This window comes from Cucumis sativus, chromosome 2, assembly GCF_000004075.3.
Source record: "Cucumis sativus cultivar 9930 chromosome 2, Cucumber_9930_V3, whole genome shotgun sequence".
Taxonomy (NCBI): domain Eukaryota; kingdom Viridiplantae; phylum Streptophyta; class Magnoliopsida; order Cucurbitales; family Cucurbitaceae; genus Cucumis; species Cucumis sativus.
In genome coordinates, this window is record NC_026656.2 from 4,033,826 (window position 1) to 4,104,299 (window position 70,474).

At 31.3% G+C, this 70,474-nt stretch overlaps 8 protein-coding genes and 1 long non-coding RNA gene across 13 annotated transcripts; 5 read left to right on the plus strand and 4 right to left on the minus strand.

Annotated features, from left to right (window-relative positions):
• The first annotated feature begins 6,039 nt into the window (after nt 1-6,039).
• On the plus strand, nt 6,040-14,106 carry LOC101215606 (autophagy-related protein 18b). 2 transcript variants are annotated; one of them, XM_011650603.2, is made up of 11 exons: nt 6,040-6,261; nt 6,964-7,037; nt 7,766-7,839; nt 7,947-8,056; nt 9,422-9,513; nt 9,850-9,962; nt 10,450-10,569; nt 11,029-11,174; nt 12,243-12,359; nt 12,639-12,704; nt 13,547-14,106. In XM_011650603.2, the coding sequence occupies exons 1-11, from the start codon at nt 6,203-6,205 to the stop codon at nt 13,686-13,688; spliced, it is 1,113 nt and encodes a 370-aa protein (XP_011648905.1). In that variant the 5' UTR covers nt 6,040-6,202; the 3' UTR covers nt 13,689-14,106. The 2 variants fall into 2 exon arrangements, with proteins under 2 accessions (XP_011648905.1, XP_011648907.2); XM_011650605.2 differs by lacking the exons at nt 6,040-6,261; nt 7,947-8,056 and having other exon boundaries at nt 6,970-7,037.
• Nucleotides 9,430-12,244, minus strand: LOC116402122. Its single transcript, XR_004214556.1, has 2 exons — nt 11,768-12,244; nt 9,430-9,986 (listed from the first exon to the last, which is right to left on the minus strand). It is a non-coding gene; the product is annotated as an uncharacterized LOC116402122 (long non-coding RNA).
• A 992-nt stretch (nt 14,107-15,098) lies between the features above and the next one.
• On the minus strand, nt 15,099-19,061 carry LOC101215368 (transmembrane protein 208 homolog). 2 transcript variants are annotated; one of them, XR_968645.2, is made up of 6 exons: nt 18,783-19,061; nt 17,686-17,879; nt 15,960-16,044; nt 15,698-15,763; nt 15,439-15,602; nt 15,099-15,339 (listed from the first exon to the last, which is right to left on the minus strand). XR_968645.2 is itself a non-coding variant. In XM_004144665.3 (5 exons), exons 1-5 carry the CDS (start codon nt 18,864-18,866, stop codon nt 15,510-15,512), a joined length of 522 nt encoding a protein of 173 aa, XP_004144713.1. In that variant the 5' UTR covers nt 18,867-19,061; the 3' UTR covers nt 15,155-15,509. The 2 variants fall into 2 exon arrangements, 1 of the variants encoding a protein (XP_004144713.1); XM_004144665.3 differs by having other exon boundaries at nt 15,155-15,602.
• Nucleotides 19,062-20,321: 1,260 nt separating this feature from the next.
• On the minus strand, nt 20,322-23,948 carry LOC101215122 (tetratricopeptide repeat protein 1). The gene is made up of 5 exons (XM_004144664.3): nt 23,541-23,948; nt 22,675-22,854; nt 21,477-21,603; nt 21,284-21,397; nt 20,322-20,801 (listed from the first exon to the last, which is right to left on the minus strand). Exons 1-5 carry the CDS (start codon nt 23,793-23,795, stop codon nt 20,686-20,688), a joined length of 792 nt encoding a protein of 263 aa, XP_004144712.1. The 5' UTR covers nt 23,796-23,948; the 3' UTR covers nt 20,322-20,685.
• Nucleotides 23,949-25,246: 1,298 nt separating this feature from the next.
• Nucleotides 25,247-30,681, plus strand: LOC101213841 (HD domain-containing protein 2). 3 transcript variants are annotated; one of them, XR_004214758.1, is made up of 9 exons: nt 25,247-25,514; nt 27,255-27,379; nt 27,509-27,546; nt 27,968-28,078; nt 28,206-28,285; nt 28,845-28,881; nt 29,420-29,771; nt 30,056-30,097; nt 30,339-30,438. XR_004214758.1 is itself a non-coding variant. In XM_011650606.1 (8 exons), exons 1-8 carry the CDS (start codon nt 25,368-25,370, stop codon nt 30,437-30,439), a joined length of 681 nt encoding a protein of 226 aa, XP_011648908.1. In that variant the 5' UTR covers nt 25,247-25,367; the 3' UTR covers nt 30,440-30,681. The 3 variants fall into 3 exon arrangements, 1 of the variants encoding a protein (XP_011648908.1); XR_004214759.1 differs by having other exon boundaries at nt 29,447-29,771; XM_011650606.1 differs by lacking the exon at nt 29,420-29,771 and having other exon boundaries at nt 30,339-30,681.
• Nucleotides 30,682-40,767: 10,086 nt separating this feature from the next.
• On the minus strand, nt 40,768-42,818 carry LOC101214888 (UDP-glucuronate 4-epimerase 1). Its single transcript, XM_004144663.3, has one exon. It carries the CDS (start codon nt 42,678-42,680, stop codon nt 41,385-41,387), a length of 1,296 nt encoding a protein of 431 aa, XP_004144711.1. The 5' UTR covers nt 42,681-42,818; the 3' UTR covers nt 40,768-41,384.
• A 6,923-nt stretch (nt 42,819-49,741) lies between these two features.
• LOC101214083 (protein FLX-like 4) lies at nt 49,742-56,147 on the plus strand. The gene is made up of 4 exons (XM_004144659.3): nt 49,742-49,925; nt 52,407-52,976; nt 55,302-55,441; nt 55,518-56,147. Exons 2-4 carry the CDS (start codon nt 52,441-52,443, stop codon nt 55,772-55,774), a joined length of 933 nt encoding a protein of 310 aa, XP_004144707.2. The 5' UTR covers nt 49,742-49,925; nt 52,407-52,440; the 3' UTR covers nt 55,775-56,147.
• Nucleotides 56,148-57,087: 940 nt separating this feature from the next.
• On the plus strand, nt 57,088-61,634 carry LOC101214328 (cytochrome c oxidase subunit 6b-2). Its single transcript, XM_004144661.3, has 4 exons — nt 57,088-57,217; nt 58,647-58,735; nt 58,850-58,931; nt 61,261-61,634. Exons 1-4 carry the CDS (start codon nt 57,209-57,211, stop codon nt 61,312-61,314), a joined length of 234 nt encoding a protein of 77 aa, XP_004144709.1. The 5' UTR covers nt 57,088-57,208; the 3' UTR covers nt 61,315-61,634.
• A 5,572-nt stretch (nt 61,635-67,206) lies between these two features.
• LOC101213840 (tetraspanin-8) lies at nt 67,207-70,079 on the plus strand. Its single transcript, XM_004144658.3, has 2 exons — nt 67,207-67,819; nt 69,509-70,079. The coding sequence occupies exons 1-2, from the start codon at nt 67,313-67,315 to the stop codon at nt 69,809-69,811; spliced, it is 810 nt and encodes a 269-aa protein (XP_004144706.1). The 5' UTR covers nt 67,207-67,312; the 3' UTR covers nt 69,812-70,079.
• Nucleotides 70,080-70,474: the final 395 nt, after the last annotated feature.

Genomic DNA, 70,474 nt, shown 5'->3' on the forward strand with positions numbered 1-70,474 from the left:
GATTTAAATTCCGTTCGAAAAAAGAGAATCAATAATCAAACCTTTTAACCTTATTATAAAAAAAACCGTAGATTAAATTTATATGGTGCAACTTTGTTAAGCTTACCGCTTAAAATATATATTAAATTATACATTAATTTAAGTACCATAAACAATAAAATTATACTTGTTTATTTTCTAAGGAAAAACCATGTTAATAAATTAATGAAATATCTTCAATTAAGATCTCAAGATGTTGAATAATAAAATAAGATATTTAGACAATTATTTGGGTAAGAACAAAAGAGTGCCTAATCCATATTTGGATTAGGACATTGGAGATGCAATAATATATAAGAATTATTGGATTGAATATATTTAGGTTTGAATAATATACTCTTTCCTTAAGGTTTGGGAAAATATTAAGTATCACATAAAGTGACAAATTTAATACAATACTTTATGCTAATGGAAATAATTGAATATGAGCATGCTTAATTTGGTGACATTTTCTTTTTCTTTGGGGCTATAAATGCCCATGTACTTGTTTGTAGTTTATATTTTAAACATAAAATAGTGGAAGTCATGTTTAATTAAATAATTTATAATTAATAGATCATTTTATAGGTGTTTAAGAATTTATAATTATAGGTACTTGTTTGTGTTTTGCTGATGATTTGATGATTTTTAGTGTTGGGGATCACACCTCTTTAGTGTTTATCCAATACGTTTTGAGATAGAGATTAGTTGAACTTGGTATCAATTATGGTAAAAGTTCAATGATCAATGTTGGCATGATGTCTATTGGTTAAGGCTGAAAGCTTACCACCTCAAGCGCAAAGGCATTAGATGAGAGTGTCCAAGGTGCTCCTGTCCATCCTCTTCATGTGATTAATTTGGATATTCGGATGGAAATTTTTGTGTTGTTCTAAGAAGGAGCTATTACTTTGAGAGAAGTGTGTGAATTGTTCTTTTAAAACCTTTTTCTTTTAAGTTGTGTGTTGTGTTGTTTGCCTTTTGAATTAAGTAGTTGTTTTGTTCTGTTGATTTTTGTTTTGTTAGTATCTTGACCTGACCTTAGGCTGTGATATCCCTCTTTCCATTTTACATTAAGTACTTTTGCAAAAAAATTGTATAGTTTTTACGATGTTACTAGTTAGATTTAAAAGGAAATTAAAATTTTAGTTAATATTGATAAAATATAATTATATAATTAGTGGGTTACAATAATTGACCACAATACTTCCATAGTTATTTAATTTTATAGAAATTACAAATAGATCTTCCACTATTATATTCTCGATATTTAATGTTAAAGAAAAATGCTTTAATCCTAGAGTGTATTAGTAACTACGAGGTTTGTGGTTCAAATTTTTTTATCTCTAATTGTTGTACTCAAAATTATTAAAAATATTTATAAATATAACAAAATATCATTGCCTATAAATGATAGACACCGATTATAATTTTTGATAGTAAAATTTTGTTATATTTATATATAAGTTGTTCATTTTGTTATATTTGAAAACAACTAAAAAATATTAAAAAATAATAAATAAAAAATAATTTCTAGATTCTAATGTGTTTCAAACCTTTAAAATAAAATAAATAGCATAAACTCAGCTCAAGTAACATTTATATGTTTTTGAATGAGAAAATGTCTCATACTCAAATCTGTCACGTAAACTTATACTAAATAAGACATTTTCAAAAGAAAAACCTTTAAACTAAATTTATATTAGAAAATTGAAATGTTTAAATGTTTAGTTTTGTTTTTCAAAATATTGTTTTAACAAATTGGAAAATCATTACAAACCAAACATATCATCCAATTTTCTCAATTACTTGAACATATTTCCATTTTGAGAAAGTGAATTTTTTTTTTTTTTTCTTTTGGAAAAGAAAAGCATCTTTACTCCATTTTAAATCTAACATCTTTCTTAAAGCTTGATTTTGGTTTGGCCTTATGGTGTTAATTAATGAATTAAAAAAGTAATTAAATGGTTATTAAGAAGTTGATTTACAATAAATAAAATATCATTATTGCTCAAACCCCATAATTAAGGAAATAGGATTAAAAATGTTCAATCATCCAATCCTTTCTTCTCTAATGGCTCCATGAGTTGTTTCCAACTAATTGAAGGAATAATATCAATAATCACTTTAGGTTTAGGTTTATTTTTAAAAATTTGTTTTTAGTTTTTGAAAACTAGATAATTTATTTTTAACCTTTTTTTTTTACATTAATTTGAATCTGGATTATCGTTGAGCTTCAGCTCAATTTCTCAAAGTCGTATCAATGACCATTAAATTATGCTTATTTTGAAATAATTATAAATTATTTTAGTGTAAAGTAGGACGGTAGATTTTAACCACAGATTGTCTTCAATAATGCCAGTTGATCAACTGAGTTTTCTTGTCGATGTTATAATTAATTAATATATAATTCACTTCAATTTGATAAGCTTGCAAGGGAAAATGATCTCTTATGTATAGTCAATTTATTCCTTATAGAAATAAAGTGTAGTGATCAAACAAAAGAAGAGAAAATGAATGTTTGTTTGTCAAAAAGAAAAAGGAGAAAATGGATTGATTTTGATTTATAAATTGTGTCCTAAAAAGGAAATAAAAGGACCATTTAATTACATTTATAAATTGATTTCTTGTAATTTTTTTTAAAATTCATTATTTCAATAGAAAAGGATGTTACAATTATTCATAAAAGAACAAAAAAATAGAAACAAAAATCAATTAGTTTTTTAAAAAATCTACTAATTTTTTTTAAAAATACTCAAATTAATTTTAACATAAAATTAAAAAAATAACCACAAATAAATTTAATTGCTGAGAATATAATTTGCTCGAGCAAAGTGTTAAAAATGGGTTTCAAAACATTTTGTTAGGCACAAACAAATTTTTCTCGTTTGAAAAGGAAGAGATTCATTATCGTCAGATAGAGTAATTATCATTGATATCAAACAAGTCATGAAAATAAGTTTACGTCGACAATAGACAATATTATACCATTTTTCGATCCTTTTGTTTTACAATGTAAATCAAACTTCCATTTTGAATCATGTCATCGAAATCACGTTAATTTCGTAATATTAGAAAGAAAAAGCAGTGATTGGGGGATAAAAGTGTCAATTCTCCAATGGTGAGAGAAGTTTATGTAAAGAGTGTCATTTCAATCCAGCTGCAAAGGCAGCAAATCAATCCATATCACTTGAATATCCAAAAGTGTTTGTTTTGCACAAAGTATTTGAAATAAATTTTGACATAAAATCCTATTTTATTCATCACACATCTTAGGGTTTTTCTTTTCTTTATTTGATTTATAAGGCCTTTCATTGGTGGAGGACCATCACCAATCATTCTACAACTTGCCCGTACGTTTCCTCCAATGGTCAATACTTTCATCGATATTTATATTAAAATATTTCAAACTATTTGTCGTATAGTGACGTTTGTTTTTGAAATAGTGACAACATTTTGAAAATTGAAAAAAAAAAAGAATAGTTTAGATCATATTAAAATTTATGAATTTTGGTGAGTATTCAAATTTGAAGTCAAAATCAATGTTTGATTGACGTGTAAAAATCATTTTGATATGAGTTTATTTTAAATTAAAAGTTAAGAAAAAGTATTTTTTGGTATTGAAATATACTCATTTCTTAAATCTAATAGGCAACTTGCAAAATGTTTGTCCCTAATCCTATATGATTTGAAGTTATATTTAGCAATATGCTAATACACATACTATGTAATTATATTTCTTAAAAGTAAAATTAGAAAATAGGATCAAAATGGTTATTTAAAAGGAAAAAATAAGAACTAAAATATTCATTTTAAAAATCACAAACAAAAGTAGAGTATGATTGAAAGTTAAAACACTAAAAATATAAATATTTTGGAAGCTAAGGATCAAAATGATCTTTTTTTTTAAGAACAAACAAAATAGAAGACCTAGCTAGAAACAAGAGCCTCCTCACACAACAGAGAGGAGATAGAAGCCAAAATCGTCATTTCCTTGAAAACGTACTATAAAATCTTTCAAAAAAGAGGAAGACCAACAAGAACCCAAAAAAGAATTCCAAACGGTAGAAACTGGCTAGCAAGTGTGCAACCTGAAAAGGTGAAATAATTTCTATGTAGATATTGCTTTAGTTAAGCCCTAGAGGAATAGCTAAAAAAACAAAAAGATAATTAACTAAAGCTTTGTTAATCCAATTTTTTGAACTCATCTACGTCGGGAGAGCGCTTAGATAAGTAAATTTATTAAAATTCTATAACACTCTAAGAATCTAGTACTTTAATAATCTAGAAGACACTCTTACTAAATCTAGTACTTTTTTTAGTTATAAACAAAAACTAAAAGTAATCAAGCTTCTTTTGAATTGTATTTGAATCTAATGAAAATGACCAACCTCTGTAGAAGTAATTGATCCTATATCAAATTACTAATCTCGTTTATGAATATATCAAACAATCTTCATATAATATCTAAAAAGTTAATAACTTACCTTTGCTTGGAAAAGGTCTTGGAAGAATATCCTAAATGACAACTACCTTCTCCTTTTATACCGAGGAGAAAGATAATCGGTAGATTTGAAACTTTTTTTTGCATGAACAAATCTTTTTTAAAAGATAAAAGATACTTAGAAAGATCCTAAAGATAAGAATGATCTTTTATCGAATGAAAGATCACTGAAGATAAGGAAGATCCTGAAGATAAGAAAGATATTTTATCTTTCTTTAAATAAAAAGAAACTAAATCCATATTTGTCGACAAAAAAGAAAAAAAGGTAACTCAACCATTTCACACCCTCCTAGACACTTAAAAAAGAAACAACTCCGAGGACATTAGTTAAACACTAAACATTCTATGATGAGTTATTGATTTTAGAGAGATCACTACTTGAGGAATTAGGTTCCATACGTAGCAACGATGCTATGGCACTTGAAGTTGAGAAGAGCATGATAAGATTTAAATTTTATTTCAATCCCTGCATACACACAAAAGTTTGGGTTGTTATTAATAAATTTGTCTAACTATATTTTTTTTTGTTGAGAAATTTGATTCTTTGAATGAACTTTAAATTTTAGACCACTTACTAGTTAATTGACTTATATCAATTTATAGTTTGACGGTTAACTTAGATCCATATATAACTTGTTGATTGACATGAGTTGACTTAAACTTGTTAATTAGTTTGGATCACCACGTAGTTTGTTAATAGATTTGGATCAATCTTCGACTTGTTGATCATCTTGTATTGACCTCTGACTTTTTAGGTTTAAAAGTCGTTTAATCTCCGAAGCATTAAGGGAGTTAATTTCTTTAGATCTTTAAAGATTAAAAGAAAAAAGTTATATTCTTCATGTCATTGTATATTTAAAGTTTGACGAGGATTATATTTTTGAAAGCTTTAAATTTTTTAGATCTTAGAGTTATCTTCTTTCAAATCTTCACATTAGACCTTCGACCTTCAGTTCTTCCCACCTCGTAAAAGATGAAGGGTTAAGCCTTTTTCATGGACTTAATATGGGTTTGGATCTTGTTCCTGTTGGGCCCAAAAGTGGACCTAATAATCTTCTTTAGTCCAAGCTTTCATAATGAGTTTTAATTGGACTGGACTTCGAACTGGGACAATGTTAATTAGAGATAACTGTGAGATTAACCAAATTTATTGATAAGTATTATAATGGGCACCAATTTTAGGAATAATAATATAGCAAAATCTGATATAAACTTAAATACCATTGAATTCAATAGCTATTGTTGTGATCACACAGTCACAATTAGGAATAATATTTAATTATTATATAAAGATTGAATGAAAATTACATTAATGAATTTTTTTTTTTAAAAAAAATATATCAAAATATTATCATCCAAATATCCTCGAGGGTTTAGGCAATGATTAAGGAATAAAGAGAGCAGAATTGTTTGAAAACAAAATAATTAAAAATCGATCTTCTGATCTTTTACACTTCATAAAAGCCGTCCACGTTAAGTTACGTGTTATTAAAAGAACCGTCAAGATGGAAGAACACGGACAAAACAACACACCCAATTACCCCGAGTCTACCGTCTTACGACCTCCGACTTCTTTTCTTTTTGCTTCGGAATAAACAAACATCGGTTTCAAAGGACTCGCGTCTTTGAAATACGATTCTCTCTCTCTCTCTCTCTCTCTCTCTCTCTCAATCTTTGTCTCTTATGGCAAATCAACCATCTTCGTATCCAGTCCTATGTGCTTCCTTCAATCAGGACGCTAGGTAGGTTCTTCCTTCTCTCTCTCTCTTTCTCTTTTTTTTTTCTGTGTATGAAATGGTGGTCTGATCATTCTTTGATTCTAACTACTTCGAAACTCATTTTCATTGAATTTTGTGTAATTTGGAGGTGTGAGGAAAATTATGTAGTTTTTTTTTTTGTGCTTGTTACGTAATTCTGTTTGTTTAGAGTTTTTGTTAGCTAGCTGGTGATATTGTGTATGTGTGAATATTGTATTATGTATTGAATATCGTTTTATGAATAGTTTGGTGTTTAGTAACGTTGAGTTTAGTGTGGAGGAATGAGGGAATGAATATCGTTTAGTGTTGAGTTTTATGAATATCGTTTTATGAATACCTGAGTGAATGCTTCATAATCATAGGATTTGAGTTATTCTAGGAGTCTGAATTTTATTTCAAGTCCTACAAATATGTTGGCCCTTTATATTGTTGAAGCAAGCATGTGCAGAAGAAAAACAGAGAGTTGAAAAGAGTTCAAAGTGTAGTGACATTTTTTTTTCCTGTTATACATATCTCAGCCTTTTGGCTAAAGATCAACTGTTGACATTGTTCTTGTTTGGTTTTTTTTCTTGTCTCAATATCCTCTTTGAGTGACTACCCCATACTTTGAAGAACTAGATGCAAGTAATAATAAATAAATAAACATATAAATGAGTGTCTAAGTATTGGTTTGGTTGGAATTGGCAGTTTATTTGCAATAGGCACAAGAGATGGTTTCCGAATACTTGATTCCAATAATGGAAGGCTATGCTATGAACGAGGTATGTTTTTGAGATAGACTCTTCATCTTTTTTTTCTCATTTTAATTTTGACTGCAAAGATGCTTTTATGATGAACAGAATAACAAAAAATTGAAAACACCGTTCATTTGTTTTTTAAATTGCATTATTCTATTCTATATATAGAACTCCTTATGCTAATCTAAAATGACTAGGTATGAAACGTACTTGTTTGTAATTTTTGTGATATGATACTCAGTCTTGTTGATTGAAGCGAGTTCTTGCTGGAGCCTTGATGTGTCTTGACCAATGATTCTTTTTTCTTTTTGAATTATGGACTAGTACAAAGTATATATAGATAACTCCAGAAATCATGAAGTATAGACTTGAAGTATAGACTTGAAGTATTTATATGTGAAATAGTTTTCATGCACAAAACATGTCTACAGCCAGATGCTCGTTAATGAAGCGTTGCTATTAAGGCATGGAATCAGAAATGTTACATGTTTGCTAAATAATTTAATTCTCAGTCATTTTTACACACATATAAGTAAACATGGGCATATTATTTGATTTTGTGTTCAGATAAAAATGAATTTGAATTTTCTTTAACAAGTTGATATCTATTGTCATTTTTTCAACCAGGTTTTCAATTTTTTGTTTAGAATAGAATAAACTCGAAGATTTCTTACTATTTAGCATTTGGAAGTATGAAGCTCTTGAGTTCACTATTTGTGTTTGATCTAAAACTTTCACATTTCATTTGCCAGCTCTTGGTGCATTCAATATTGTTGAGATGCTGTTTAGCTCTAATCTTGTTGCCATTGTTGGAGCTGGTGAACAGGTAAGTTGGAAGTTAACTACAGCCATGTTTCAAATCCATGCAGTATCTCACATTTTATGTGTCTGGCTGCTAATTAATTAAGATATATTTTCTTTGATTTTTCACAGCCATCTTTATCCCCACGTCGTCTTTGCTTGTTTAATACAATGAGTGGAAATGCTCTTAGAGAACTGAATTTTTTAACTTCAATACTAGCTGTTCGCATGAATAGGAAAAGGTAAAGAGAAAAAAAAATCTAGCTATTTGAGTTGCATTATTTTTTAAAAACTGGTTACATGTATTATTTTAATCTTATTTTTTTACAATCAGCATACATTTCCATTATGATATGGCAAACAAATTTTTTTGTTATACTTTATTATCATCTAAATTTGTTTTAGCATGAAATTGCTGATGGTAGTTGATAACTTGAACAAGTTGATGGCTGAGGTAGCTTGTATTCTAATTTGTAGTTAACAGTGTATTTTGGCCACTTCCTCTGAGAAGAACGCATGCACAACCAAAAAGAGGGAAAAGTTAAACACAACTACCAGAACTTTATAGATGAACTTGAGAGATGAAGCTAGCGTAGATGATCTGAATACTAATTATTGATCCATATGTCTCAGATATTTGTAGATATATTGACCATCAACTATACCTACCTTTCAAATCTAGTATCTACATTTTCAAGCTTGTTTAGTCAAAGAAACCATATTTATTATTAAATTTAAGGGTATAAGATGTTCTTGACATTTTGGTTATCCTTTTTCTCTATCATTTGCTATTCGAGCAATATCCCATAATTTTCTATTTGGTGGCTTCAATTATTGGGTGTAGTTTGTGTTTTACTTTTCCCTCTTTTTGGTTGTATTTGTTTTCTCGGAGGAAGTAGCCAAAACACATAAACAACCTACAAATTTTCTAGCCAAAATATCTTTTTGTGATCCACCTGAAGTTAGCTCTTGATGCAATCTGTGACGGACTTTTAGACCTTTTCTTTTAATTAGAAATCTAATCCTTGTGGTCTATTATTGAAAGGAAAAAAACTGTGTACGTATCTTTCAAGTAAACTAAAACCACCAAACATATTTGATTTACTAGAAGGAAGTTTGTTGGTGGTGCGCTAGACCCTTCCATTTTCAGAGGAGGAATTCATGAGTTCATCTAGGGCATTAACCAATGAAACTTTACAAGCATCAGTAGCTTTTTTTTATGCAAGTTAAGTTGAGAATAACTATGTCAGTTATTGTAGTAGTAATCCGGTGTCTATGATTTGAAAACGAAATGCAAGAATTTCAAGGATGTTTCTCATCTTTCGGTAGTTTTTTGCATTTGATTTATTTCATACATTGTACTGGGAGCATGATTTCTTTTATCAGACTTTTTCATCTTTCATTTCCAATTGGCATGGTCTTTTGTAATTCACCATTGGTGTTGGGAATTCTTTATGCTCCCTTCATTTCATTTATCAATGAAATTTCCTTCTCCTTTCAAAACAAATTATTATAATAAATTATAATTGGAACTTGTAAATTTTTCTTTTTGTACTTCTACCAATATTTTAAGCTGTACTAATTATAAGATTTGATGGAACATGCAGACTTGTTGTACTACTTCAAGATAAGACATACATATACGACATAAATAGTCTCACAATCTTGGACACGATTGATACGGTACCAAATTCAAAAGGTCAGGTTGGTATATATTCCTGTTGTATTTGCTATCTCCGGCATACTATGTTCATGCTAGAGAATTTTGTCTAAGTTTCTAGCATTTATTTACATTGCTGTTCTATTCAAGAATTTTCATTTGCTCATTGCATTGCAATGCTTGAACTTGGTAAAGAACTCTTAACTCTGTCATGTTTATATTTTTATGGCTCAAACACAATTGAGCAAAGGCTACATTCTCAATAAGTTTATCCAAATCTTGCATGCTTAATAAGCTAGGTTTTGATTCTGATGCATGAGTAATAAAGTAAAATTAAGTGACTGAGGGTTCTTTCCTGAACATGAAAAATTTTAGGAACCTGTGCATTCTCCCCCAGTTTGGATGGTTGCTTCTTAGCTATTCCAGCCAGCATCACCAAGGGATCTCTGTTGCTGTACAATGTCATGGAGCTTCAGCTGCACTGCGAGGTTTGGGCTTGAACTTTCCTTGTTCTAGGGAAGGAAGAATAATGTATAGGTTACAATAAAAAATTGTTCTTCAACATGATCTGTATTTTTTAGAAATTGTCAGGTTTTATTTTATGTTTTTTTGTTGTATGTGTGTGTGTCTTTACCATTGTTTTTGGAACGAGGAAATTGTCGTGGTTAGTAATGCAAATTTGTTGACACTGGTTAAATGTGCATCGGTGAGAGTGGGTAAAAATGCATGCACTAGTTTCAGGAAGTTTTGGGAACAGGATCTAGTCTGTACTGTCACACTCCTAACGACAATTGAACATACTCGACGGTTTCAGTTTTTTCATATTTCTGATTGATCCTTGTGATTTGGGTTTTATTTATTGACCATGATCTGAAATGGCAATAATTTATGCAATTTATCCTATTTAATTGACCATATTTAAGTTGTAATCCTTTTTTGAATTTATCCAACTGTTTTGTGCAAATTTAATTACAGATAGAGGCTCATCGTGCACCACTAGCCACAATGGTTCTTTCTTCAAATGGGATGTACATAGCAACAGCATCAGAACAAGGAACTATGATAAGAGTGCATCTGGTATCCGAAGCAACTAAGGTGGAGAATCCTATACCATGCCCTCAAAAGTCTGTAAATTTTTATTGGATATTTTTACTAACAACCATGCAAGATGCTCTTAATGAGTTTTTAAATCGTGATCAGAAACAAGTTTTCACCATCCTATTCCTTCTAGAAACTTATAATAAAACCTCCTGTGGTTATTGGACTGGTCAAAACAACTTCACTTCTTTTCCCAGGAAATTTATTGGAGTGAGATTGGCAGCATTAAATGTCAGTCTCTCTCTGTGAAGCTTCTTTTTTTCCCTTAGGCTTTTCCTTCTTTATACGAAATGCTGAGACCAAAATAATTTTTTTCAAAAATAAAAGTGTGTATGTATTTTGCAGGAAAATAAAATAAATATCAACCGAGTTAAATTCTGCCTGTCATCATTTTTGTGGACATAGTCGTAGAATTTTTCCTTCTTTCCATGGTATCTAACTCAAAAATTTTGGCAGTCATATAGTTTTCGCAGAGGATCATATCCATCAACTATATTTTCCTTGTCCTTTGGGCCATGTTCTCAAGTTCCAGAAATTTTGGTGGCAACTAGTTCTTCTGGTTCTGTTCATGTTTTTCCTCTTGGATTTGCTATAAACCAAAGGTGACTATTATGCATCTGTTCTCTCTTCAGAAATTCAGGAATGAGGTTAACTTATTTTTTTACATAATGTTGAAAGAGTATTTACGCATGCTTGTGGAATTCTTTATTTATTATTATTATTTTTTTAATATGTTCTGGGATTCTTTAATTGCATCTACAGCTAGGTTTTGGTTTTAGGTGCATCACTTCTGCTTCATGTCAATCCTGCATATTGACATATGCATTATTCATCATTATCCTGATGTGTATTTCCCAACCTTTCAACCTTTGACTTCGATTGTTTTCTTTATTACTTCATTCTTTTTTATATTTCACCACAGAACTTTAAGGTTCTTAACAACATGTAAATCTTGCTGTCTGTTGGATTTTGAGTCTGATTATGAGGTTAGAGATGCAAGATAGTTTTCCCCAGCTTTTCTTAAGACTAGAAATTATTGAAAGAAAAAAAACTGTAATGTATTGTAATGTTTTTTCTTTTAAAGGTATTGTAATACAACTTGGGGTGGGGGAAATTGAACCCGGAACCACTTGTTCTCGGGTATATACAAGTGTCAATTGTGCTGAGCTTATGCTGGCAAGTAATGGAATGTTACCTGAAAAGAACTGTGAAGTTATGATGATAATTTCCTGCATTAGCAAAAATTCAAGTTAATGAGGTTTGGGAGGGTCATGTCAACTAAGAAATGTAGATATGAGCATGTCGTGATTTAGGTGTATGTACTCAAAGTATATAATTTTATTTTAAAAACCTATCAAGAATTCATACATCTGTGAAGTTTAAAATTTTCTATTCTTTTTTTAGAAAAAGATTTACTACTAATGCACGTTGACACGTACTTCACGGGTTTGGATATTCCCAAAACTTTTGGGTGTTCAGATGATATTTTGTTTTCTAGTGTCTTGCTTCTTAGAATGCGTCTCAGGTTACTAAAGTAATTCAAAGCCATTAAACTATTCTTATTCTAAAATTTTCCCTTCTTGCTGTAAGCTCTTCTTGGCATCTTGAAATGATCTGATTGCCCTTCTGCTGATTATTAGCTTGACATAATCTGGTTTTTTTTTCCTCAGAAGCAGCAGAAGGTCAGGTGGCTTTCTTGGATCGATAATGCCTGATTCAATAAGTGATGCACTAGATCCAGCTCATCATCACATAGTTCATAATGCTGCACCAGCAGGAATCAAAAGGTATGACATGTTAATTGAGAAGGTCAGGTGTTTTTCTATTATTCAAGTCAGCAAATTCTGTTCCCCAAGAGAAAAGGAAAAATGAATTTGATCCTTGATCTACAAGTTTTTTGTATTGTTTAAGCTCATTCAGAAACTTTTTTGGCACGAGAGATGTAGCTTTCTTTTAGAGAACCATGCAATCAATCATCCTAATTTGTGGACGATTCTTAATTTTTTGCTAAAAACCTCCAAGTTTAAGATTATTTGCTATCAAGTTTATGAAGCGTTCTTTTCCAGCTATGCAGTGATACGCAAGGTCGACAGGGTTTCTGACCCTTCAACTTCTGAAATTGTAGCTTGCAGGTGAGTTGTTTCTAATTCTGCAAAATCCTTGAGTGCTCCCCTTTCTGCAACTCATCCTTCTGTTTTCTTCAAACCTGTTTTCGGATAACGTAGACATGTACATAACAAAAAACCTATCGCAAAACATCACTACAAAGAGACTTGGACCGCCTTGTTCCTTAATTCCACAAAATAAAACCAATTTTCATTAGGTGAGGACCATATTTGCTTATTATAATCGTATGTTACAAAGCCCCATACTCCAAGTCCTAAGCGTACCGCCACTTTAATTTTGGAAACAAAATTCTTTGACACTCTCTGATAGGAAATCCCACAGGTTCCTTTCCACCTTAAGTGCCAATGACTAACCAAAAAAGAAATCCTAAATAAAAGGGTGTGAAGGATGTTCCTTTCCATCTTAGTAAGGGTATGTCAATAATTAGTTAGTTAGTTTGTTATCAATAGAGGGAAGGGGAGTCAACAATGTGGATTCTAAAAAATGGATCAGTGATGAAATTGGATTTATGGTATGTTCGTGCTCATGGTTTTTTTGTTTCGTAGGTGATATTATTTTCCTCCAAAAAAAATTATACAAATTTATCGTTGATTCATTTTTTGACATCAAATCAAATTCGTTTCATTTTTTGACATCAAATCAAATTCGTTACTGGTCTTTCGATTTAAACTATATTTCAATTGTGGTAAGTTCTGAAAATTGAGGTCATCGAGTATATTGAATCATGATTCACTAGAACGTGGTCTTTGAAGGACCTCGTAAACAAACACAATGAAGTTAATAACTTATTGAAAATAATTGTTTTGGTGTAAGTTCTTCTCTCATTACATTTTGGATTTTGATACAGGGCCACATTAGCAATCATAACCTACAATGGTTACTTCCAGGAGTACACCCTAAGTCTCAACAACCATAATGAGTTCTCAAGAAGTCTGGACCGTGAATTCAATCTTATGACTGTGATAACTGATAACGACGTTAGGTTATGAGTATGTTTGCGTTGTTAACCAACAACTTTTCTCAACTCTCTCATGGAAAGCCAAAGAGAGTTGAGAAAAGTTGTCGATTATGATAACAACAAATGACACAATTGTTTGGTAAGAGCTTTCAATATACCAACCTACTGAAGAAACAAAAGGTAAAAAGTTCTTACAAAGTTAAGTAAATAGAAGAGAAAATAGAACCATAGGATTTAGGAAGTCTGTTAGTTAATAGTGGTATATAGTCATGGCATGCAGTATGTAAATTAAAAAATTCTATCTGCTCTTTTATTGTTTTTCTAAGTTATTCATTTTTTTTTTCCTTCCACCATTTTCTCCTTAAATGACTCATTTGTGATGTCAATAAGCTACTTTTTTGTTTCTCTTTTTAACATGGGTTAATTCAATCTCTTGAACTTAAAAGAAAGGACCAAAGCTCACTTCCACTATTATATTCGTTTTATATACTTCTATACGCATAAAGATTTTCTTTTTAAGAGATTCAACCTCAAATATTCAAACGACTTCATTTATTATAGGTTGGATAGTTGGATTGAATTGAGCAATTAGGTTAGATTGAGTCGAATTGAGCGGTAATTCGAGCGACATTCAATTTTGTACTTTTTCATATCATATTTGGGTGTAAGAACCAAAATAGATACCTCCAGTCATTATATATTTCTCACTCTGTCTCGATAAAATTAAGAGGCCAAAAAGTGAGTGAAAGCCATCAGATTTAAGTCGTATGTACAAATTGCTCTTTGAAAGCATCACTACATTTGTTTGTACAGACTTGAGTCGATTACAACTCAAACATTTTACAAGCAATAGATTCTTGAAACTTAGAGAAAATCTTGTAAATTTATAGACATCCAATTTTGTGTATCTAATAAATTTTTAACCTTCAATTTCACTTATAAAACTATCATTGATCTATTCAACATTATAAAATTCACAATAATTCATTGAATGTGAAATTGAGTCTAATAATCCATCAAAACAGGGTCAGCTAGCTCGTTGTTTTTAAAAAATTGCTAAAAAGTTGGTAAGTTTATGAGTTTAAGAATTCATGTGGGCATTGGGAAGGTCGTTTACTTTAGCTGTTTATCTATCAAATCAAGTACAGAACTTACGAAAGTGTTCAAAGCCATTTGAAATTTTGAATCTCAGAAATGGAAAGTAAACAAAAGGGAGCTTACTTTGTGTAGACTCTAGAATTGAACGTATGAACGTGTCTTTTAAAATAACCAATCAAATTTCATTTTAGAACTAATAAATTTCATAGCAATTTTCTTTCATAAAACCATTCTCTCTTTTTATTAATGTGTTTAAGTTCGGTTTATTTCCATAAAGTATATTTTGTTGGATTTTGTGGACAAGATATTGCTTTCATAAAACCAGTACATTACTCCATCCATAAAAACTATAACTTAAAAAACTCAAGCATTACGGTGAGTAAAATTGTCGTAAGAAAATAACGCAAAATTGTTGAGCTCAAATTCTATCCACAAGTGTAGAAACAAATTTAAAAGAGATTTTAAACTCTATTGCTTTGGTATCTCTCTCTACTAAATGAAACCCAAAGCTGCAAAAGTTGTGTACCTGTTGATGTCATTTTGAAAGAGGAATCTGGATTGAACCTTCTAAAATCCTCAGTTGACTGAATAAAGAGTTTTTACAATGAACTGTTTCAGCCTCTCATACCTGTTTATAATTAGTCAGATCAAATACACATACTTAAATTAACTTCAAACGGTACCTATAACTCGACTGTGTCTTCATTCCTTTTCCTCAATTTTGCATTTGATAACATAAGTTGATTAGTCTTTTTTATCTGTTCTTCGTCTTCATAAATTTCACTCTTGAGGCTTTCTTCTCCATCTTTTCCCTCTTCTTGCGAGTCTTCTCGTCCTCGGGTTCATCCTAAATTACACACACGAGTATATACGTGTATAAAAAGAGGAGGCCGGACCTTGATTTTAAATATAGAAATCTTGATTGGAGTGGGGAGAGATTACCTCAGAACCTTGCGACAACAAACCTCGAATAAAACCGGAAGATTTATATACTCCGAATCCTGGAATCTGCAGAAGAACAGGAGAATGAACATTACATACTAATTAGATATGGATCCTTGGCAAAGTATTTTGAATTTTCTATTTGATGCAGTGATGCACAAACATTGATGTTTAGAAATTCCCACCCAAAGATCAGGGTTGGCGCAAGGATATTAGTACTAATTATGCCTAAAGTTCAATTTCAAAAGTAAATAGACCTTACCACAAGGTAGGTGTACCAAAACTTCCCGGAGAGGATTGACATTATTTGCACAAAGCTTGTAATGTAGATCACATCATGCATGTAGCTGCAAAAAACAAGATAAACCATCAAGATGTTTCGATTAGTTATTGAAATGTCAAGAAAGGGTTAACAGATGGAAGGCTAGCCATTTTGGATTCCAACCTCTTTTTTTAAATCAATCCATAATTTTTTCGGTAAAAGAAACAATTCATCATAAACAATGAAGAACCACGAACAGCAAAAGGTTGTTACATAAGGGATCACCAATTACTGACTAAAAAAGAAAAGATGAAATGAGAGAAGGGATGCTTAGTTTTAGGGATGCTTAGTTTTACTCCCAAGAAAAAGCAGGCGACACAACAAGATTCCTAAAACGATTAAAAGAAGAAAAAGAGTCACTGAAAAGCCATTTGTTCCTTTCAATTACTTCATCCATATTATAAAGTATTAAACCCAACAAGTGGAAATCATTTTTAATTGAAGAGGAAACGACCATGCAGGGACTTAAACACAAGACCTCCCTGGACCACCTGTTCTGATATCATATCAAACCACAAATTTAACCAAAAGCTTAGGCTGGTGGTTGAAGACAAATTTAATTATATATCACCAACATAAAGGACTAGAGCTACTTATTACAATACAAGATTTTCCAAGTTGAAATCATTTAAACCCAATCTCTAATGTCTCCCAACTCCCAACAAACACCACCTTTGCGACTGAATGAAAAACCCCACACAAAACTACTCAATATTTTGTAGGCCAAATATATTGCCATGGAATTGTTCTGTCACATTGATGATGATAAACACATCAATTGATCAAAGCAACCAGTAGAGCAGAACCATTTACCAGAAAACTTAAAAACCAAATAAGCCAATACCTTTTTAAGCTGCAAGTTTGCTTATCACTATCCAATTTGAAATATGTTCAAGAAAATTAAAAGATCCAGTAAAGCAAACGACCAAACAACCATGATTTTTGTGTATATTGCCCTCATGGAGAGTTATTAAGCCAATCGACAATTATACTAAATATCAATTTACAATTCTGTAAATGAAGGTCAATTTAGTCATGAAATTTAGGCGGAAAGGAAATCGTAACTGTAGAGGAAACTGAAATAGAATAATATGCTACAGTTGTACATCAGTGAATTGAACCACCAATTGCCATGCACGAGTGATCTCTCATTGTTTTCTTTTTTTTTTTTTACTTGGGCCTAAGCCTTATCTCAGCTGCTAAAGGAAGGCCTTTGAAGCTACAAAATGTTGAGAAGAAAGGTTCTGACGAGGTTGATATGGCCAGTATTTAAGAGATGAAGGAAGAAGAAAAAGGCGCTCAGGGATCTTAGAGCAAAGCCCCAACAAAAGGGGTAACTTTGAAGATGCTGGGCTTTTGAAGAGTGGGAAGAAATGAGAGTTAAGCCAAGCAAATCACTAGTTTCTTCCATTTCAAGCATTTTAGACTGAATTTTGTAATGACGATCAAGAAAAATAGCTTCACCTTCCTCATCAAATTTGATATTTGGTGAACAATATCATACCAATTCTTAGCAAGTTTCAGAGAAACCGCTCACCTTAAACTTGGGTCACAGAACAATTAATCATGCCAGGTCTGTACTCAACGATTACTTTATATAATGGAGATAAAAACATGCATGAAACTGAAATGTAATGGTTATACATTAAGAAGAAAGAAGACATACCCACAAATTCCACCAGTACTCATATCAAATCCACCATCTAGAAGTTCACCATCATCCCCATAGATTGGCTGTGCCATTTTTTCAAGTTGGTTGTAAGGAATAAAATAAGCTGCAGATGTGAAAATCAGACCAATCCAGTGTTTCCAGGTGAAACTTGAATGAAAAATCAGCATCCGAACCAATATATAAATAACCTACATAAGCAACTTAAGTTACACAAAGTAAACAACATAAGCCACACTGCGCTCGTAGGCTTAATGAATCGTGATTAGAGCAAAAATGATGAAGTTTCTGGATATGCTCAGAACGGTGCTTATAAGTTGTACGGTTATACCTTTGACAAATCTTAAGAAAAATGCTAGAAAACCTAAACAAGAATTTACAAACCAAAAACAAACTCTGAACTTACTGCATGAAACAAAGACAATCTAAATAATTCTCCACCTTCCAATTCTCAAGTAATCTCATAGCATTGAAGAAATCACAAAAAATCTCCCTCGATCTTACATTCCTACGTTTCTAGTTCACATTTGTTGATACCTGCTCTAATTTAATTAACAATAGTTTGATTCGGAGAACATGCATTTGGGGATTTTAGAAAAATAAATAAACAGAAAAAACTTTTTTCACTTCTTGTTATCAATAGCATTAGAAGTGAAACCGATAAATTAAAATTTTCAGTAGATGGACAGAGAAACGAAGTAGTAAATTGTTTGTGTATGAAACAAACAGCTCATCCTACCCTACAATTACTTCCAAATCAATTAAAGAAAACGAAACAAAAAACCGATCGATTTCGATTACTTCGAGAAACTCCAGAAAATCTTACAACAAGAATATTCAATTATCAACAGTAGGACAAAATCAATTGCTGCTCCTTTATGAAAAAAAAACATACAATCGTACAAAATGACTTCCACCTCCAAATTTCAAGTCAAATCACCAAAAGTAAAACACATAGTACAAAGGAAAAATCGATAGAACTCCAGAAATCTGCCAACAAGTAGAATTATTTATGAAGACGCATAATAAATCACAAACAACGGATAAAAAAGTGAAAAAGAATAGAGAGAAAATGATGAAATAGAAGTTCATACGTTGCAGGCAATGATAAGGCGACGAAGATTCGCCATATGACGAGCGTTCTCTTCCTTACGCTTCTTTGCACCTTGGTTTGCCATCTATAGAAGCTGGATTCGGAAGCTGTAAGTTGAAATTAGAGCAGAATGTAGATGAGTTTGCAGCTGCGTATCTGAATGAACCGAAGATGGTGAAGAACAAGAATAAGAAGAACGAAGCGTCTGATTTGATTTTGACGTGTAAATCGGAGATGGTCGAATCATAATATTCATTTAATTTGTGAGAAGTAGAGGGACTCCAAATGAAATATTTGGGTCTTTTTATCGTAACATTTTTTTTAGAGAAAATTTAATTTACAAATTATATCCCTAAATTATTGTTGTGAAGTAAGACGTAGAATTTTCAAAAATAACAAATTTTAAAGGATATTTACGATTTATAATAAATTTTATCTGTAATAGTCATATATAAAATACTATCATCCACAGAATCCAAAATTTTGTATAGATATCATTTTATTCATTTGTTATGTCAACTTAACTATACTCATGTAACAATATATCTAACATTTTTAGTTTATCAAGACTATGTCTCATTTTTTTTACTATTTGAACAATTCATATTGGTTTAGATTTAGTATAGATTACTCTTAACATTATGTTATATATACATACACGTTGCACACACACCACTATCTTTTATATTTTCTAAGTGTCTATTACCTCTGAAAAACTATGAGTTTTGTTTATTTTAGTATCAAAGGCGGGTTGTGAGGTGAGGTGAGCAATGAAGGTGAGACAGAGGTCGAAGTGTGAGGTGAGGTGAAAAGTGGAAGTGAGTAGTGAGGAGTAGTGAGGTGGACGAAGGTGGAGCTGCAAGGTGATGTGTCATGGAGGGACGTGTGTTCGGGAGATGAGAGTTGAGGTGAATAGAGATGGAGCCACCAAAGGTGTAAGAGTCGGTTCGGTTTTAATGCAGTTTTTAGTTTTGAAACCTAATCAAACTACATAACTTAGGTTTCTTATTTTAACAACCGTACAAATATGATTTCAGTTCAGTTTACAAAACTATTCAACTTTTGCAATTTTGATGAACATACATATTTATTACTATGAATCAGTCCTCGACTCTTGTAAATCCTAGTAACAATTTATCTTCTAACTTGTAGAAAAAGATTATTGCAATGAGTTGATGATAAACAAAACAAGCAGCTGAAAAGAAATTGACTCAAGGCTGCTAATTTGATAGTTGTGTTTTTCTACATGTTAGCAGCAATAGAAGTATATAACAAAGACTATTACTGGTAGATTGATTTAAAGAAGTTAACAAGAAATACAATTTTCATGATTGGCAATGATAAAAATATATCAGGTTCATCACTTGATTATGACTCATTTATCCAAAAGAGTAACTATATTTGTTTTTTCTTTTAAAATAATAAATTAATTAACCATAAACGAAAACGAAACAAAAGGAATAAAGGAAAAAGAAACCTATTGTACATCACATCCTGAAATGCCTATAAATTCATTCCTACAAATCATATGGATTAATACTAACTTAGAACTTTTTAATTTTATTTTTTTCAAATCACGATGATTAATACCAACTTAGTACATTTTGTGCAACCCTTCCTATCTAATAGGAAAAGGATCTCATGATCCTGAACTGGGATCGCAAATCCCAAGTTTTGCTTTCAAAGTAGAACAGAAACCCTCATAAGGTAACAAGTAACAACAATAAACAATGAACCATTCATGGGAACAACCAACCATACCCCAAAATTTAAACATTACCATCAGTTCATGATCACTAAATCCAGGAAGAAACAATGGTCAATACATACAGGAATCGTTTTTTTTTTTTTTTTTGTACTTTTTCTCTTACCGTTGTCGTAAATACAAATCGAGTAAGGCCAGACTATTGTTGGAATGAAATTGAATAGGAACCAGTATTTGGGTCTTTGACAGCCTTGAAGTTGTCCACACTCATACCAAAACGACCCAACAAAGAATTGCCCATGTCTTTCAACTTTCCTGCTCGAACAAAAAATATGGCATTGCAAATTATAAAAATACGGAACGAATTATCGACTTAGATGACGAAGTAATTGACAATATCCAATGTGTATTTAGCATTTAGATTCATCTGTTGGCCGATGTGCAAACTATGTGTAGGGTCAAATGCAGTAGCATGTCACTCAAAGGCGGGGCGAGGAAAGGGGAGCAATGTGGTAATTGACCAAAATAATATACATGGAAGAAATAGGCTTTGAAGTTTTTTCTTGAAATTTTTTTGTAGGTAATAAAGTTAGAACGTAAAATCTTGCCCCTCCTAACAAAAATTTGTTAGCCTCTGGTTCAGTTCTTTGTTAGTGCATTGCAATGTCCATCAAGAAATTACGGCATTACTTTGCATGCACGTGGCTAAATTTCCAATGATAGGGGAAGCAAGTTCTAGAACAAAGATGAATGAAATATGATACAGAAAAATAGTTTTAAAACAGTAAAAGGCCTACCGATCATCTCTTCTTTCATCTTTTCTCGTTTTTGTTCGGCTAGAGGTTCAAGGCGACGGATAGTCTTCTTAGCTTGGTCATTTGATGAATCCAATTCCAATATCTTTTTCATATCTGCAAGCAAATAAAATATAGATGACCTCATGAGTTAATAAATAAAAATAACTTGTAAGCAAAGCAAAGCAAAGTTTACCATTAATGGCCTCCTCAAAATGTTCAAGCTTCTCGTGAGCCTCTCCTCTTCTAGACAAAGCTTTGACATATGCAGGATTCAGCTCAATTGCCTTGGAGCATGCTTTGATAGTGTCAGCATATTTTTCCTTGGAAAAAATTATGACCAAGAAAATCAGTACGCAATGCAAACATAAAGTATACTGTTGAAGAGAGAAAAAAGATATGTGGAATTAAAGCAAAACCTCACAATAACTACCTAGTTTCAATCCATCCAACTCAATTTAGAAGTCTTTTCGTTCATTCTATGAAATGTTTTTTCAATTGAAAAAGAGAAGCAATCAGACCAAAATAATGTTTGACGAACAAATTAAGTTCAAAAGACAACCTTTTTCTTTATGAGGTAACTAAAAATGAAACCAGAGAATGTTAAGTAATCATGGCTCAGATGCTGTCTGTTATCTTCCTAATTTGACTATTCCATCGACAATATCGATGTGAAGATTGATATAACAGCTTAAAAGACACCAACAAGTGTGTGCATAATGGACAACCTCGTCATTTGTGGTGAGGTAAGCTTAATTCCACAGGTTCATGCACAAGCCAAAAAAGAAAAAAATTTGATGCATACACTCTGAAGTAGGCATGAGTAATATTTAGAGGCTGATGTAAAAAGGAAAATTTTCAGGCATGTGAACAGATCAAATCAATCCTCAAGGCCTTGGTTTTGTGAAGGATAATAATTTTCAAGAGAAAGTCCACGGTCCTGAGGCCTTGTGTCGGGAAGGACGACCATCAGACAACAGAAATAAATCCTTTGCATAGAGAGTTTATTTTAAATTTCAACTTTCAGGTAATGTATAAGCTTCTGTATACAATTTAAAGGAGAGAAGAGAAAACAGAATATGTTATGATTTTTGTCATTTATCAAAGCAACATCATATCCCCAAAATTAATCAAGGTCTTCACAAAGTTCCACAAGTTTCTATACTTATAAACGGGATTTTAATTCATTGGTTTCTTTCTACGTTAGTGATTAGTGAACTGAGTCAAACAGCCTCAAGATGTACAAATCACATAGATTAATAGTTACTAACAGTTGACAGATAACCCTCCGGTGTCATTAAAGATATGGTTATAATGCATCGAGAAAATGGAAAAAATATCAAAACAATAAAATACACTAGATTCTTTCAGTTTAGGATATAGTAAAGGCATACTAGTTTTAGGAAACACACGCCACGATTTGCATGGCATATGGACTGTAACTCCACCGCAGCGGGCACGTCTGGAGCAATGTTTAAAGCACGATCATACTCTGATATTGCCTCCTCATATTTTCCTTCTCCAAACAGTTTGTTGCCCGCCAACTTCGCATTATTTGCTTCAGCCAAGGCTTTCTGCCAGATATGTAATGTGTGAATTTACATCCATGCAACCAGAGAAGAAATGTTCCAAGAAAAATGAGCCCGCATAAAGGACGAGCATATCATGAAAATTACAAAATTTCAACAGCTTAGGTGACCATTTACCAAGTAACTAATTTCTAGATAAAAGAGACCCATTTCTCATTACTACTGGGGGAATCCACGATAGAACTATAAGAGGATTGTGCCACTTGTATTATCACAATCAACTAGGAAAATCAAGATCCTAAACAAATTACAAACTGCCAACAGCTCCCTTAGCTCCATAAATTATCCACAACTTAAAATTCCCTATATTCCGAATTTGTTTCAAAAGGGATTTCCTTATTGCACACGAAAGCAAAAAATCAACGACCCCTGATATCTTAATCGAACTCGAAGCGATATGGAGACTAATCGTTTTCGCCCATTCATCAATTCTCATTCAAACATTTCAATTGGGAACCAATATTGCCAACAGAGTAAATGACCCTAAAATCAATGAAGGAAAGAAAAAAAAGCACTACACGAAGTACTGTAAAGTTAAAACGGATACCAGAACAAAAATAATCAAAACACTAATGTCAAGGCATACTAACCGAAGAAACCAATAGTGCAAATAAAACACAACGCAGAAAACAACAATAAACAAAGTTCAAAGAATGGGAAAAAGAAAAAACCTCCTTAATCTCATCTTCACTGAGCGTGGCAATTCGTTCCTCCTGTTCTGAATGTTGATCAGGATTCTCTTGACACTCGTCGGCACTATCACCAAGCTCCCCATCGCTGGCAGTCTCGTAACCATCGGAAGGGTTTTTGCTAGCATTGGACGTTGAAGGAACGCTGCTTGAATCCGTCGTCGTTTTGACCGACGAAGAGGGCTTCGGAGGACTGGGAACTTCGTCGTGGGGTTCCTCCATTTCTATGCGAACCATTTTTCTACAGAGATCAACGGAATTTCTGAGGAGATTTGAAATGATTTGGTTCTGAGAATTTGGGTTTTAGGGAGAGAAGAAGAAGAGAGATTGTGTTTGTATATAGAATTTGTTAGAAGGTGAAGAACGGACATTTTGCTTCCAGAAGCCTCTTTGTAGATTCTTTTGGGCTTTAGACATTTTGGGCTCATCTACGTCCAAATAATATGATTTTTTTTACATTAACTATCTTCGGACTTATAACGAAATAAGAAAATTTGACGAACGTCGATTATCTTTTTCCAAAGTTTAGTAGTCAATGTTATCGTACAAAATTATTTCATATGTACGTGGTTTTCTAGATTAAACTCACGACCTTTCGACTAACTTATGATGGCTTGTGACTTAAATTCCTATCGATTAAATTTTAAAATAAATAATAAATTAAAAGTTTAAACTCGAGTAGTGAAACTCAATTAGTTATAATTGTTGTAAATTAATTAATAGGTCCTACCCTTGAAAGGAAGAAGTAAGATTTTAAAGTTAAAAGTGTAAATTACGAAAAATATAAAAAATATTATTTTTGAAACCTACGGTTAAACTTTGGGATGTAGTTATTATTTTACAAAAAATATAGATATAAAAGATCATACACATAAGTTGGTAACCTAATTTGATTATATCGTGCCTACATTGGAAGGAGTGTGCTCGAGAAAGATAATCCAATAACATAATTAAGTTAAGCAATTAGAACATTGTATTTATTTATAGACGACAAATGTTAGGGAGAGTCTAACTAACCTAAACACTTAGGCCTTTAATTCTATTACGATATTCCCTTCCTTTTGTTGTTATGCTACTCTAAGCATTTGGATATTACTCAAGTACAACTTAGACTCCATCTCACTTGAAGTAGTTTTTTTTCTTACTCATCTTGTAAACTCCCTTCACTTGAAAAACTTAAGCTCTTCCAAGCATACAAACACTTCATTGGCACATGGAGAAACATGTATCGTTCCTGCATTTTCTCTTCCTCTCTTCCTCTTCTCACTCGTAAATTAATATCCTTTCTCTTGCCGTGGGAGTTGGTGTGTGGTTTTTGCCAAGGCTAGTTACAAATGAGATTTCTAGTAGAAGAAAGATAATTGAAGGAAGTAGAAATGAAAAAAAAAAAGTTTCGTCGAAGTTGATTTACTAGAAAAATTGTGATCTTCGAAGAGAAGAAGAAAAAAAAATTAATTAATTAAAATGCAACTTCGTAATTTCACTCGTTCGTGATAGGATCGTATCTAAATTAATATCAATATTGTTTGAAGAGAGTGAGACATTTTGAATGGAATATAAAAAATAGGTAGGCAATGCAATTATTCCTAAAAGCTCTATATTGCAACATAACTAATACAAAAGTTGATATTTAAAACATGCGATAAATGAAAATGAATAATTCTTCCGTTATTACAACTTTATTAAGCAATAGAAATAATTTTCAAAGGGTCAATGTAGCTGAACTCAATTACGCTTCTTCTTCACTCATTCGGAGCTTCAACGTCCTTTCAATTTCATTCTTCCCTCTCAAAATCGCCTCCTTCATTAATGGCAACTGAAGAACCTTCTTCCTCCTCGCCGCCCCTCCATGGCGGCGCTGCTCTTAATCCTCCTCCTCCTCCTCCTCCTTCCACTGACATAGCAGCTTCAGCTTCTTCCGCTATTGATTTTCTCACTCTCTGTCACCGCCTCAAGGTAACTTTAAATGCTGCCCACTCAAGCAATTCTCACTCTAGTTTTAAGTTTCTAGAAATGATAGCAAAAGGGATTAAGGAAAATTTGTAACCAAAGTTAGTAGCGGAGTACTGGAAATTTTGAGGGTTTATATTAATGGATTCATCATTATCAATCATCTTTGAATAAATATTTGTTGAGTTTTTTATTTTTTATTTTTTATTTTTTTTTAATTTCTATAGTTGCCAAACAGGGGATGAAGCTCATTCCCAATTTTCTGTTTAAATGTTAGAGTATGAATTTCTCTTATTCATTAATAGCCTTTTGACTCCCAATAAACCAAACGGTAATCTGGTTTAGTTTTTTTTTTACGTACGAGTGATCCATTCACATGTGTCTTTATTGATGAATCGCCCCCATAAATGTATGAAATTGGACCTTCTTCTTAAGCATAACACACTGAAGTATAGCATCAGAGATGGTCATACATATCATAGCCCAGTGCTTTCTAAAGCTCAAATCGCAATAAAGTGCAATAGTCTTATGGGGCTTACGCGCAAGGCACAAGAAAAGAAAAAAGGCTGGGTTTTTTTTGTGAGGTGCACTATGTATAAAGTTACCACATTAAGAAGAGAAAGCATAGTTGAAGTGAAAATATGGGGAAAAAAACAGAAGAAGAAAAAGACCTCTAACACAAGAAATTTTGCATCTAGGCTTAGTAAGTTTTAGTTTTTAAAAAACTTAATAGAAGGAAAACTAATTACTACTATTTTCAAAAATAATGAACAAGCCCCAAGGGGAGGGCTTTGAGCCATAGGGCTTCAACTTTTCAAGGTGGGGCACAAGACTTGAGCCTAGGCGCAAGGTCGAGAGGGCTTTTTAAAATATTATTGTAGCTCTAACGTGATGATCATCTCAATCACAATCTTTCATTTTTCTATTGTGTTTTCCCTATTGTTTCATAGTTTTTTGTGTTTTTGGGTGAGAAAATGAAGAACACGATAGGGACGACCATTGACCCATACCTCTTAAAACTGAAGTGAGGTATTCATGCTGGTGATCTTACAGCCAACTAATCTCGATGAAGGGGCTCCACTACTGGCTTTTGCCTTTTCTTTGGTGACTCTCAACGAGATTGGAAGAGCAAGAAAGAGATTATTTTGGTGCAAAAGCCAAGGGGCTCTTGCTGATACTGCATTAGAGATTATTTTGTTGGGATGGCTACAACAAGATACGGGAGTCACTTTTTCCGGGCCTACTATTCTTATTTGTGACAACAAGAGTGCTATCCAAATAGCACACAGTGATGTGTTTCATGAACGAACAAAACATGTCGAAATTGCGTTACTCACTTAAGGCACATATTAGAGCTACACTTGGCTATCCCTAACACAATACGCTAGTTTGTTGTGTTTTTCTCATTTTTCTCACAGTATGTTGCGTTTTCCCATGAATATTGTGAAAAAAATGAAAGCACAATAGAAATGGTAATCACATTAGAGCTACAATAGACATGGTCATCTGCAACATGTAACAATGTGTTCGGATGGGATCAACATGTAACACACGTTATAAAATATAACAATGTGTTCGGATGTAAGTGGAAGGTTAGATTTCATCCGTTTGTTGGAGGCAGGTCATTAATCATAAAGGTTCTTGTGAAAAGGTCATCCGTACAAAAATCTTAATTTGGTTCGTGTTCTATATTTTACAGTTTTTTAGTGTTGTTTGACCATGCTACTTTATGTTAATCTGAATTAGACTACGAAAAGAACTGGATGGGTTCAGAGGAGAGTCAAGGATCCGGAATCCATAGCAGATCATATGTACCGAATGGGAATAATGGCACTCATTAGTTCAGATATTCCGGGCGTTGATAGAGACAAGTTTGCTATTCCTAACCTTTCATTATTCAGCTCTTATGATATGTTCATTCTTCACCGTTTTTCATTGTTTTTGCCCCTTGTAACGGTGTGTGGAAGGTGTTTTGATTCTATATTTATGTATATTTTCAGGTGTATAAAAATGGCCATTGTACATGACATTGCCGAAGGTGAGATATACTTTAATTGTCCCATTCCGTTCGTTATGTAATAATGTGATTTGAACTTGCACTAAGCCTTACAAGAGACAGTGATAACATCTTTTGTCTGATGTTGGGCTATGACGATATCTATATTGTTGCTTGTATGTTTTTCTGAAATGAATTCCATGTTCTTGGGGTTCTAATTTTCTTTAAAATTCAGTTCTGATTTCTTATAGTTTGGCAATTTCCCTAAAAGTGTAACATTGAAAGACTAGACTGTTGGAATGTTTTAGGTATTCAAGTAGTCAACCTATTGCCTTAAAAAGGATGAGAAATCAATCTATTTCATGCTTCTGTAGGCAATCAAACAGTCAACCATATTCATCTTGGCTTGTTGGAATGCTGTTATTAAATGAAAATTTTCATAATGTGTATATCATTTGATCAGCAATTGTTGGTGACATTACCCCATATGATGGGATTTCAAAGTCGGAAAAGCTTAGACGTGAACAAGAAGCATTAGACCACATGTGCAAGTTACTTGGTGGTGGATCAAGAGGTATGCACATCCAGTCATATATTTTGAGTTTCATTCCCAATGGTCAAGATATATTTTTCCTGCGTATATCATTGTTTGGCTGTCAACACCATTTTCTTTTTTAAAAAAAATTGTGTGAAAATTGCAGCCCAGGAAATCAGTGAATTGTGGATGGACTATGAAAATAACAGTTCACCAGAAGCTAAAATTGTGAAGGATCTTGATAAGGTAATAAGCTATCTAAGCTTAGCAAGTTATGCAACTAAGCTCCATGCTTAATATTTGCTCTGCTTGATCCCATTGATGTTGTCTTTTTGTAATTCTTTCAAACAAGCATCTTGCACATATGCTATATGCGCATAAACAATAATTTAGCACTTATAATCTCAAATATATTTTCTAAAAACTGAAATGTTAAGATAAATAAGTTGGACTAAGCCTTACAAGAGACAGTGATAGCATCTTTTGACTGATGTTGGGTTGACATCTTTCTAGCTGATTGTTATTGGGATGTGAGAGTGGACAATAAAGTTATTGCATAGTCTATAATGGATCAAAATGCAGCAGGTAGCTGTAGCAGTAGTCAGTTGATGAAAATTTGTGAGAAAAATGGAGTAGAATAAGATATTTTTAGCATCGCATTTGAGCATTGTGGAAATTTATTTAACTATTTGACCAGGGAGTGTATGCGGTAATTTTATTTGGGAATTATGCTCGACTGCAAAGAATTTTTTTGTTTTATATCCATATCGTTTAACCTATATTTACTTTTCATGACTTTCTTCAGGTGGAGATGATTCTTCAAGCTTTAGAGTATGAAAACGGTGAGTTTTCTTTTCCTGATATATATTTACATAGTTTTTTTAATTGTTAAACTTATTTCTCAAAAGCCAATGCTTTCTTTAATGGCTAGCATATGTTAAATTTGAAAGTTGGAGAGGAAGGAAGTGCAAGTTATGCTATGACATTTATACGGCGAAGTAACAACGGTTTGCTGAAGTCTTAAAATCTTATTGACAAGGGTCCATGGTTAGATTACATCTTGCATGTATGTGATACCTAATCTAAACATAATTTATTTAAGATACTTCCTCGACTATTGAAAGCTGGTTCATGTTCATAGCCAGTTCGTCTCATAAAATGCATTCATCAAGAATAACAAGAACTAAGGAGAAAGGGTAGGTTTTGTTTCCCACATTTGTGGAACTTCAAGAATCTTAGCGAAGATCAACAGGAATGTTTGTCTTGTAGCAATAAATTTCTTTCTGTATGTTGAGACAGCACGCTAGTACATTTTTTTTCACAGAGACCAACTCCAAAGTCCGGTCTTTAAATTAATAAAGATGGCATTTTAAAAAATAGGAGACTGACTAGCATCACGCATGAAAGGGTAACTTATTCACAAGATTCCAGCTCGAGCGAGGAAGAAAAACCTCAGCATCAAAGAGAGGAACTAGTGGGCCAAGATAGGCAACTAAAGAAACAACAAACTAACCAGCTAATGTTGATGCTTCTAAGAGATTAAAGGACCTAGAAGCTTGACTTACACAGAATTGTTCGAGCTCACTCAATTCCGGAGATCCCTTGGAAATATAGTTGGGAAGATAACAAGAAAGAAGTAAGCAGATTCGTCTTACCAGGTTAACAAGGCAAAGAGGTGGGAAGAGGAATGAATTGGTTGATAGCCTAGATCAGGATATGGAAACTAAGAAAGGTATGCTAAACTCAAACAAAAAATAAATAAATGAACACGTAAATGAGTATCAGAAATAGGTTTGGGGGAATATTGCAAAGAATACTTCAGTCTTGTCACGATATTTTTTGTTTCCTTCTGGGCTTGCACATTTCTTAAAATTAGTATTTCTCCTAAAGCTTTCAATAATGTTATTAGATCATTTTATTCTTAAATAGTTTTGTCTTATTATTATTATTCTTATCTTTGACTACGCTAAATACTACAACTGATGATGGTAATCAAAATTGTTTATCTGCGTGCAGAGCAAGGAAAAGATTTGGATGAGTTTTTTCAGTCAACTGCAGGTACATTTATTTATCTTCCGTTTTTTTTTCTTTGGTGTGTGTTTGGCATGTCTTTTGAAAAAAAAGTGTATTGAAGTGAAACGTTAATCATGTAAGCTCTTAGAGAAGAAATTAATGAAACTCTTGTTCTCTAAAACTACACCAGCTGCATTTCATTCATTTTGAAGAATACTCTTATTTTAAGTCTCTGTTAGCACTTGGACATGCCAATCACACATTTATTCCATAAATCTTCACTCAGGAAAGTTTCAGACAGAACTGGGACGAGCTTGGGCATCTGAAATAGTATCAAGGAGAAGTTCTGTCAATGATGGCGCAACACCTAATATTTCAGAGAATTAAGATACCAATTCACAGCCAACATTTGAGGTTACAGTTTGTTTAGCGACACAACTGCTTCTTCTATTTAATTTTCCATTCTCATTGATCATATTAAGAAAAATTTTCAAAACTCTCATCCATGATCATTGTAAGCATTTTTTTTTTTTGTTGAATTGCTAGAGAACATAATTCTTAAATCATGCTCAGAGGTCTACGCCTCTCTAAATTATGGTGTCAGTAAAGCCTACTCGTTGTTCAAGTTATATGTTGTGTTTTGTCATTGTGTGGTGGGACTATCGGAGAAAATGGCACATTAGCTTAAATAGAGAATGTCATACACGTTTCTAAATCCAAGCTTTTGAAACCCTCTGCTTAATCTTAATGCTTGAGGCCTAGGATTTGGATCACGATTCTAAATATGAATTTGGTCCCTAGGGGATCTAGCATTTGTCATACAGAAAACAAGTTGGCTTCTTTTCCTTGGAAGGGAAGTCCTCAAATCCTCTTCATTCTATGTCTCCTCTTTAGACACAATCATCAAGAGTTAGTATGGAAGTTGTTAAGGGAAGAGGTAGAGAGCTGATAATAATCTTTCTTAGAAGTAGCTCCTCACATTCCCTACGACTTCGCTACATCAACTACTTATCTTTTGGTGCGTAGAGTAAAGATCTCCCCATATCAAGCTAGGTTATTTTAACTGGTTCTGCCCTTATTCACTTCATTCTTAGGAAAATTCTGAAGAGGTCACCAACATAGGAATAGTTTGAATCTTGGATCTGAGGCGTTAGATAATCCACATGCTTAAGATACTTAATCCACGTTTCAAACATCTCCTAAGCAGTCTAGACACTTCATGAGTTGGATCAAAGGCATCTCATGGTAGTTGAACTATAATAGTGTGTAACAAGAAACATTTGTTCATGCTCAATCAAATTGGAAAATATAGTTCGAATGCTATGGTTTTAGTGCAAACTAAAGTCCTCAACTTCAATAATTGCAAGATGCAAAGTCCAAATTTGGTTATCTATCATAAAGATGGACGACTTCACCCAACTTAGTTTTTATTTTAAAAATTAAATTCAAATCATCTTGGTTTGTTTTCTGCTACAACTTTACCCAATATGCTCATTTGCAAATTAGATGATATTTGAGACAATATTAAAACATAAAGCTAAAACATCCTATATTTAGACACAATGTATGTTTTGTTAGTCTTTTAACTTTTATTGGTTGCTATAAAAAAAAAATTGTTGCTTTGATTTGGAAAAAATACATTTTTAGTTCCTATATTTTGGGTTTAGTTTTGTTTGTCCTCTAGGTTTCAAAACAGTTTAGTTTTTCTAAAAAAAATTCAAAAGAATTTTGTTTGTTCCTTATTTAGTTTTTAAGTTTTGAGTTTTATTGCCATTTGATTGTTAGATTCTAAGATTTTAACTAAATGTTCACTTTTTTTTCCTTACTTTTAATGCCTATTAATGAATTTAAATAGTGAATTTCTTAGTCTTAATGCCTATTAACGAATTTAAAAGAATGTTAGTTAGTTAGGTTTCACTGTTTTTCATTTACTATTGAAATTAAAGTTAAATTTTTACTTCCTAATTATTTTTAATTCATTAATAAGTATTGACACGAATGATTGGAAGTGAGTATTTCATGGGAAAAAAAAAGCTTAAAAATGCAAATCTTGAAACATAATTATAAAAAAGGTGATCGTCTTTTTAAAAAAATCCAACCTCGAATCAACCATAGTTGGTCCAGTAAAGTATCAAACTGACCTCAACATCCATGAGTAAGGGTGGTCTGCTTAACACTTAGAAATTTTTTATTTGAAACTTTTTTAAACCAATCTCAAATCGATCCCTCTTGATCGACCGACTTCGGATTGGTTGGTTGGTTGGTTTGATTTTTCGATCTATCATGCTCTTTCTATCAAATTAAAATAAAACTTAAATTTTAAGAGTAATGATATAACATTTTAAAACTTAGAAATGAAGGTCAAATCAAACTCAAAATTTAAGGAGGAAGAGAGCAATAATGGTAACTTAACATCTAAATAGTAATTGGATTCAAAAGTTAGAAACAAAATATGTACTTTTCCATCTATGACAATATATCCAATAAATTCTTCGATAGCTTTTTTAAAGCATTTTCTTAAGTAAGATGTATAACGTTGTACCTTTAGAGATTTTAAGTCAATTTAAAATTGTGAATTGTAGAAGAGATTAAGTGTTAAGATGAGAGTGACATAAATAATAATGCAAATAATTATGGAGTTTGGTGATAATGCATTCAATATTAGGGATGTAAACTTTTAACAATTTCTTTTATAATCACAGGCCAATAAATTTTGGTAAATGTCACTTTACCTTAAACTAAAATTGGATGTGATTTATCTCTAAAATTTTGATAGGTAATTATCAACAAATGAAAAGATGCATTTCTTCTTGCTTTAAATACATTAGATTGTTTATGTTTTATTAAAACCCTTTTAACTTTAATCAATGTTTCTATTTATTTCTTAATCTCAAGATTAAAATTGGTTAAGACGTAGTTTGAAATGATTATACTTTTTAGAATAATTTATGTTAATTATGCATTTATAGAAAAATTACTTATAGTAGCGAGTAAATTAGTATGGTCAATGTTAGGATGGGTTGGTTTCTAGTATTTAACAAATATTAATCGTCCATTTGATAACGTTTTCATTTTCTGTTCGTTCTTTGTTTTTTCTTTTGTTAGAACAAGAAACAGAAATATGTTTGCTTAACTATCTCTAGTTTTTGTTTTTGAAACTTGTTTGATAACTGTTTCTTGTTTTTGGTACTTTTTCCACTTACATATTTTATAGTTCGAAATATAATCTAATTATATAAAATAAAAACATATAGTATGCATTAAAATATAAAAAATAATTATCAAATACATAAACGGTCAAATATACTTAAGGTATGATGTAAAATTAACCAAATTCAATTAAGTTATTTGTTTTAAATTTTAAATTACGTGTATAAATGAAAAAAATATTAAAATGAATCTAAATAAATAGATCAACTAACAAAATTTAACTATTATAAAATTATAACTAGTTTTGTCTATAAGAAAAATAAAAGTAATAAATTTTAAAAATAGGTTTTTTCAAAACAGACTATTTACCCTCAATAAAATTATAAATATTTTATTTTTCACAATTTTACTTTTTAAAACAATGTATAAAATTTCATATTATAAAATTTAAAATTTAAATTTCAGAAAATATAAAAAGATATTTTAAATAACAAAATTGCTAAAAATATTTATAAATAATAGCAAAATATCACGACACTCTATATTTTACTATTATTTTTAAGTAATTTACTTCGTTTCTAATGATAATTTTAAATTTGAAAAGCCAAACAATATATAAATTTAAAATTTTGAAAATTCAAAATTCAAAGTTCAAAATTAATTTTTTTATAAACAATCTAGTTCATTTTTCTTTATTTGAATACAACCCAAATGAAAATTTGAATTTGGAAAATAAAAGAAATTTATAAATCTAAATATTTTTAATTAAAAATTGAAAAATAAATTAAGATAATGAAAAATAATAAATAAAAGAAAGTAAGAATTCTAAAATAAATATCGAAGAAGGAACGAAAAAGTTATTAAACTGGTCTTTGTATTATTATATTTTATATATAATAACTAAAGAGGAAATTTACATTTATTTTCTATAATTTAAATTTTTTAAAGTAGTTTGTTTAAAATGTGTATTTTGTTTACTTTAATTAATTGGTAAGTAGAATTAAGAGAAATAGTTATATTTTTCAATTTTTTTATTTAAAAAAAAAACTATATCGTAAAGTAAAAGTTGTATCAAAGAGTGATGTGATTTTTATAAATGTCATCTAAAACTCAATACAAATTGTCAAATTGTATTTAAAAATGGTACGAAATAAAAGTGTGCTATCAATTGGTTGTATGAAACGTGAAAAAGTCAGTCATTTTTTTTCTAAATCACTTTTAACCTCTCATGGTTCACTCCAACCTCACCTAAATCTAAATTTGAAGTATAGTTTTGATTAACATGGAGTGGATCAATCAATTGTACCAAAGAAAAAAAAAAGGTTATATGAATTGGTAATGTTTCATAAGACTTCTATTCATAATCATATTAATATCAAATTATGATATGACTAAATGATATAATTCACTCCTTTGTCACAAGAGATCCCAATTAAAGTATCGATCAACTGTAAACCAAACGAGAAATGTTTTATTTAGCAAGTTATGCTCGGATTGACAACAACTATATTTTAGAAACAAAAATATTTGTAAACCAAACGAGAAATGTTTGTTGAACTATAAAAAAATTCCTTAAATACAATTGAACTAAACACGAAAGAATTTCTCAATTCTACAAATGAGTAGACTTGATCAAACCCATATGAGATATATTTTGAGCAGTACTACCATTATATAGTAGCCTCGTGAGAAATGTGGTTGAACACCTCCTTAGAATCATCACATAAACGAAGAATATAGTCAAATTGTAGATAGCTATGTATGTGTGGATTTGTAACAACCAAACTTAAGCTTACATAATTTACCTATTCAATAATAAACGTTGTTCGTTTTTACATGAAGAGTTTGTAATTTATCTTCAAAGATTTGTAATTACTTATAAATTCTCATATATATCTTTAGTTTTGAAGTTGATAGTACAAAATTTATCTTCATTGAGATATGCTCATATTAATTGTTGCCTATGTGTTTATGATGTGTTTGATTATTTATAATAGGAGTGGTCATTGGTCAGTCAGAGTTGATTTTTCGACCAAACCGACACGAACCAACTATGATCAATTTAGTAAATGTTCTAACCAATGTCGACTATAAAAAACGTACAGACTAACCGTTAGTCGGTCAATCGATAAATGGTTTAGGTCAATTTAAACCTTTGAATATTTTAAAATGTTCTCATTCCAAACCGACACGGCCGACTAAACCTCTCCTTATCTCCAAATGGTCACCTTCAATTTGGTTGGGTTTTCAACTCGATTTTTTTGTCTATCATAATAAATCACTCCAATTTTATAAAAGCTCTCTCTCTTTGTTCTTTAATAAAGAGAGACTTTTATTCGTAAGTTGTTAGGATAACCTTATCATGAAATCAAATCAAGTGAAGCTAAGAAGAGAATAGCCACTTCCCCTCCTTCAACTTAAAAGAGAGAATGTTCAACATCAACCATCATTAATAATATTTGAAAAAGGGAAACAACAAACTTGAAAATTCAAAGCTTCCCAAAATTAAATTAATATTTCATTTATATCCAAAGTTGAAATCGTTTGCATTCAAATTCTATCCTAACCATGGTAACGATTTAAATTTTAAATTTTTACAACTGTGTCAATTTATATCATTTAAATTTTAAAAGAGTTTATGAATTTAATTAATTAATAAAAGAACGATTTTAACATGATTTTTTTTGGAACAAAGTCTCTTTTTAAAATATTTTTTTAATAGGTTAAAATACTATTTTTTTCTTCATATTATATTAATTGATAATGTACATTATTCATTGTACAAGATTCTTCTCAAAATTGTAAAATTACTATCTAAATTTTCAAATTTTATTACATAAATCAACAAAAGAAAAACAAAACATTAAAGAAAATGTTATTTAAATTAACAATTATTTTGTTTAAGGCTTTTACATCATTTCTCTCTTTTTTTTTTCTTCTTTCATTAAAAAAAGAAAGAAAAAGCTTTTCTCCATTTTCCACACAAACTTCACTCATTGGTTATACATAATAAGAAATTTTCTTTTTATAAATAAAAAAAATACAAATATTGTTATAATTTTGAATTTTATTAAAAAAAAGTGAAAAAGAAAGTAAACAAAAACAAAAGCAATATTAATATTAATATGCCACGTCGGAATTGGAAATTAAAAGAAAACAAAGAAGTGGGCCCTATTTTATTTTGCAAACCGGCTCTTGCCGTTGCCCGTCACCATTTTGTACTTTTTTTAATTTACTAAATTGCAAACATAAATTCCACTAAGTATTCATCTTCTTCATGTTTGTGAAAAAATGAAGACTTAGTTAACAAGGTGCCTTTAGAAACAATTAAGATTGAGAGAATAAAGATTGGTAATTCAATTCGACGATACAATATTTATATTTAGAGGGTGCTTGACATGTGATAAGAGATTATATATTATATTGTGATATAATTCAATGATTACAGAATTATGAGACAAACAGTACAAACATATATACATATAGTCTCAACATGTTGTACGTAGTGATAACATTTTACTAACAAATGAATAAGAACATTCACTGATGTTTGTCATAGGAAGCAACAAAAGGAAACACTCCCTCTTAGTCAGACATCAACAATATGTAATCAATCAAGCGTCACTTGATCTTCAATAATCTCAATTCGCTCTCCTGATCATTGAGTAGAAAACTTCATTTAATATTTCCTTTTCACTCACCACGGAGTACCCGAACTTGTCTCTAACTTTTCTTTTCGAAAGCCTTTCTATAAAGAGTAGAGTTCTGCCCGCTTGAGAGCAAAACAAGAATCGAATAAGAACTGAAATCAACAGTCCAACAAAATTGAAAACTAGGACTGAATCTCAATAAGGATTGACAAAAATAATAACAAAATAGAAAGTTTACTTTAGATAAATAGAATTTTTTTATTTAAATTGATAAAATAGAAAAATAATTAAAGGAACAATGTCTTAAATGCCCTTACCTAACTAAAAAAATTGAAGCATAAATACAATTATTCAAGAAACCACAAATACTCCATAATTAAAATCAAACTCGCTACACACAACTAACACCTATCAAAATCAAACTCATAACACACAATCAAACTCCTCCGCTACAAATCCATGACCAACGTTAGACGCCGTCAAATGTTGCTTGAAAAAGCATGTCCCCACTGACGTTGAAACTTAGTTAAGATTTGCCAAATTTGAATGTTGCTTGCAAAATACCAAGTGGAATGATATTATATCTTGATGACCAAAAGTTTTGTGTCCTAAATCTGTTGTTTATAACATCATTCATAATCGACATATACTATGTTTGGAAAATCTTGATTATATTAGTTATTATAAAGCTTGGTTAGTTAAACAACTGTGATTGTGATTCAATGATATTAATATTTGAACATGTGATCGTGATATAGAATGAATAGTTTATCACATTATTTAAAAGCATAAAATTACAATGTAATTGTGTGTGCAACATATGTTAAACATTTTGTCAAATACTATGAAACTAATCTGGAAAGAATAATATTGTCATGTAGTATGTACAAATGCATCGTAACTCTATAGAAAATCAATGCAATCAAACATGACCAATTTAACCAATAAATCGATTTTATTAAATTAAGAAATCGAAGTTTTTAATGTATTTCTTTCTTTCTCACGTTTTATAAAACTAATTTTTCTCAAAACATGAAGGGAGACCTACATCGTACCGCGAGTTTGTCCGCGACTTTTGGATTTCGCACGACTGACTTGTTCACCAAAGCTAGAACAAGTGCAACACAATCACATGTCCCGTGTTTGAAAATTTGCGATTGTGACACTTATGGCCCTCGATTTATAGATGGTTGGACTTGGGATCGGAGGAAATGCTATTTCAGGTCGACCATAGCGACTAAAATCATGACTCATAGAATGGAGGATTTCATAGAAGAAAAGAAGCTCAACTCAACCTCGAGTTGAGGTCGAGCTAGACCATTAGGCTCAATGAAGATACCCTTTCCTCACCCACAACTAGCTAGGCCATTTGGCCCAACATAAACACTTGCCTCAACCACAACTTCTCGAGGCAGAGTGGTAGACAAGTTGCATGCACCATTTCGTCGCCCAATATCTTTCATTTCCATAAATTCTTCCTCTTCTCCCATTGGCCTCACTTGGTTGTCATTACTTCTTCAATATGAAATTAACACTTCATAGTAATTATATATTTGATAAAGGGATGAACTATCATTTCAAAATTGGACCCTATCAGCTTCAAAAGAAATGAAATCTTTGGTAATAAATAATGGAGACCGTCCACCTATATACTTTTCGCAGGTTATATTATAAGTAAAGAGTAATGTATTGGTGAGTGGCAGTACATAAATGTTCTGCTGAAAATGGTGGATGAATTTTGAGACCATTATCTAATTTTTTAACCTTAAATATTTGTACACTTCACGAGTAGTATAAATACAAGTATGCCCTAGATTGAAGTCACAACTATAACAAAGAAGGAACAAGGAAAGAAATGGAAGGAGCATCCAAAGAAGACCCAAAGGAGATGGGGATGTACTCTCCTTCGAGGCTCTTTAAGAGGAAAAAGTGGGCAAAGTTTGATAAAAACTTTGCCTTTTGCTTTCTTCTTTTCCATCTACTTTCTATTTTGGCACCATTATTCTATTTTAGTTAGGAGTGTCTCTTGATTTCTTTGGAATTAACCAATCTAACCGGTATGACAATTAGTATTTCGTATCATAGAAATCTTGCACATCGAAACTTCGAACTTCCAAAATGGCTCGAATATTCTCTTGCTTATTATTATTTTACCATATTTGAAAAAAATTCAAACAAAAATTTTATTATTTAAAATAATTTTCTTAACAATAAGCTAACTAGAAAATTTGTTATTAAATTTATTTATTAAAAGCAAATTATAACCCTCAAATTTCCCTAACTTTTTTAACATACAAAATCTACAATAATATGTTCAACATAATTACTTCCGGCTATGAACTCTCCTTTTTTTAAAAAAAAAAAAGTGAAAACGAAAAAAAATATATTATTTATTATTAATTATTTAGAAAACGAGAGATGGCATTCTTTTTCAATTTTCGTCTCAAAAATATTTTTCTCCTCCCTCTCATTTTCAACTTTATTCAACCAATCAACACCTTCCACGTTTCAGCTAACCCAAATAGTTATATTTCAAAAGTGTCGGTGGGTGTAAATGCGTTTCTTTCTTTATTATTATTATTATTAATTAATTGTTATTGTTTTGCTTAATTTAAACTTCTTCTTATATTTTATTATGTAGAAAATAAAAAAAAAATTGTTTAAATATTAAGAGCGTGGCACAACACTCATAATTGAGTTGAAATTTGAAAATATAATAATAATCATAATCATAATCATAATTAATAAGCTTCTCACAATCTTATTATAATTCATTCATTCAAGTCTAATGTTTCTAAAATAAAGAAATAAAAATATTTGAAATTAAATGAAAGGACAAATGAATGATGAAAAACTTGACATCATTTTCTCTTTTACGAAAAGCCACATTGATGGTTACTACTTTCAAGAGGGAAAAATAAAGAGATTATGGGAAGGGAACATATGCTTCCATATCAATAAACCTTTTTTCCTACACAACAATTGATTAAAGTTTGGATGATAGGATGAATTAATTTCTTTCTTTCTTTTGCTTTTTTTTTTGTATATTTATTAATAAATAGAATAAAACATTTAACAATTTTTTTTACACACAATATTCTTTATCTCTCTTGATTTTTTTCCTTAAATATAATGGATAGAGACTAGATTTATATACAAAGTAAAGAGTTTGATTCACTGGATGTGGTACTGGAGTACGACATTTATGGAGAATGGATAAGATAAGGTATATAAAGAAGAAGTCTTTTTAATCTAATGGATTTTATTAGTTTCCTCGAAGGGACGAGACATGTACGTAAGAAAATTGAAGTGTTTGAACTAATATGGTTAGAGAAAAGTAACATATTGTGATGTTATATTTTAAGATTGATGATTTGATAGTATAGAAGTGAACTAAAGGCGGTAGTATTTTCTTCTTTTGTTGGGGACAAGGGTGATGACAAATATTGTCGAAAGTCATTTGCTATAAATAGAAGTCGATATCGTAATAATTAGTTTGGCATTATACATATATAAAAAAGTTGTAAAAATTAGTAGGGGAAGAAAAAGTAGAATTTGCACTAAGCTTTTTAATTTACAAAATTATTCATCTTAGGAATTTGAATGCTTACATAGTGCATAAGAAAACAATGAGTTAGAAATTGGGAGAAAAATGGATTTCTTTGAAAAACAAAAAGATAAATATATATATAAATGTGAAACAAAACTATCAAAACTTAATCATTTTTTCATTGTCGATAAAAATGTTCCAAAGTTAGTTAATGTATTAATCAAACTTAAATTAGAAGAAATTAGTTTTATATAAAAATTCAATCTTATTTATAAAATTAAAAAAAGAAAAAGGTAGAGAGAGTGAGTGTCGGCGAAGGAAACAAAATGTGAGAGCGTGTGGGGACCAGCATTGCCAGTTGGACGTAAAGAAAAGAACACGGAATCTGACTGCTTATATTTCTTTTCCCCACCCCAATCCAACGGCTAGAGTACCCCACCTTCCTTTCACCAAAGGGAAGCGACTGGGCCCTCTCTTTTCATACCGTATACTACGGTTCTCCCTCCTCACAAAATAACAACAACAACAATAATAACAATTAAACTTCCTTTTTCTCTCCTTCCCCCACTTCCCTACTTCTTAGCTGTCTCTCTTTATTCATATAAATATTGTCGGCTCCCCCCCATCCCGCCTACACTCTACAACCCCAAAATAATAATAATAATAATAATAAACACACTCACCATTTCTCTTCAACACCTTCCTTTTCCTTTACACTCAAATTAAAACAAAACGAAACTACACAGTGACACCAAGAAAATACACAGGGGAAAAACCCCTTCAAGTAAAGAATATTCTTGTTTTTTTCTCTTTTTCTCCCAATTATATTTATATATATAAGAAGAAAAAGAAAACCCATCTTTTACTTTTTACCCCATCTCATTCCTAATTTAACAGAGAGAGAGAGAGAGAGAGAGAGAGAAATTCCAAAAAAAAAAAAAAAGTAAAAAATATATATATATATATATTTTTTTTTTTTTTTTTAATTTACGGGTTTTCCGTGATTATAGCCATAATACGATAAATACCATCTAACAAACTTCTTCAACCCGGTTTGCAAATCAGTGGTCGGTTTATACCCGAGTTCCCTCCGAGCCGAACTAATATTCGCATGAGTAAACGGAACGTCGCCGTTTCCTGGCATTTCCACCACATTCTTCTTCGCTTTCACCTTCAAATGTCTCTCCAAGATACTCACTAGCGTCGGTACTGTCACCGGCGACGTATTCCCCAAATTGAATATTCTATATGGCGCCGCTCCGGTTTTCTTCCCACCTGAACCTGTACTCTTCCCCGACGTATCCAACGAACCCAAACACCCTTTCACAATATCATCGATGTAAGTAAAATCCCTCGCCAAATCCACCCGGTTCTTCCCACGGAATACTGTAATCGGCTTCCCTTGTAATATATTCCTTGTAAAAGAAAAATACGCCATATCCGGTCTTCCCCAAGGTCCATACACCGTGAAAAACCTCAACCCGGTAATCGACAACCCGTATATATGATTGTACGTATGTGTAATTTCCTCACCGGCTTTTTTGGTAGCCGCGTAAAGACTGGCGGGTTGATCGGTTCGGTCCGATTCGGAAAAGGGGACTTTTTCGTTAAGGCCATAAACCGAACTGGAAGAAGCCCAGACCACGGCGGGTTGAGGGTTAGCCGATTTACAAGCTTCAAGAAGCGTAACTAAACCGGCGATATTACTATGTACATAGGAATTGGGATTTTCCATGGCGTAACGAACTCCAGCTTGTGCGGCTAAATGCATCACGTGAGTAAAAACGACGACATCGAAGAGTTTATCCAATAATCTAACGTCGTTAATATCGCCGTCAACGATGAAAATCCCGTGATTGGAGAGAAGCGATTTCCGTGCCTTTTTCAGCGATGGGTCGTAATAAGAATTGAAATTGTCAAGACCGACAACGCCGTCACCGCGTTTCTTTAAAGCGAGTGAAACGTGTGAACCGACGAAACCTGCAGCGCCGGTGACGACGACGGAGAAGCCGTTGGTACGGTGGGGTTGAGCGGAAATACGGACTTGTTTTTCCCATTGGATGCCACCCCAAGAGGCGGAGAAATAGCGGCTACCGGAGTCGACGAAGGATTGGAAACTTAAATAGGAGGCGGTTAGAGCGATTAAGAAGAGAGCCCATAAGAACATGGTGCTGGTGGAGGCGAAACATCGGTGGAATTGACGGTTCATGGGGTGGTTTCTGTCGATCTTGAACTTTCCGGGTGTGGAAGGGAAAAGTTCGTCTTCAAGAGAGGGCATTTTTGCAAGAATCACAAAATATAGGGGGGATTTTTGTTAGAACAAAAAAAGAAAAGAAGAAGAAGAAGAAAGAAAGAAAAATGGGGGAAATTTAGTGCAGATGAATAAAGTTTTTTTTTTGCATCTGCTAATTTGAGGAAGGGAAATAAGAGGGTTATATATAGTGGTAACCCACGTTTGAGTGAATACGCGTTAAAAAGGACTGCCAGAGAGGATGCATTTTTGTTTTTGTTTATTTATTTATATATTTATTTATTTATTTGTTGTTATTATTATTTTCTTCAGTGACAGACAGATGGGAAATAGGGGGAATTTTAATTTTAATCAAAACACAAGAAAATTCAACCAATTACGACTTTTATTTATTTATTTATTATATATTATGTATAAATTTTGAATTCTAATTATGAACTAAAGGGATTAAATTCCTTTTTTTTTTTTAAATTATAGAGATTTAGTTTCTAATTTAGTTTTATAATATTATGTTTCAGAGAGATATGGGGGGTGTTAATGGCAATCAAAGGAAGGATGGGTTTAGGGTATAACTATTTTGGTTCTGTTTCAATGATGTTTTCTTTTTCCCTATAAGAAAAGTATTCTTTTTTATTTCATACTTCGAAATAAAGCATTTGGAATTCTACATTCAAATAAGAAAAGTAAATGTTTGAATTTTGTTTTATTTTTGCATCATCAACAAGTTTCATATTAGGAAAAAAAAAGTAGTGCTTTTTACAATTTCTAATACCTTAATTTTCGAATCTCATTTTAGTCCTTATTTTCGTTCTATTATTTTAAATTTTTGTTTTTTTGTCCGTCTTTATATTTTTTACTTTTATTCATTGGGGGTAAGTACACCTTTCAATTTTACTTAATTTTGGCAATTGAAAAACATAAATAACAAACCAAAACCGTATTAAAATTTGTTTTTAATTGAAAAAAATAAATTTCAATCCCTCTTGAAAAATTATTTATAAAATATAGCAAAATCAAATCAATTAAATTTCTCTTTGAAGAATTATAAAAAAGATACATTTTACCTCACTACTTATATTAGAACAATTTATTGTTATTATTAAAATTGGATAAACTTAATCTCTGGACTTTGGTTGAATGGATTGTATTTAGTTTTGATTTTCTTTCTCAAATAATCTTTATCTTGCAAACTCTAGAAATTTGAAGAGAGAAAAAAAGAAGAAGACATAAATGGTATACTAAATTATTGTATTATCTTAAGTAATTGATTAGGTGCATTGTTTGTGGATCAAACTTGAAAAGAGTAATTACAAAATTTGTATAGATATTGATGAAGAGAAAATGAACATATTCGACATATAATAAGAAGTATTTAATATGACATCAGAAGTATGCAAATTTAGTGGAATAGAAGGAGTAATTTGCAAATAGGATAAATAAAATAAAAAGAAAAAGAAAAAAAAGATAGAGTATGATATATTTAATTATGGGTAAAATGTGGGGATGGATTTGGAAAGGACGATAACATGGGCGCCGTTCCGATTGGCTGTTTTATTACCCAAAAAAATAACTCACTCACTCCCACGAAATTTATTAAATAAACAAAACTAATAAATCACTCCAACCAATTTCGATAATTAAAAAAGAAAAAAGAAACAAAAGGGTTATTACCGATGACCGGAAGAAGCGGGGGCCAGTGGAGGAGAAGTTAGGAGAGTTGACCGGATGAAGACTAAATTTGGAATGACTTTCTACAGACCGCGTTACCCGTCCAATAGGTGATTTTACATTTTGTTTTTATTTTCCTTTACTTTTCTATTTTTACGATTACATGTTCTTCATTCCTTTCCACACTCCATACTCTATTTTCAAAAGAAAAAGAGAAAAAAAAAGCTTTGTGACACAGGTTATTGTTTTTGTGTTTTCGAAATTAATTTTACTATGCAAAAATAGTAAAGAGTTTATGTTAAAATTATTTTTCTAATCTTACGATAACTGTTCGATATAATTAATTATTTACTATAATTGTCATATTCACAATATGTAAAAAATACGTGTTATTCACTGTTTTTTTCTAAATAAATTTTGTAGGATGTAATTTTTTTTTTCATGTCTTATGATTATTTTGCATTTTTTTAAAATATAAATATTGAATTCTTAATTATATTTTAATATATAAAAATATCTGATTTGAAATTTGAAAGTGAAAATAGTGTTTATAAACTTAATTTTTAAAAATAAAATGATTATGAAATTAGATTGTGACATTTAAACTAACTATTGACTATTGTGCATTTGTATTGATATTTAATGTCTACTTTTGAAATAATAATTTGTATCTTATCCATTGAGTTATATTGAATTTTGATAAACATTATATGCATCTATTTACATTTTTTTTCTTTATTGGATGCATATAAGAGATTTATAACATTATTAATTAAATCACCCAACTTTTATAAATGAATTAATCAAGATTCTTATTTAAGATTTTGTTGATGTATTTAACTTATAATAATTGATTTACTAAACACAGTATAAAAGTTGAATTGAAATAATCGTATGAATGGATTTGAGAATATATACATATAAATAATGTGAAAATAGTAATTAGTAGTTAAAAACAATAACGACCGAGATTTTATCGATAGCTATAAACGAAATTAACAACATAAATAAAAAGATAATTAGAATGAATAGATGGAAACTACAATGTAGCATAGCTATATTTGGGGAATAAAATGAATAAGATTAGCATTATTATGTTGTAAAGTTGTGAGGTTTCATTTATTTATTTTACAAACCATGTTAATGTTGTAAAGTTGAATTGTGTATAAATTTATTAATTAAGAAGATTAATAAATTGAGAAAAGATAAAAAATGAAGAAAAGAAATGAACAACTCAGCAAATAGAAGTAGTGGGATCCACAATGTGACACAACATGATTGATCTCATTTTTATTTTATATATATAGAAAATTTGAGCCCTTCATATTATAGATAGGATGGGTGGCAGTGAAGATCATGGGAACATGCTCTCTCTCTCTCTCTTTCTCTTCTCATTACAAATGGAAGTTTCTTGGAATTTTCTTTCTAATGTCTAAGTATTTTATAACTTTTTTGTTGGAATGCTCAAAACTTTGCTTCTCAATTCTAATCAATTTATGGAATAGAAATAAACAAAATATTATTTGAAATGTAAACAATATTAACAAAAGCATATGGGAGTGGTGAAGGTAGGGAAGTAAAGACAAAACATGCTAAAAATACTTCACTTATAGAAGCGATTCGAGATAATAAAAAAATTAACATTCGTGAATTATGAAGATGTAGAAAAATATCGAATCCAAATCTCGAACGTGGGTGTTACATTAATAATATGTAACTAAAATGTTTTTATCTTTGAATTTAAGTTTTGATTTTTCTTTTTGTATAATATTTTGCTACCTACTATATGGTATACTAACTTTGAACCTAAGTTTAGGTAATTACGTTTATTTACACACTCAAACTTATATTATCTTGTGGATGAGAGCTATTTTGTTTCTCATGTAGTCTATAATTGGATCACCGAGATATTCACCTTCTTGTATTTGAAGCGTTGTTTGGTATGAACCTTGCTAATTAAATTTAATTCGTTTCTTTCTTTGAAGAAATTTTCATACTTTTTTTAGGTTTTAACGTTTGTATATGGTTAGAAAATGTTGTTAATTTTACTTGGATAGGAATTGATGTTTGGCAAATATTTTATTTTCTTTCTTTGTTATATGTTTTTGTTGAATGAAATTAAAGACAATGATTACAATTGGTATTACGAGACTAAATTATGCCATTCTTATTAACTAAGCTTTGTATTAGTTATTTTCTTTATATTTCAATTTATACCCTTGAAAATATTTTTAAAATATTGATCGATTTATGGTGGAAAAAAATGTAATGTCTCTCATTTTTAAGATTTTAGCTAAAGAATTAAGAAAAAGATTATAAAATAAATTTGGTTTAAGAACATAAATCCAAATGCAATGGTTACAAGATGGACCTTGATAATTAAGTTTGATTTAATTAATTAGCATGCTTTAAATCTTTAAATAAAATACATTTTTCCAACTAAAACAAAGCATTCATTGCATCATTGTTGACACTTTTATATTTCCAATTCTTATTTGTATAGAATGTACCATTTTCCATCCTAAATATAAAGTTATTAATTTGTTATTTATCTAGTCGTCCCATTTCTTAATCTCATTGAATACAAAATTAGGAAAATTATGATCAACACCAAGACTTGAAATATAACAAGCATCCTACCTATGAATTCAATTTAATCGTATCGATAAATAAAATTTAGACGATTAAATGGTCTTTGTTATTAAATTTTGAAAAATCATTACAAAAACAATTCACTAAAAGATAAAACTCGTGTTGTAAAAACGAAACACAACATTATCACAAATACCTAAAAAGTACGTACAATACTAAAAATAAATAAGCAATTAAGAAAACAAGAAATTATTCAAAATTATTCAATATCTCCAATTTCTCATTTAATTTGGAATTTCAAAGAATAGGTGTCGTATAAGACTCATAAAACACCACTTGAGGTGGATTACACGGACACTAAGAGTTAGTATCTTCAAGATATATATGACAATCTAGAAATACGTGGATTAAGTGAAACGTTACATTTTAATAACGAACACCTATTTAATAGTATTTATAATAACGTGTAATAGTTATCCTAGTATTTAAAAATAAAATAAAGCTTTTTAATGCATAAGTTATCGTCAAATAGATTTTATATTTGCAATTAAAAAGAATAGATTTTTTTATATATATATTTAGGTTGGTTATTAAAAAGTAAAATTTGAGATTATTTGTAAATAGATATGTAATTTTCAAAAACAAAATAATTATGATATAGAATTTGAAGATAAAAAGATGATGATGTGTGAAAAGGAATATTAATAATACTTTTCTTTAGAATAAGAATATTATCAAAAGTTATATGATGAATAAGATTAGTCTTACATTGTAGCTTGAGAGATAGAGTGAACTAATGGCCATTTTAGAAAGTGACAATATTCAACATTAAATTAGTATTACTATGAATTTCTTTTATTCTAAATATAATTATTTTTTATTTTAATTATGTGTGGGGTTGACCTCCAAGAATTTGAATATTAGTGGTGGATCATTCTAGAAAGTGGTAATATCTAATTGAAGTAATTAAGTCTAAACCAATAATTTAAATAATGTGTTACTAATTAATTAAAAGTTTGCAATTTGCATTTAGCTTTTTAATTGCAACCAAATATAAGAGCTTATAAAGTCCACCTCCATGTGGTTTGATGTTGAAATTAATTAAATTATATTGTGAGGACTATTTTGCAAATCAAATACTTGCATTCTTACCTTTCTTCTTAAAAGAATAATTGAAAAAATCAAGTACCTAATCACTGTTAATTATCTTATTAAAAATGTTTGTTGTTTCAACCATTATTTACTATTTACCTATTACCTTTCTTTATTTAACCTATAAAAAATAATTAACTACTAACGTGTCTTTCGTGATTCTAAGGTTTAGAAATCTGCACTATATAAATGCTTTAACCTCAGTGACGTTACTCTCTAATAAAAAATTTCTCTATAGTTCGTACATAGACCTAATAAACATACCGTGATAGTGAACTAGATCTTTTTTATTTCTCTTACGTTTTTCTTATTCTTCATTTGTTGTTTTTTCACAACAAACACGTCTAAATCTTGATATAAAATCAAACTTTTTCTCGCTTTGATTTAATTTAGTGAGTGTGATTATATTTAAAAGTTTAAAATATAATATTTAATGGAAATATCGATGAAGTTATTGATAAAATGACGATGTTTGAAATAGATATTTATGAATAAATTTATAAAAACACAGTTCAAAAAATCAGTTTAAATTAGTAAATTATTGTTTTATGTTGTTTAAACAGGTTTATATAATTACTATTATTTATGTTTCGTGGTCTTTTTACAAAATAAAATGTATAATTTAATCTTTAAGTTTGATAAGTCTAAATAGACGGTGTAAAACCTATAATCATTAGGAGAGATATATATGTATTCATGGATTATTGACATTTATACGAAAGATAGATCTAATATAAGTATGTTGAATATATAAGAAGACCTCATACTTTGGTTCATCAAACCTATGGTTGTAGTGAAATGGTAAACTAGAAGATACATGACATTTAATTTATCTTTGCTTGTTTTCAAAATTTTAACTAGCACACATTAATTCTTAATTGACTTTAAATTTAATCAAGTGACTAAGACACAAAAGAACTAGTCTTGCATAGTTTCTTTGTGGAAATGTATGTAAGACCACACTTATAGTTGATGCAAGTTTGAACGGTTCAAGTGGATGTAGTAGTAATAAGATCAACGAAACATTTTTTGGCCACTTCAATATCATTGACTAATGTTCGATGTAATGCTTTGAGTTTTGAAGGAAAACATGGATGAATCAAAATCATATATGATAACAAAATGCACTCCTTTTTGTAATGATGTAATCATAGGAACTCAAAGCGTGTTTATCTTGAAGTAATATTATGTTGAGGTGAATTCTATACAAACCATCGATTCTATATGAAAATGGCATGGTCAAGTTTCCTTACCTCACTTATTCTTAAAAAAAAAAAAGGTCAAATATCAATCATACTTCTAAGCTTTGAAAATTGTATAATTAAAACCTAAAATAGGGTGAGCATTGACACTCGAAAAATCGATTTGAACGAATGAAATCACCTACACTAGATGGTCGGTTTTATTAAAAATATAATCGATGGTCAATTTAATTAAAATATTTTTAAAAATCGACCAAAATCGATCAAAACCAATCAAAACTGACCCACTGAACATCGTTGTCGATTTTTCTTAGTATAAGCTGACTAGGTCGATTTTCGATTTCAATATTTTTGTACCAAATATTTGAAAAAAAAAGGACAAATAGGAAAAAAAAAAAAGAGGTAAATATTCACAACCAAATTTAACTAAAGTAAGAATGATTTCAAATAAAAAAACATTTTAAAGAAAAAATCAAATTGATGAAAATAAAACCCTAACTTTGTAATTAGGAGGGAAAAAAACAAAGAAACAAAGTGGCTTTCTTTCTCAATTCTGTATTCTTTCAATTTTAGAGTTCATCTACAAATTCTGTTTAATCTGTCGTTTCTGATTCTTCATCGTCTCAACTTTGCATTATCGGGACAAGAAAGCCATCTGGTTCGTCTCAATTTTGTTTTTATCCTTCTTTTGAATTCACTTTTTGCGTATTTGGGTCATCCATGGTTCTTAATTTGCTGATGAAAAACTATTTTGTTTTGGGGTTCTTTGGTTTTATGATATGGGGTTTTTTATTCTTTCGTCCCATGTTTTTGGTTTCGCTTTTACAAGCTTATGGAAGTTTGGAAGCTTGCTTAAAACATGAATTTTTTGGCTTCTCCTAAGCCTCTGTTAATGTTAGGCTTGTAGAAGAGTCAATTGTTTTGTGATTTTTCTAATCTCTTCGTATGGTATACGGAATTCTTTGTTTATGCCATTTCGGTTTTTTATCTTGAACATTTGTTTACATTATGGTAACTTGAACGAGTAAGTTTGGGAGTGATTACGTAAAATACTAAACTTGTAAGATTCCTTTTGCTTCCTGATGTAGCCTAAATGATGAAAGGAGAGGTATCTGTAAGAATAAACTCAAAGTGGGAATCAAAAGTTATGAATACAAGAAGGCAATCCCACTAGTTATAGAGAATTGTAAAGGAAACTAATCTTAATCTCAATCAATTAGAGAAACCAATCCTAATCTTTATAAACTAAGGAAACTAGTCATAATCCTAATCCAATCAATTAAGAAAACTATTCCTAATTCTAATCAGTTAAGGATTTAATTAAGATAACCTAACTTACTCTAATCCTTTCAACATCACTCTCCTTCTGTATTTAGTTATTAGAGAAATCAATGGTAGTGAATCCATTTTCATTTCCTTTTTCCAATCATGAGTGGCCCCAATTTGGATTCATTGATCGTTTTCTGTTTGGAAAACATGTTCCTGTATTGGTTGCTTTGTTTGGATTATACTTATAATCTGGATTATAGTTTAAAGGAATGGTGTTTCAGCTTTTTCTTTGATGCTTCCCCTTCAAATCAGCTTCACTGGTCACAATTTGTGAGGTACTCATAGAGTTGAGATTTCATTAGAGTTCTGAAGATGGATTTGCTCTAAATTGGATTATGTTCTGCATGTGCCAACTGCTGAGCCATGAAATTTTTTCCAGGCCTGGTGGATAAACGATATGTTGTTTGAAGTTTTCAAACTTTATTTGTTACTTTTTGTTTCGGTTTGGACGCAATAAGAAAGCTTTTTCAGAATGTTTGTCTCACATTATTTCTCGTGTTAAACTGTCGAGTGGAAATTGGTGTTTGATATGATTTCAGGAGGATCAATGGATTGACAGTTCTTTTTAGTTGTTTTACCCAATGCCCTCACCTTTACTCTTTCGCTATTGGAAACAAATGCTCTTATCTCACAATACCTTTAGTTTACTTTTCCTCTGGTAGTCTGTTTTTTACTTCCAGTCCAGAAGTGCTCTTGGCTGAAAGGGAGTTAGATGAGTTAACTACTTACTGCCCCTTCCCATGGTCTTGTGTTACTTCAAGGCCCATGGATTGCAGCACTTGGTCTTTTGAACTTTGGAAGGTGAAAGTTTAGAAGATAGACAGACTTTTTTCCTTGTTTGTTGTGTTACGGGAGAATTTACTTCTTGCCTGCTGTACAGAAACTTTCCTGCTTTGTTTTGGCCTTTAGGCCTCATTGGAGTGCATTATCTGTAAATAGGCTTTTGATCATACATTTTTGGAGGTGTTCGTTTTAGGCAGTTTGTTGGAGCTAATTCCTATTTGCCTTGGACTTGAGTAGTTTGGCTCTCTTTCGGAAAAAAGGAGAAAAAAAACAAAAGTTTCATTCACAAGCAGGATTCTTGGTGATCCTCTGGAATATAAAGTCGAAATAAAAGTGTTTTTAGGGAGTTGGAGGCGAGCATCTTTATTTATTTATTTAACTTTTAGAGAGACAAACTATTGATAGACAAAATGCTCACCATAGGTGGATTACAAGAACAATTGACCTCTCTTTAGTAAAGAAGAAAGACTATAATCTTTGAAGAGGTGTGAGGATTTACACCAATATTAAACCTTTTAGAAAGAACCAGATCAATGAAACCCTTAAAAGAACCACAAGTTTGATTAATTTTCCACTTGGTGGACCATTATATTAGAATAACTAGGATTAGAAATACAACCAATGATCTATTTTTGACGTAAATGGTCAAAAGCTTTAACTTGAAGGATCACCTCAAGAAACCCTAATCATCTTATCAAAGGTTTTCTTTCTCTAAAGCAAGCTTAAGAATCAAACTCTTTTTCTTTTGAGCACTTCAATCATCAATAGTCTCATTGTAATAGCAGAGGCATTTAGGATTTGTCTCCCTGGTACAAATGCATAGAGTTGCTTGTCTTTCAACTGGTTTGGCTGGATTTTAAGACTTGATTATTCTTTAAGAAATAACTTTCTTCTCTTATAATTATCGAGTACTTACTTGATTTAGTTAAAAATTATGTCCGTAAGTGTGTTTCTGTCTTATACATGTTTTTTAGTTCAAGCATCTAGCTGTGCATAAAAGTGTGCATATCCTTTGAAATTCGTGCAGTGAAACCAGTGCTTGAGATAAATCATAAATATAGATGTCCTCGAGGGAAACACTTCAACCACTATACAATGGGCGTCCTGTTAAGGCTCCAGGGTTGATGCGGCATGGTCCGTTTCCTGGATCAGATTCTGCTGTTGGTCACAAGTCTCTTGAATTACTAGAGGACAAATTAACTGTACAGACATCTGACATAGAAAAACTTGCAAGGGAAAATCATAAATTGGCAACTGCTCATGTCACTTTGAGGCAAGAGCTTGTAGGCGCTGAGAAAGAAATACAAACCGTGCGGGCACATATTCGAAGCATTCAGACTGAAAGTGATATTCAGATGAGAGTATTGCTAGATAAGATTGCAAAAATGGAAGCAAGTATTGAAGCGGGAGAGGGGCTGAAGAAGGACTTGCAGCAGGTCCACATGGAGGCCCAAGGCTTGGTCAAAGACAAACAAGAATTAACCTTCCAAATTCAACAAGCAACCCAGGAGTTGAATAAAACAGAGTCGGATATTAAGAATCTACCCAATTTACATGCTGAGCTCGAGGATTTGAGGAAAGAACACCAAAGGTTAAGGTGAGATGTATTTTGACATTTCTGCTTTTCTTTTAAAATGTTTCAGTACCAACTATTTAGCTCAAGAATTATTTGGCCATTAACATAATTTAGACTAAAATCAAAATACTAAATTCTTTGTCATTACTTTTTTTTCTTCTTTTTATACTAGAAACCAATTTTTTCCACCAAGAAGCAAGGGCGGATTTATTAAGGGGCCAAGGTGCCCCCCTTACATTATCGATTTTTGTATTTTAATATTAATTTTGAAGTGTTAAATTACAATACATATTAAATTTAACTTTCCTTTTCAGTTGTGAGTTCAAATCTCATCTACTACAATTATTTTTACGAAAATGTTTTTCTTCCAAAAAGAAAAAAAAAACTCATATATAACCCAAACTTATTTCCTAAACCTCATTTGTTATCTAACACAAAAATAATTAAAAAATGTATTATTCTTTTTTTTTTTCCTTTTTGTATGCAAATTTTAAATTCATATATTTACATTACAAAAAAAATCATGTGAAAATTGTCGGTCTTTCTTTATTGCTACAAATGTAGTGAATGGAGCATGAGTGAAATGTCAGAGATAATAGAACAAAAGTAGTTTTAAAATGCAACCCCCAACTTGATAATAGAAATAAAAAATAATCACTTAACATTTAGAATTAAGATTAAACATAGATGCATTAAAATGCACCCATTTTCATACTTCTTTCCATGACCTGTGTATCCTTGCGAATTTTCGCTGGTTCTTCTAGTTTGATGAGCTACAAATGGATTACAAATCCACCTTGCCAAAGTACCCTGACTTACTTCCCATATAATCTTTATTTGGTAGTTTGAACGACGTTCATCCAAACAAGATTGAAATCTTGCTAATCTTGCTAATCTTCCTTCAGGAGGTAATCACCTCTAGGTGTAGGTGTTTTTCCTATTTCATCTTTTAATGAAATGTTTCTCATTGAAAAAAAAAATCCTTTGGCAGCTCAGTCTTGGAGTTATTAATATGGCAGATCAGCTTAGAAAAAGCCTTATCTTTACCTTTCCCCATCACGGTGTATTATGTGTTCTTTTGATTTGAAGCATCCTGAACATCATTTTGCCATTGGTCCTCTGCTTCTAGATATTGGGCAACGGCTGTGGATGCTTTTAGTTGGTCCTTGATTTTTCCTAACATCTTTGATATTCTTGCACCCATTTTCGTTGGCCATCCATTCCATGCTACAGAACGGAGAAGACTTTGTCAGTTGCTTTCAACAAAGTTATCTGTTAGGAACCAAAGTAGTATGGGCTGCCTTTGTTCCACATTGGTTAGAATGAGGTGACCAATGAATTACTTAAGTGGCTTGGCTCTCCCACCCCAATAGCTGACTTTTGGGAGCTTAGCCATAATGCCATTAACATTGCTGATCGTCTCCAGTGTCGTATGCCTTATACTTCTCTTTCTCCATCTTGGTTTATTATGTGTTGTGCTCATGTTGAGTCTCCTGCTTATCTTTTTATTCCTTGTCCTTTTGCTCGGCAATTTTGGGACAACATTTTGGAGGCTTTGGATGGTCTATTGCTCATTCCAACAATATTTATGTCATTCTGAAATCTCTTATGGTGGGACACCCATTCTTTGGTTGCAAGAAGATTATTTGGCTGGCTATTCTTCAAGCTTATTTTTGGACTTTATAGGGTGAGCGTAATAGGCGTCTCTTTCAGGATTTTGCTTCCTATTTTACTTCTTTTTTTGACATTGTTTTGTCCATGGCTTTTTCTTGGTGCAAAACTGGGCACCCATTTAAGAACTTTATTAGCCTTTCTTTCTGAGTTTCCAGTTGACGCTTTTTTGTAATCACCTCTTGGTGCTTGGGTTTCCCCTTATTTCATCTTATCAATTAAATGTTTCTTATAAAAAAACACTTTTTAAGGAACCATTTTCAACCCTAGAGTTATATAGATTCATTGCTTTCTCATGCTATGTATTGGTGTAAATGTAAATACTATTTTTTTCTGAAGCATTTGTTCATCAATTTCTATCTAAAAAGGTTTTTTTTTGTAATAACAAGTATAGGTGTTTCGTGTGTTGGTGTTTTTACTCCATTATTTCATTTTTATCAACGAAATTTGTTTCAAGTCCACTAGTGAGGGAAGTGCGACATGATATAAAGTTAAATATATCTTCTTGCATTAGCTTAAACTTTTGGATCAATTGGTGATGGGTGCTATGCTATGTGAACTGTGGCAACATGAATTCTTTTTTTATCTGGATGAAATGAATATTTGATATTTGAGTCTTGATTTGAATTTTCAACTTAATGTGCTAATTCGTTTATTTATTAACCCGGTACGCAGAGTTACATTTGAGCATGAAAAAGGCAGGAACATTGAACAAGTAGAGCAAATGAAAGCAACAGAAATGAATCTGATTGCCCTTGCAAGGGAAGTAGAGAGGTTGCGAGCCGAGGCTTTGAATGTGGAGAAACGGGCATACGGTACATTTCTTTTCACACTTTTCAGTTAATCTATTGACACTTACGATGAGACTAAAACTATCTGGTTCTTCTGTAGCACCAAATGCATACAGTGGTGCGTACACGCGTTTGGATCCTTCGTACCCACCTCACATGCCTGGTGCTAATGGCTACATTGACATATATGGAAGGTCGCAAGTCGTAATGGCTCCTGTGGTGTCAGGAGACAGTGAAATTTCGCATTCCATTGATCATGGCTCAGCCCCAGCTGAAACAAGCGCTGGTGTGGCCGCCCCCATTGGTAACACTGCTGCCTGGGAAACAAGGTTTGATCCATCCATTCCTCGAAGATGAGTGTGTAGCCACGATTAGTGTTTCTTTGTTCAAATGCCATAATTTGTTACAAAGAAAGTATATTCACTCTTTAATTCAAAGTTTCTCCCTGTAACATTTCAGGTATTATGAATACCGTCATGCTAACAATACCATTCATGTTAAAAAAGGTCAATTAATGGTGTAATCTAGAGATCAACCTTACTCATTTGGGTAGGAGTTAATTGACTGGGATGAAATTGATGAACTTGGGAGTATTAAGATAGTTCTGTTTTGATTGTTTTGATTGACTTTCTACGTGCTTACAAAAAATTCCCTTTGGAACACTTTTTTAAACATTTGGAAATTCTATCAAAACAAGCTTGTCTTCTCCCATAGAGAACTTTGAAGTACATATATTGTCTACAATGTGATTGTACAAGAGATTGAATCTTTGTCGTGTATTTTTAGTGTCGGAGACCTCACACTATTATGGGATAAATATTATAATGAGATCATCTAAAACTAGAGTATTTGTTATCTCTTGGTGGTTATAAAATACAAATATAAGAAACACTTTCTATTTGCCATTCACTGGTTGGGGCAGTAGAGCAAGATTCACACATTCAATCTGATCAACAATCTGATCAAGAAGAAGGATCTCGTCTATCCATGGTTATAAAATGGTATGTGTTCTTTTGCTTACGAGAACTTGTTATTGTTTCATACAAGTGAGGTTTTTGCTTATAAGAACTTGTTATTGTTTCATACAAATGAGGTAAAAGGTAAACGTGAAAGTCTTATTTCAAAACATGAATTTCAAGTTCTAAGAAGTAGTATAAGTATTTTGTTTTTAAAATTTGACTAAAATTTCAACCGTTCGTTAATGAAACACAAAGGTGATGGTAACTAACATCAAAGTTAAGAAATCAACCGTTTGATCTTTTCTTTATCTCTAAACATCAGTTTGATTATTTTCAAAATTCAAACAAACATTTTACATTTTTGAAATGGAAAAAAAAGGTGCTTTTAAAAACTTGTTTTTCATATGTATATAATTTGGTTAAGAATTGAAATGTTTTACCTATAAAATATATATAAAAAAAACACGATTAACTTTATTACGTGGAACAAACATAATTTTTTAAAATTAAAGCTAAATGTTTATGTGTTTTTAAATATATTATTTAATTTTCAATAACAACAATTGAGCTTCCACCTTGAATTATGTAAGTTCTGAGAGCTTGTTTAAAAATTTAATACAATTATAGTTTTAATTAAATTTAATTGTGAATTAACGGGCTGTCTTGATGGGCCGAAGAAGGCCCATATAGAACGGCCCACTTATATATGATTTCATTGGACAAAAAATCCAACATCTTCTTCGTTCAACTTAAACTGCGCCTTCCTCTACGTTGCATTACAGAGTCTTCCATTTGATCTCCAAAATTTCTAGGACCTTCAATCCGATCAGTCATGGACGAGGTAAGCCTTGTTCTGCTCTCTTTCCCTGTTTATTTGCTAGAAAAATCAATGCTATTGTATCGATTTTTCATTTCTTCTTTTGATGTTCTGAATTTTTCCATTCATTAACGGCCTCGATTTGGATGCCAATCATTTTCTGTATAGAAGTATGATGCTTTAGTCAAATCAGCTTCATTGGTCGAAATCTCCGACGTAATCGTATGTTTGAGATTTCATTAGAGTTTTGAAGATGGATTACCTAATGGTAGGATTGAGATTTCGTTTGATTTCATTAGGATTTAAATTCTTTGAAAGCTTGGTGGGTATCTTGCTCGGAGTCTTCAAGCTTTTATTTGTTACCTTTTCTTTCATTTTGGACGGGATAGGACGCTGGAAGCTGCAAAACTGTTAGGAAGAAAATGACTTATTTTATTTTATTTAAACGAGAAGTTGTGGTTATGAAAGAAAATGGAGAAGAAGAATGACTTTTATGTTGATGTCGCTGATAAAACTTGTGATTTAAAGTTTAGGAAGGAATTCTTGTTTGCAATTGAAAATCTGCAAACTCTCCTTTTAGATTGGCCCGTCGCTACCAAATTTGATACTCGCATCATGAATACTGCTCTTATGAGCAAAGAACTGAACGCACTAAATCTCACTACAGTGTCTTCTTAGAAGAACATCCCAAACATATATTGGATTAGGCAACGAGGATTCTGAATTGAAAGGCAAATTAACTATTATGTTTGTAGAATAAGGGTTTAAAAAGAGAAAATGCAGCACCATGTATCCTGTCAAATATAAATTATTTGGCAGTTGTCAAATAAACTTCACACAAGGGGAGAATGAATTGATCATTTGAGAAATATAATTGTAGAAGACAAGACATGTTCACATGGGAAGGATGGATCTTTTATCAAATTCACATCCGAGAAGGATGGTAAATAGAAATCCCAAGAAGCAATAATAGAAGGAAGATAAGAACATCAAACTGCATCAATTTAGAATGATTTTGCACATGAAATTAATGTTTATGTTAAAAAAAATCTGTTTTGCATGTATATATCATGTTTACCCATGCTTCATACATGACAATGTGTTCATCTAGATAATGTTTTCTTATTGTTGTCAATAACTGAATGTTGTAACCTAGGTGAGTCAGTTCGTGTTCTGTTGTTTGCCATGAGTTGAGGTATGGTATAGAAGGCACAAGGTACTTGGTTGTTGGTACCAATGTTGAAATGTGCCGGTTGTTATTTTGGAAGAATGTTATTGGGAAAACGTAACTACCCATATCAGATAGAATAAAAATTTAAGGATGTGTATTAAATGAGTATCTATAGATGAGTGGTGATCGTTCATCAAGATGATACCCTTCAGTCTTCAGTCTTCAATGTCTTTTTCCATCATTATTTTTATTTGTTCCTTTTCTTCTTGTTTGTCACCTCAGATTGAGCTGAAAACAGCACCTGCTGACTTCCGATTCCCTACTACAAATCAAACTAGGCACTGTTTCACTCGTTACATCGAGTTCCACAGGTGCATTTTCTCATATAACTTAGAATGAGAGTTAAAGTGGAAAAACGGAAATGGTCTGCAGCCTTCTCTGTTTCGTAGTTTACTTTCCCCTTATATATGCGAAACCTTCCACAGGTGCCTGACAGTAAAGGGTGAGGAGTCTGGTGAATGTGAAAGATTTGCAAAGTACTATCGTGCTCTTTGCCCTGGTGAATGGGTGAGTTCTTTGTTGCATTTGGTGTTGTTAAAAGCATATTAAAATTTTCTTATCCTATTTTTACTGCTCATGTTGATGCAGTTCTGGATCTTAGGTGCATAGCCACAATAACTCTTTGCCTTTTTCCGATATTAGTATTACTCAAGTTTTTTGTGCATACACTCTAGATTGAATTCTAAGTTCCAATTGTAACATGTTCTCTATGAACCTAGGAAATCTTCTTTTGATATCTTGGTGTCCAGCATTACAAGCTATTTGTGCCTTGAAAGCTTTTACAAGTATATGATATAGTTCCAATTATGGTTTATCTTGACCTTCAAATCTTTTGTATTCTTTTGATAAAGCGATATTAGCTAATTACAGACTCGGGTTTGATATACTTCCTCACATGTTGGGCATAAGATTTATTCTGGTTAATCAGTCTTGAGTTATTAACTTTTAGTCTTCAAACTGAGAGAACTTAATGTAGGGATAAAAAATTGTCATAAGCTAATATTGTCTCAGAATTAATGAAATCATTATATATATTGTGCAGTTATAAAACTTGTGGAATTTATAGTTGATAGTCCTGTTTGCATTATATTGTATAGAAAGGTTAAACGAATAAAACAACTCACATAATATTATTTAAACCTTTATAGACAGGAGCACTCATAAGCTCCCTTGTAAAAAAGAAAAAAAAAAGGGTGTGGAGCTCTCTAGGTGACATTTCCTCTTCAAACACTCACGTGTAGTTGTGATCAATATGGGGACATTTTTACATAACGTTGTCAAATCTATAGCAAGAAATTCAGTTTGGATTCCAAGTTTTACTTTGAAGGAAGTTATGTCTTGCGGATGATTTTTTTTGCTGGGCGAGTTGAAGACCTGCAAATGTTTGGAAGACCATATGGTTAAGGGTTTGATGAACCATAAAGTTTAAGCGATGCGGATATGTCTTGGTTACAGATGATGAGAAATACCCAAGAAAAATATATTGAATTGTTATGGTTGGCAAAAAGTGGAAAAAGATTGTGCTTATTGTTCTGGTGAACGAATTAGAATTTGGGTGAGAATCAATTTGGATGAACTCTAATTTCTTGGAAAGTGTGACCGTTATATGGAAATTGGCGTATGATAGAAAATTTATTAGGGTAGAAGTTAGAAATACTTTTGGGTATTAAGGTAAATTAGTCCTCTTCTTAGCAACGGAGTGGGAGGTCATGGATATGGAAATATTTTTGGGTATTAAGGGTATATTAGTCCTCTTAGTAACGGAGCTGGTTTAGGCTTGAAGGAGGTGAGCTCAAAGATGGGATGGTCTCAATACCTTCAATTATTTGGGAATTAGAAGTTAATTTAATTGACCATCAATTAATTGGGAATTAGGAGTCAATTGTAATTGTTTTATTTATATCTTTCGTTGTCATTTCAGCTCCTAGGTTCTTGCAGGTAGGCACTGATATGTGAACTTTAGTAGAAATTGAAAGATTAAAATTAAAAATTTTACGAAGTATAGGGACCCCAATTTTACAAAATGGATAGATTAGATATTTAGGAACCAAAACTCCATTTGAACCTATGAGTTCTGTGAATGATTGGTTAAAATACCATTTTGGGCCCTATACTTGAAGTTTGTTCAATTGTCCCTGCACATTCAATAAATTTGAAATTTAGTCCATGTAAGTTAATTTTTACCCAATTTGGTTAAATAATGATAATAATTTTCATGTGAAGAAATACAATATGTAAGTGTCTTCAAAATTTATAATAAAAATGCTAATATCTTAACAAAGTATTTTTAAAATTTCAACAATGAACTAGCCGTAAGACTAAATTTAAAGACTTATTGAAACTAAAAAGGACTAGAATTGGACAATTGAAAATACATGGACTAAGATTGAACTTGGACGAAGATGGTCTTTTAACCAATTAATAGATGATCCTGTCATTAAGAACTAGAGTCATGTGTATTTGCAAATCAAATATGCTGATTACATTAGGACCATCCAACTTCCTTGGATAGGGTCATATTTTTTGTTACAGATGCTACACACTTGAATGCTTACTCCATAATTCTATGGGTTGTTGAGTCTATCGGCCATGATTACTCTACAAGAAATGTGATTATATCGCATATGTAATTCTTTTAACATTTTATTTTACCGCCATGCTAAATATTAATTTATACATTTAATCCAGAAAAGTGGAAAATCTGTCATGAACGTCTGCTTGTTGATATGCTTAATCTTAGGGGATAGTCCTGCTGGAAACAGGATGAAAGTGAAACCTATTCAACAAGTTTATTTCATATGTTACATGCATGTTAATAACTGCATCTTTTCCGCAGGTCGACAAATGGAATGAGCAGAGGGAGAACGGTACTTTCCCTGGTCCTCTCTGAACTTGTTCATCACCGGGAAAGCACAGATTGTTAATTTATGTTTGTTCTCAAGTTTTATCAAAAAACTGTTTGGGAGTTCCATTATTTTTCATTGCCATCTTCTCAGAGAATAATAAAGGATAGCCATTTTGTTTCGTGTCTTCTTGAGTAGTTATAACTCAATTGTTGATTGTGGATACGCTGAATGGATCCCAAAATGCACCTTACCATTTCTCTACCCTTTCTTGTCCATTCGACTCCCGTTTGATTTGTTTTCAATCTTCTGTGTAATTAGATCTTTAAACCAACTTAATTTGCTCCATTTGTTGTTGACTTCTAAAGAAAGTTTCTTGTAATTTTAGTATATAACAGATGAAAGCAACGATGGATGGGCTCCAAACTGGATGGCCTAAGAGACATGCGAAGCTGAAATGTTATGGATCGCAAGTTGGTAATAATTTTTATTGATTTAGAAAATGAAATTTATATTTTTTTAAAAAAAAAAAATAAATAAATTTATTGATTTATTGAGTGCATATCTCATTGGTAGGATCACTTATTTGATCAAATCCTCAGCTTTGCATAAACTAGGTCTATGCTTGCTTGCTGTTGATTGTAAATATAGAAAATGGGTGTAGATAGACTTGAGGCAAATGATTTGGCTCTACAAAGATGCTATCTGTAACTTAATATTCCTGCCTTGAAAACAAGGGTTGCTATGAGAACTCCCATGTTGGTTGGGATTTGGAATGGACTGAAAAATTTCTACTATGAAATTATAGAGACAAATTTGTAAGGTACAAGGACTAAAATATTGTCTGAATATATTGAGATTGACCAGCATATCATGCGGATTACTAGCTGGATTTGGGTTTTGGAGTATGGGTCTGACTCAAATCTTGGGAAGATTTTACACAATTTTGATTTCATCATGGTGGGTGGGTCATAGGGGCTTTAGATTTTGATGGGATAATTACATTGGGTAGCTGGATTGGAGGAAGTACTTGAATGATTTAGATTTAGATTTCATGGTGGGTCACAGGGCCTTAAGATTTTGATGGGATTTTGTTTTTGTTTTTCATTTAAAGTCGGGAGTTAGGTGCGATATATGATGGACAAAGGTGAGACCATCTTTTTTTCAAAATGTGGAATTTATAGACTAATAATTCTAACATCTAACAGATACAACAAAAATGTACAAACCTTCTCTTTTTGTACCTAATCTTTTCCTCTAACCTTGGTAAAATTTATTAGTGTAAAATTAAGGGATGTTTTTAAATATTGTAAAATTAACTAAAATAATTATATAATATAGAAATTTTTTTTGAGTCTATCAATGATAGTCATTGATGAATCTCTGCCCCAGACATTGTTTTCATTTATATTAGGGGTTGTTTGAACCACATGTATTGTTTTACAAATGTGTGTATATATGGTCACCAATACAAATTGGGGAGAAGGTTTGAACTCAAAACCATTAATTTTTAGTACATTTGGTCTGTGGGTGATTAAATATCTAGATTTGAATGTTTGGGATAATTAATCTCTATGTTTGAATGTGGATGATAATTAATGTCTAGAAGTTAAATATTTGTGTTCAATTTTACAATTATTTAACTAAATGTTAGGCATCAATTAAATTTTACCTAAATTAATTTATTGGTAGATTAATTATTTAGTTAATAAGGTAAAAATAAAAGAATGCTTCTTGATAAGTTTATATTTCATAATTAATTAAAACTAATAGTAATGAGTAGTTGATATTAACTTATAAATAAATTAAAGTTACTAGTTGTAGGATATTAAAAGAGCATGTGAGATTGAGTATTAATACTAATTGTGGATTTAAATGAAATAAGTTAGAAGAGGTCAAAGGGGAAACTGAATTTGTTCATTTTAGAGGAACTAATTGGAGGATTCTGTTTAACGTGGTCAAATGGAAGTGGCTGAGATTGCAATTTCCCATGTCCAATCCTCCTTTTATTTTCATTATTTTAATAAATCCTTCAATATGTTTTCTTTGGGTTTTGGGTTTTGTGTTTTAATTTTAGAATTAAAGTCAGAAGATAGGATTTTTAAAAACTGCCATTGCTGAGTTGAAAACTTGAAAGTGAAAGAGATTGCATGAAAAGAAGAGCTTTCTCAAATCAATAAATCTTCTTCTTCTTCTACTTGCTGCCCCTTTCAAAATTCAAAACTTCAAACAAAAGTTACCTCTCTCTCTTCCTCCCGTGGTTGTTTGGAGATCGAGAACGTAATCTAACATTTTAAAAGTCACATAAAGATTGAGTGGAAAACGAAAATGAAATTGTCAAACAAGGAAACAGTGAAAAAGAGGTTTGAATTAAATTTTGTGAGAACAGACTAACTTTGGATTATAATTTGGACTCGAAACGATCAATCACACCCATGGGTTTTGGATTGCATTATGGTCATGTTTACTCTCGTGGAAATACAATAAGGTACAAAAAGTGAATCTCATTTGATTACTTTTGAGATTGTTTATTTGTGAAATACAATGAGGTCTTTAATAAGATAAAACACAATCAAATTGATTAGTTGAAGGTGCACAATCAAAATACATTTTATCTTACTGATAGTCACTGTTATGATTATGATTATCATTATTGTTACTATTACAGCTGAAAGTTTTTCAACTTTGACATCTTTATTGTTACCATTATTGACACTGTTATCACTTGACCCTCACAGGTAGTTTAAGTTCAACAACAATAAATTGATCAAATTACGTTTGACATCCAAACTCATTATCATTGATCCATCGATAAAATTTCATTACGATTTGATAAATATGATCTACATTTCATTCATATTTCATTATTGTCCAACAAAAGCCCCTTTATATATATAAAAGAAAGTAATCAACAATTTGTGTTTTAAGTTTTGTAAAATAAAGTGCTTAAAGTCCATATATTATTATTGCTTTGAAAGGAAGGTTAAAGGTTTGATAAGTTGCCTTAAAAATGCTTAAGATTTCCTTACATATATATATTCCTCCTTGGGTAAGAAATCATTAGTATACTTTCATTTTAGTCTCTAAAATTTTTACATTTTTAGTCGTATATAGCAAAATGAATCAACTTATAGATAAATACAGCAAAATGAATGCTTAAATATTTATAACATTTTGAAATTTAAACAAAAGTTAAAACCAAATTCAAAATTATTTAAAAGATCATAAGTGTAATATTTTAAAATCAACTAATCAAATATAAATTATATAAAAAAATATGTAACTTCCCCTATTACCCTTTTCTTTTTTTCCATAAACTTTAGGCATAAAATGTTAAGATTAAGTTGACTTTTATTCTTTGACCATATTTTGATCTTTTAGGATGACTTTGTGTTTTTAAATGCTTTAATCAATTTTATTTTCTATTTCATTGGTGATTATACAATTGGAAGTACATTTATTTATTTATTGATTTTAGCATCCCTATTCCATTTTATGAGAGAAAAAAATTATTATTTAAAGAAGACTTGTGAGTTTGTCCTCTTGAGAAAAAAAAATTGTGTAGAGTTATAATACATTCCATTTTGTACACAATTCTATGAAATTATAAAATATTATTGAATGTAAAACTTCGAAAATGGATTGAAATTTTATGGATTATTTTATTAAAAAATTAAGTAACACTTTCTTTCCTAAATCAAGATGTTGTGATATTTGATGATTGAGTTTATGTCTCGATAGCAAATTTGAAAATTTACACTTTTAAACTCGATTTCTATTCCTACTTGTTTTGGAGTTTTGAATGTTTACTGATTAATTTAAAATAAATTTGAAGTGAAATTTAAATATTACTATGAATAATGATGAAAAACAATGAAACTAAAATAATTATATTTTTAAGAATTTAATAATAGGTAGTAATACGAAAAACTAAATTGAAATTACTCGAGAGTGAATGGTTCAATGGAAGCAAAACTCATACTTCAATTGTTAAATTATAACATCTTAAAATATATTAACTAGATTTAAACCAAATTCGAAATTGATGAACTAGGAATGTAAAATTTAAAATATAAATTAGGACTAAAATTTTGAAGAGTTTAACAATTTTATTATTATTAGGATTTTCTCTATTATTGATTGTATTAGAAAAAGCAAACAAACATTTGAAAATCTAAATTGTAATTTCCCAATTTCATAAATTTTGAATGAAAAAAACCAACTAAAAATTTGATATCAATCATTCAACAACTTTTGTGTTTCAATTTTCCACTTTCAACATTGAAAATAAAATACTAAATGATATATAAATTATAATACAATAAATCAAAAGCAATAGGGGCATTGCTTAGTTCCCACTTGTAATTTTCTTTTACAAAGAAGAGAAAGAAAAATCCCACTTGTTCTGTATATCTAATTAATTCAAAATAATACATTTTTATTAAAAAATATTGACTTCTTTAAATTACTTTAAAATCTCATCTTCCTCAACCAATAAAATAATAGGCACTGTCCATTGAATATGTAATATAATCATAAAAAAGAAATCTAAATATTTTACCAATTTTATCATTTATAATTATTTTCTTCAAACACAAAGAAAAATTAAAAAAATAAATAAATAAAAAGGAAAAAAAAAGTGGGTGAAAAATTCAAACCAACCATATAATTAAAGTACCTAAAAAGCAACATATTTTGGTGAGAATATTTCAAAAATAATAATAAATCAATACTTAATTACAATTGTTTCTTTCTTTCTCTTGAATTACACATTTTATTTAATTTCCCCTCTCAATTATCTGTTTATTTCATTTAAATGATTTCAGTTACATTTTCATCATTAAATTATGCATTAATTTGATTTAATTCTTATAATCGCTCTAAATAACATATAGATCAATCAATTTGGGTATTACTATTTATAAGTTTGAATCGTAAGACAAATAGATTTCAACTCACATAAAAATGTAAGCTATATCGAACTAATTTTTTTTATTATGTAACGATTTTGTCTTTAAAGTTTAAATTTGTAATACATATCATAACAAAATCCACTAAAGCGAAACATCAATAACAACATCGTCTCTAAGAAATCTTCTAAAATTGTTTAGTCCCTAATATGTTTATTGATTTACATAATTTAGTTAAATCTTAATTTAGGATAGAAATTTAAGTTACATATACTAAATTGTTATGTATTAAATTTAAAAAATGAATGGCTTCCATGTTTATGATTACAACGACTAAATTGTAAAAAAGAGAAAGAATTAGTAGAATATGGACTAAATTGTTATAAACAAACATGTATATACCAATATTAATTTCTTTCAAAACTGTAAAGATATATCCACATTATCGTGCAAAAGTAATTTTTACTTAACTAATTTCAATAAAATACTATAATTTAGAATATCAAACGTTGACATTTATTAATACGTAGATCAAATTCTAAAATTTATTAAAAATTGAAAAGACATACATTTGAAAATTACAATACATGGGGTAAAATAGAATGAAACTCATTATATAAGATCAAAAGCATATTTTAATGTGAAGTTGTGAATGCCTCTTCCTTTTATCATGTTATAGACCGATTCATGTTTACGTGGTTTTGGTATCTTTTTCAGGTTGTTCCTTGATGTGGAATAGTATTCTCTTGAGGTCGGTTTGCATAACAAATATTTTAAAATTATATAATTATTTTTAAAAGATATTATGTATGCATAAAATTCAAATTTAATATATATATATATATATATATATATATATATATATATATTTTAAAAGATTAAAGTTTAAGAAAGAGAAAAGATTTGACCCTAAACCCAAACTAACAAAGAGGAAGAGATTCTTCAAATTCAAAATTCCCTCAAAAGCAAAAAAGAAAAACCACGTGGCATTCATTCATAGCGAGTTTCCAAAATCAACTTATTTCCATAATCGCTCTAATTCACTCCATTTTCCTCTTCTTCTTCTTCTTCTTCTTCAAAACAGTCTCAGAAATTTTCTCCTCTCATTTTACTTCACTATTCCAAATTCTTCACAATGGTCCGAATCAGCAACAACCTCGTTGGAATCCTCAACTTCATCACCTTCTTACTCTCGATCCCAATTCTCTGGGCCGGCGTTTGGCTCAGCAAACAAGGAAGCACCGAGTGTGAGAAGTATTTAGACAAACCCATTATCATAATCGGCGTTTTTCTCTTGTTGGTTTCTCTCGCCGGTCTTCTCGGTGCTTGCTGTCGAATCTCATGGCTTTTATGGGTTTACCTTCTTGTTATGTTTGTTCTTATTGTTATTCTCTTTGCTTTCACCATTTTCGCTTTCGTCGTCACTAACAAAGGCGCCGGTGAGGTCTTGTCGAATCGGGGTTATAAGGAGTATAGGCTTGGGGATTACTCTGGTTGGTTGCAGAAGAGAGTGAACAATAATAAAAATTGGAATAAAATCAAGAGCTGCTTGATTGATGGGAAGATCTGTTCTACCTTTGCTGATAAGTATATTAAGGATACTGTTGAACAGTTTTATCAGGAGAATTTGTCTGCTCTTCAGGTATGATCAACCAATGAATTTGGGAATTGGTTTGATGTTTTTGAGCAGAACCCAGATTTTTTTAAAAATTTATTTCTGTTTCAGCTTGAATCTGGATTTTTTATGATTATCATTTATCTCTGGTTTTGAATTGTATCTTCTAGATAGAGATCTGTTGTGTTGATCTTTAATGCATATTTATCTCTGATCTTTTGAGTTTCTTCGTTTTTATCTTTTTGGTCGTAAATTCAAATTTTGATTTGAACTTTAAAGGGAATCCACATGCTTGTTGGGCAAAGTTTATTACATGGTTATTTTGAAATACTGTTTCTCTGTTGTTCTTTTCACTTTCTCAAAAAGTTGATCATCTTTAATTTAGGGGCATCATTTAAGCAAAAAAGGTTAGGCATATATTTAGTCTTTGTCACAAATTATTTCTGTCACACTCATCACCATATTACCTTTATGCTTTGTTGACCTTTTTGTTTGTTGCTTTTCTACTTCTGGGTCTAGATCTATCATCTAGGTGCCTCCTTTTAATCAATATTGGTTTGAAAAAAATTGAGTTTGAATTGTCCAATTGAACATGGAACTTTGCTTCTGGGACTGCTGTTACTTTGCAAGAAATTGTGGGTGTGTGTATGTTAGACTAAATTCTTTGATGAGTACTGAACTTTTTGTGTATAAACAAGATTGGGGCTTGTGATATTTGGTCAATACATGCATGTGGTATTCATAATCTAATAATCGCAACCTATTTCCAGGCTTAGTTTACTTGCAATTCTTTTTCAACCTTTTTTAATTGACTGTTCAGTATTGATGAGCAACTCCCGAGAATAGGATCTAACAACCTTCTTGAGGAACAAGAATTTTAGACATAATGCTTAAAAACCCCAAAACCAATTTTATCTCCACCCTTAAGATAGACTGGATTATAGATTACTTAGAAGATCAAACAAAGCTTGTGGTTCTCATCGACCCTTGCTCTTTGACTCACTCCCTAAGCAAGATTGATCAAGTTAAGCATGAATGATTTTGAATGTGCAACCTAAACTTCATAGAATTGCAAAGGAACTTAGTTGTACGTTAAATAAAAGCTCAAAAGCTCTTATACTACACTTCTCTCCAGGGAGTTTGTCGTGATTCCATTCTGGATGCATGCTTCAAATATCTTCTCATTCACCTCAACAACCCCACCATTGGAATCTTCCTTTGAGCGAGGCACCATTATAGGGTCTTGAAATTTGAATTCTGTAGGAAGGCAATGACTTTTGTGATATTGTCAATGATCGTTTCCTTCTGTTTTCCGTTTTAGTATGAGTGACATACCTTTGATAGAAATTTCTATGAATGGATTCATAACTTGAGGGAATATGTACTTGTTCAGTGTACACAACTGCTTGAAAATCATTTCTTCTGTTCATTGATATTCTTGCACTTGGGGTTGACTGGGATTCCAGCGGTTCTAGACTTAAACTTTTGATTCGGAGGCTTAATAGTGTGCATATGCATATTCTTGTTTGATTGTCGTTGATGAATATCACACTCCATGAGTGCCAAGTCCTTTTCTTATTTTTACGTTATTCCCTCCACTTCTAGTTACAAAATTGGAAATCTGATTTTTGTTTATGTTTGATTTTTCTAGCACATGGATCATGTTCTTCATATATTGAATGTTGATCAGTTTCTAATTTTTGCTCTAACGTGCAGTCGGGTTGCTGTAAACCTTCCAACGACTGCAATTTCACTTATGTGAGCCCAATTGTCTGGAACAGGACTGTTACAAACTCGCCCAACCCGGACTGTAATTTGTGGGAAAATGATCCCAATGTTCTGTGCTTCAATTGCCAGGCCTGCAAGGCTGGGTTGCTTGATAATATTAAGAGCAACTGGAAGAAGGTTGCTGTTGTGAACATTGTATTTCTCGTCTTTCTCATTATCGTCTATTCGGTTGGCTGCTGTGCTTTTCGAAACAACAGAGAGGATCATGCCTATCAACGGCAATGGAAGTGATCTCAAGCTGAACCAATAGTTCTGTAAGCATTCTCGTTGTTTAGTTTGCCTTTTTCTCGAATTCCCCTCTATGTATATTGTATTTCTCCTCCCTTTTCGGAGGTCGTGATTTTGTTTGTTTGACTTTGATCTGCTGTTTTCTTTGGAGATATGATGATTTGTAGTGCTGACATTGATTGTCTCTCTCTGTTCTTCCATTTTGTGAAGTTTGGTTAGATTCTGGTTAGTGTAACATGAATTTTTGGCATGAATTATTGCTGTTATTTCATCTCCCTTTTTCTTAACCCTTTGTAATGTCTTGGAGATATGCAACCCATCAAAGTTTCATGCTTGGAATCCAAATAGAAACCTTTAATCCAAAAGAACTAAAACAAACCAAAACGGTCATTGCCACTATTGGTGGATATAGAGAAAAGATCTCCAACTAGTAACGAACAGGGAAAGACTATAGGTTGTATTATAGTCAATTAGCCAACCCCAAGTCTCGCTTTCTACCTTTAATGTAAACGACGATGAATGTTACGAGAGGAAGGTTGGTTGTAGTAAATACTAATGTCTTGAACATCTCCCTCTAGGATTTTAAAGTACCCCTAGAGATTTTTCAATTCCTCTGACCAAATGTTCTATAAACTACCAAAAGATGCTGCGTTGGATAGAATAATA

Bases quoted from the DNA above. Each gene is read 5' to 3' on its own strand.
- LOC101213840 (XM_004144658.3), top strand. From the start codon at position 67,313: ATGGTCCGAATCAGCAACAACCTCGTTGGAATCCTCAACTTCATCACC. The intron at 67,820-69,508 runs GTATGATCAACC...TCTAACGTGCAG, and splicing joins AGAATTTGTCTGCTCTTCAG to TCGGGTTGCTGTAAACCTTC.
- LOC101215606 (XM_011650603.2), top strand. From the start codon at position 6,203: ATGGCAAATCAACCATCTTCGTATCCAGTCCTATGTGCTTCCTTCAAT. The intron at 6,262-6,963 runs GTAGGTTCTTCC...TGGAATTGGCAG, and splicing joins TCCTTCAATCAGGACGCTAG to TTTATTTGCAATAGGCACAA. The intron at 11,175-12,242 runs GTGACTATTATG...TTTTTTCCTCAG, and splicing joins GGATTTGCTATAAACCAAAG to AAGCAGCAGAAGGTCAGGTG.
- LOC101214083 (XM_004144659.3), top strand. From the start codon at position 52,441: ATGTCCTCGAGGGAAACACTTCAACCACTATACAATGGGCGTCCTGTT. The intron at 52,977-55,301 runs GTGAGATGTATT...CCCGGTACGCAG, and splicing joins AAAGAACACCAAAGGTTAAG to AGTTACATTTGAGCATGAAA. The intron at 55,442-55,517 runs GTACATTTCTTT...GTTCTTCTGTAG, and splicing joins TGTGGAGAAACGGGCATACG to CACCAAATGCATACAGTGGT.
- LOC101214328 (XM_004144661.3), top strand. The intron at 58,736-58,849 runs GTGCATTTTCTC...AACCTTCCACAG, and splicing joins CGTTACATCGAGTTCCACAG to GTGCCTGACAGTAAAGGGTG. The intron at 58,932-61,260 runs GTGAGTTCTTTG...TCTTTTCCGCAG, and splicing joins CTCTTTGCCCTGGTGAATGG to GTCGACAAATGGAATGAGCA.
- LOC101215368 (XM_004144665.3), bottom strand. From the start codon at position 18,866: ATGGCAAACCAAGGTGCAAAGAAGCGTAAGGAAGAGAACGCTCGTCAT. The intron at 16,045-17,685 runs GTATGTCTTCTT...TGTTTTTTGCAG, and splicing joins AGTACTGGTGGAATTTGTGG to CTACATGCATGATGTGATCT. The intron at 15,603-15,697 runs GTAATCTCTCCC...TGTGTAATTTAG, and splicing joins TGTTGTCGCAAGGTTCTGAG to GATGAACCCGAGGACGAGAA.
- LOC101214888 (XM_004144663.3), bottom strand. From the start codon at position 42,680: ATGCCCTCTCTTGAAGACGAACTTTTCCCTTCCACACCCGGAAAGTTC.
- LOC101213841 (XM_011650606.1), top strand. From the start codon at position 25,368: ATGGCAACTGAAGAACCTTCTTCCTCCTCGCCGCCCCTCCATGGCGGC. The intron at 25,515-27,254 runs GTAACTTTAAAT...AATCTGAATTAG, and splicing joins CTCTCTGTCACCGCCTCAAG to ACTACGAAAAGAACTGGATG. The intron at 28,286-28,844 runs GTAATAAGCTAT...GACTTTCTTCAG, and splicing joins TTGTGAAGGATCTTGATAAG to GTGGAGATGATTCTTCAAGC.
- LOC101215122 (XM_004144664.3), bottom strand. From the start codon at position 23,795: ATGGTTCGCATAGAAATGGAGGAACCCCACGACGAAGTTCCCAGTCCT. The intron at 21,604-22,674 runs GTATGCCTTTAC...ATTTTTTCCAAG, and splicing joins GCGTGTGTTTCCTAAAACTA to GAAAAATATGCTGACACTAT. The intron at 21,398-21,476 runs GTAAACTTTGCT...ATTTGCTTGCAG, and splicing joins TTTTGAGGAGGCCATTAATG to ATATGAAAAAGATATTGGAA.